This window comes from Eubalaena glacialis, chromosome 17 (assembly GCF_028564815.1).
Source record: "Eubalaena glacialis isolate mEubGla1 chromosome 17, mEubGla1.1.hap2.+ XY, whole genome shotgun sequence".
NCBI classification, from domain to species: domain Eukaryota; kingdom Metazoa; phylum Chordata; class Mammalia; order Artiodactyla; family Balaenidae; genus Eubalaena; species Eubalaena glacialis.
Window position 1 is genome coordinate 23,678,520 of NC_083732.1, and position 72,089 is coordinate 23,750,608.

The 72,089-nt window shown below is 36.9% G+C and overlaps 1 pseudogene; it reads right to left on the minus strand.

Moving 5' to 3' along the window:
- Positions 1–6,538: 6,538 nt before the first annotated feature.
- Positions 6,539–24,829, minus strand: LOC133077014 (CDK5 and ABL1 enzyme substrate 2-like; annotated as a pseudogene).
- Between the last annotated feature and the right edge of the window lie 47,260 nt (positions 24,830–72,089).

The following is a 72,089-nucleotide window of genomic DNA, read 5'->3' on the forward strand; positions in this document are numbered from 1 at the left end:
GTCATTAAATATTCATTTTGATTGACCAGCTCAGTCACTCCACTACAAAGCCCTGACTTGCCCATGGCGTTATTTCTTTGGTCCGTGACCTCATCAGATAGTGCAGGCCAAATAACCTCCAGGTGTGACCATCTTTGTTTGGATGGAGCGTTTTCTACCTGTGGTAAATAATGGCATAGGAATTTGATACTACAGTAGGTGTGAGACAAACAGATGTGGTTTTCATGCTTTATCATTCCCCACTACAGCTTCCAATCTCAGGGGTCATTTTCTTTTCAAAACATCAGACAGCCTATGTTGTCATTAAAATCACCAAGAAGCCCTCTTAGGCATGCCTGGTACTGACTCTGCTGAGACAAGCCCAGTCTTGTGAGGCATGTGAAATTCAGAGTTCTAACCACTAGTGCCCATTAAGGAGCCTCCAGCAATTTTCATATGATTAGAAACAGCCAAAGTGTAATGGGGAAAATACATTCCTACGGCCTCCACACCCCCTGCAGTTTTAAATGCATTCGATCTCTCCTGCTTTTCCTGCTTTAAAAAGGTAAATTAAGTAGTGCAGTTGGGCACTACTAACCAGCTACTGTGTTCCTTCCCAGGAGGGCAGACTTGAGGGGGAAGAGTCTCATTAATTCAGCACAATCTTTAGACATGAATTGTCCCTAAACTAACCCAACAAACCAAGGAACAATGTTTACCTCCTTAGGAATATTTAACCCACTCTCCAGAAATTTTGAATACATAGATGAGGTCAGGGACAAATCAATTTTTCTCTAAAGTGTCTTATAATGCCCCTCACAGTCTTGCTACTTAGTATATTTTTAAAGAGAAGAAAAGGTGAGAAATAGATACTGTGGGATGGAAAGTACTCAAGTATAATAAAATTTCAACATTGAGCCTAGTTTTAAAATGCCAACCCGGCCAGATGAGGAAGAGAAAATAGAATTGGGAGGAAGAATGAAATACTTTATTCTAGAAATAAATATAGATGTGCCTATCAGACACCTTTATCTCTACTGGTTTCTGAATAATCCCTAAAATTTTCCACAAAACTGCTCCCATTTTTCTACTTTGGAAAAAAAAAGACTTAAAATTTGTACTTACTTCATGGTTACAAATGATATCTCATTTGTGGTATCAAACAACATTAAATTGCTTGCAACTAAGGTAGTTTCAAAAAAGCCAAACCTCAGGGTATAAAATTGAGAAACTCTCAGATCTCATACATTTTTAGTTCTTATGCTACCTGCAATGTCATTGACCACCAATTCTTTGCCCTAAGTTCTCGATTAGAAATGTCCCAAATTGCATCATCATACATTTTTCTCTATTTTAAGTGTCAATTCTAACATTTCCTGACTTAGCTATATATATTTATAACTATGTCCTTAGACACGTAAAGTTTTTTTAAATATTATGTTTATGCCATCCTTTGTATAAACCAAGCCATAGCACAATACAGACTTATGTTTAATTGTTTAAAATCTAAATGTACATTTATTAAAGGTTCCACTTCTCCTTAGGATGTAGAAAGCCACAAGACAGCATCACTCCTGACCTAAAACATAAAAAAGCTGAATAATCTACAAGATTATAACTTTTCCTAAACCCATTAGGTAGTTGAGGTTGAAAGGCAAATATAGTAAATCTATTCAATGGACTACATTAATAATTACAAAGAGGGGAAAAACTGATATACATAACATGGAAAAATCTGAAAATCATTATGCTGAGTGAAAAAAGTCAGACATAGAAGAATACATGCAGTATTTTTTTTTTTACATTTACATAACCTTTTAGAAAGTTGTGAACTAACCTAGAGAGACAAAAATAGATCAGTGTTTGCCTGGGGTCTGTGTGAAGGGAAAGACGGACTGCAAAGGGGTACAGAAATCTAGAGTGATGGAAATGTTCTGTGTCGTAATTGCAACAATTACCTCACGTGTATATACATCTGTAAAAGCTCATCAAATTGTAAATTTGAAATGGATTTATTTTACATAAATTGTACCTCAATAAAAATGACTTTTATGAAACCTAATTTTCATGGGAGGCTTAAGTCAATGCAATTAACCCAAAGTCTCCCAAGAAGTTTCTGAGCTTTCATTCTAATCAGATTTATCTTTCCTCAGTAGGGAAGACATCACAGGATCAACACCCCAAAAGCTAATAATCCAACTGCTATTTACATAAAGGATTCACTAACAAAGAGCAATAGCTCTTAATGAAAACAATAGTCACCTCTGCTGGAGGAGCAGAACAAAAGCAGCAGGAAAGTCTAGTAGCATATCTTCTGACGGTCCTGGCAGGGCAGTAACCCTCAAGAACTCCCAGGAGCACCTGAAATTGTCCCTGAGTCCCTCAGCATCACTACTATATATATATATATATACATATATATATATATATATATATATATATATATATATAGTAGTATACATATATATACACACATATATATATTCTTCTTCAGATTCTCTTCCCTTGTAAGGTTATTACAAAATATTGAGTATAGTTCCCTACTGTGCTATACAATAGGTCCTTATTGGTTATCTGTTTTATATATAGTAGTGTGTATATGTTAATCCCAAGCTCCTAATTTATCCCTCCCCTCACTCTTTTTTGATACAGGACCATCTCTCAAACATACAAACAGGCCAGCCTAGAATTGCAGTATACTGCCATCATTTCACTTTGGAATGGTTTAAATAGAAGAACAGGAAAAAGTCCAAAATTTGTCTTCTAAAATACCCACCAATTCAAGTCAATTCCTAGATATTTTCTTGGGCCTCACAGATTCACCATACTTATAGTCAAATTAACTAATCTCTTTTTAGATGAAAAACCACAAAAGAAAATTTAGTGCAGAGGTATCCTCAAAGTTTTCTCTTTCACTGTAATTAGGATGACATTTTTTTTTAAATTGCTTTTATTTATTTATTTATTTTTTAATCATTTCATGTTTTATTTTTTTAATGAAACTGTTGGATTATATTGAAGTCTGTGTGTGTGTTGGGGGGTGTGGATGTATGTGGAGAGGGTGGTGTTTAAGTACACTGTTGTTTTATGGCTACCCATTTGTGATATAGTTTGCTGATAGACTATAAAAAAGACCAAAAGAAATTCAACCTCACCTTGAAAAAAGTGCATGCTTCTTTTTTTCTAGAGAGTTTATGTTAGTATTATTTTGCTGTATCTGTTTATCATTTAAAACATGATATTCATGTAAAGTTTTATTGCTAGTGGCCTACTGTCAGCTATCACAAAACTGGATGTATTGTGCTATTGCAAGCTTTGTATAGGTGAGAACTTTACAAAAGTAATTAACAAAGCACATTGAGTATAATAATCAATGCTAACAACAGTCATGTAGATAAAATTATTTGCATAAACAAAATATCCTAATTAGCATGAATTCTTTCTTGATGAAGCATGAGAATTATAGATGATAACCTTTTCAATATCTTTAATTCTCTGAAGCACTTCTAGTTCTGGTAATAGTTTCAGAAATGTCATAGCAACTACTTTGGGAGATTAACATCTCTAATGCCTTCTTTGTACTGGTAATATTAAGCTTTCAATAACCATCTTTTGGGTGGTTGCCACTTAACTCTATACTGCATGTAAATTTTAGTCAATGTCTTTTAGATAGCTAATTCATTCAAAAAATATGAATGCATACTATATGTATCTACACATCAAAGATATAGCAGTTTTTTTTTCTTACTGTGCATAGTTTATTTTTACATATGCATTAGCAATATTTTAAAAACTGCTTTTAAAAGTGAACTGCCTACCTTTGGAGAAGAAACTATGAAATTTAGCTTTTTCATCTTCACGGTCTTTACAAAACCAAAACACCCTGATAGGGAATGAAGGAATTTGTTATTCAACTACTGACACAAAACTTCTAGATTTTTTTCCAAATAGACCAAATTCTGTTATCCTAAAAGAGGAAAAGTCTTTTAAATGATTTATTTTCACTTTAAGAAAAAAGTGGTTTATTTTCCCTTTAAAAGCAGCTTTAGGATATTGTGGATATCATCATGTAGCAGGTTATTGCCTTAGTGAAATGCTCCATGTTTTAGAGCTTCTTCCTGCAGGATGTAACCTACAGTGTGGTTGGTTTTTCTAATTGCTCTGTCTGTCATAGTGATAACTCTCTCCTTCACTGCTTCCAAATGTGGTCACCAGCGTGGCTGAAATAACAATGTGTTTGAAACAGTCTATTGGATGCAGGAGCCCATTTTGAAAATTTCATAATTCGTCTAAATTTTAGGTGAAATAAAAATGATTTAAGGGCTTCCCTGGTGGCGCAGTGGTTGAGAATCCACCTGCCAATGCAGGGAACACGGGTTCAAGCCCTGGTCTGGGAAGATCCCACATGCTACAGAGCAACTAAGCCCGTGCGCCACAACTACTGAGCCTGCGCTCTAGAGCCCGCGAGCCACAACTACTGAAGCCCGCGCGCCTAGAGCCCGTGCTCCGCAACAAGAGAAGCCACCACAATGAGAAGCCCGCACACCGCAACAAAGAGTAGCCCGTGCTCACCACAACTAGGGAAAGCCCGCGCGCAGCAACAATGACCCGACGCAGCCAAAAATAAATAAAATTGATTCTTAAAAAAAAAAAAAACGATTTAAACATTGAAATGGTTTTCTTCTTAACTGTTTGAGGCTCAAACTCTAATAGATCATAAAATAATTAAGGGAAAAAATGCTAAAGGAAGCACACATTTTCTAAGAGGGAGAAAGGTGGAGAGATTGGATTGTACACACCAACAGGATCAAGGAAGGATGATAAGTGATAGTGATGAATCTGCGTGCCTTATTCCTGCTTCCAAAGAAATTAAGTGTAAAAGGAAAGGGTTTCAATTAGAAATTCAAGTGATATCACCTAAGGAGACTTAAGACAAGGTATCCTTATCATACCAAAAAAATGGAAAAAAGAATATAAAAGGCTATTAAATGAAAATGATTTGACAGTCAGAGAGCAAGAAATGGTGCTTTTGCAATTCCAGAATGTTTGAATTATTCATCTTCTCCTTGAAAATGTGTCAATTGTAATAAAGTTTGCCAGAGCTTTCCACACTAAAATAATTTATGGGGCATTACACTGAGAACAAAAAGCAAAATAATATCCTTTATACAAAAGTATTTTTCCTTTAAATTGCTTTAAAAAACCAAAAATTATGCTTTTTAAATTAATAATTCTGACTTCTTTAACAACTTAGGCACCAATATAACTAAGAATTATCACTCTATCAGCAGTTTTTTAATAAAACATGGAAGTGAACATGCTGTCTAATAACAAACTGATAGGAATCTAAGTGGAAAAGCATCAACTAGACTGCAAACGAATAGCATAAATCTAAACATGTCCCCCTGAAAAATTCGGAAACTGGCAAAACATCTGTTTGGCTGGCTGGCAGTCATCCTAAGTGATGATGCATGCCTTTTACTTTCTGGAGAAATAATTAAGCAGTAAGTTTAACAGTTTCCTCCAGCTCCTTCAAGAATTGGAAGTGCCAAGGACTCAGAAGTTTATTATCAAAAAAATGTTAACCTGGGACTTTGGGTATCCAGGCTGCTCAGGACCAAAGCAAGGCAGAGATGTGGGTGTGGTATAGAGTCCTGCTCAGTGAGTTAGGGCTCCCGTTTTGGTGTTTTGGTTGTCACAAAGCCACCCTGAGTCCTACAAAGATGACCCAGCATGCCAGGCTTCTCTCCAGCCTCTCAACTTCTCTCCTCCAAAGGGACCCGGATGAAGCAGAGACCTGGATGGACCAGTTCTGACTCTGTGAGGTCCAGTTTCCTCTATGAATACATGTATTCCTCTATGAATTCAAAACATGTTTTCAAACTACATGAGCTGAAGAAGTAAGAAGAGAACATTTGTCTCTTTTGTTTAGATTGCCCTAACTGACAAGACAAAACACACCTAAATAGCTCTAGTTCATGAGGAAGGCAAAGGAAAGGAATGGCACTTTTCTATGGTATCAAATCAAGTTTTTAGTGGATAAAGAGATAGAGTATCCTATTTCTGCTAGGCACTAATATATTGGGCAAGGGGACACTCCATTAATGCACAATGTAAAAACAGAATTAAACCTATTAAGTGAAGGATTTATTCTACATTATCATTTAATTACCAATATGTCTCTATATTCAATTATAGTACTACGGTTTTATCAGGCACTTTCACTGAGATTTTCTAATTAAAACCCTCCCAGGTAACTGATGCTCAGTAGATTTGATTAGCATTTTTATCTTTCTTTTTCTCATTGAAAGTAAAATAACCTATCTTTGCACTTAGGTCAAAAATAGCAGCCTCCTGCCTAGGTCTCCTTTGCACAGACACTAGTCACAATTTCCTGCCAGATGCCTCAGGGGAGAATTTCACCTTGCACAATTCTACTGGAAGATGCTATGGCTTCCTATTGAACAGAATATTGAGTCTCCCTGCACTGATACAGTTTAGGAATTAAAAGGCTTTGGAGTCAGATTAACCTGGTTTCAAACTTCGGCTCCTCTACTAGCTAGTTGCGCCTCTGGCCAATTACTTGACTTCTGTGACTATTTCGCATTCGCAAAACGGGGACTGTTATGAGGCATAAATGGCAAAATGAGTGAAGTGTTTAGCACAGCATCTGGCACGTAGTAAGTGGTAATTGTTATGGTCACTATTGTCATTTTTGCTGTTGCTGTTACAGGGTGTGGATAAGGAAAATATTCAGAGATTTTAATTAAGGTATGTGTTCCCAGGCAACTTAGTTACTGGAGGCTGTATCATAAGCATCTTGCTCCAGAGACCGGTTGGCATGCATCACTTAATATTAAGGTTTGAGCACATTTCTTATTCTGTTTATTCTCTGATTGTACTGCCCATTCTGTTCTCTGCCCTTCCAAGTTCAGTTTTGTGTCATGACGGACTGTCCCACACAGACTATCATCTGTGCTCTCCTGTTCTCTGGTTTCTGGTTGGACTTAGCCAATGGGAGGCACCACCAGGAAATCTGAGTGTGAGAAAAGACAGGTCAGGAATGTCTCCCTCACTACCACCTGCTTTGGGGCCATAATTCTGGCAGTGGTCTCAGATGTCTCTGCAGCTACCCTGGAAGTCCCTTCACACCCCCAGCTTTCACTGGACTCTGTTAACAAGTCTATTTTCTCCCCTCATCCCTTCAGGCCTAGGAGTGGCATTAGCTTCTTTTGCTGGTAGCTAGAGCCTGAACATCCTTCATTGGTGTGCTTATCCATACTTTGTAAATAGTCCCTTCTCTAACTACTCATCAGAATTTCATCTAAGTGCATCTCTGTTTCCCATTGGGACCATGAGTAATGTACCCCTTCAGATCAATATGTTTCCCTGTAGCCAACTGTGTTAATGTTCATTTTACAATTTTTATTGAGTCCTTACTATGCACTAAACACTGGGCTAAGTGCAAAGTGCAAGGGAAAAAATTATATATATATATATATATATATTTAAATACATATATGTGCCCTTCTCTTCAAAGACGTCAGTCTTCCCAAGGAGTTACATCTATAAAACATAAATCATAATCCAGTGTAATAAATGTGCTATGGGTATGTGCAAAGTACACAAAGATTTATAGTCTAACTTATTTGTGGGGATGGAAGGCAGGACGGAAGGGAGGTCAGGAATAATCAGGAACATCTTTTAGTGTGACCTCAAATAAGAGGAGAAATTTAAGAGGCAGAATTATAAGGAAGTGGCATTTCAAGCATAGAAGAGAATGTTTAAAAGTCATCATAACCTGAAGATACACAGTATATTTAGTGAACAGCAAAGTCATTCGAGGTAAGGAGAACATAGCGCTAAGATTAGAATGGTGATGAGATGGGAGGACGCCATCATGAGGTATCTTTAAGTGGCTGGAGATTGGCCAGGTTTGGAAGGACATTACTGGAACTTGTGTAAAAGGGTTCATGCTGTGGAATGATTTTACACTAACTCAATTTTGACGGGTATTTCTGGCAGCAACAATATTAGGGTGACCAGTTCAATGGATTGCAAGAATACAGAAGAAATACAAGAGTCTAAACCAGAGCAGTGTTATTGGAGTTGAAAGCAGGGGACATACTCAACAAATATTTCACAGAGAATTATCAAGACTTCAAGACTTTTGAATATAGGAGTTGGAGGAGTATTAGCTATGGGTTCAATTTGAGGTGTCTGTTTAGACTACATCATAAATGGTGACTCTATTAACTGAAACAGGAAATAGAAGGAAGAGAGCAGATCAGGTAGGGATAGATGAATTCCTTTTTGAAAAAAAAATCTGACCTGTTGGTGTTACAATAACTGGCTTTAAAAAGAGACCTGATCATCATTTTGAGAAAAGAGGAAATAATCTCACAATTTAAAAAAATAAAAGTCATGCTAGAACAGCGCCAGATGATTAAAGTTAGTGAGACCCCTTAAATGTAAGAAATTTCAAAAGTAAATGCTTCCGAAGTTTCAAGTTGGACATTCGTATCTACTTTGGTGTCCTCCCTATATCACCAAGCACAGTTAGTGTCTGCCTATACTGCATTTCCACAGCATCACCTCGTTATAGTCTTGTTCAATACCTGTCTCTGTCTCCCTAACTTACTTTGACATATATCCATAATGACCTATGCAGTGCTTGGCATGTGATAAGTGTACCTAATAATCAGTTTTTAGTATCATAAAAGTTTGGTGAAATGCCAAAATTATGAGACCACGTCTGTGCTTCAACATTTGATTCCAGAATAATAGGAGATGTGTTACTTTTTTTCTCATCAAGCGTTTTACTCATTGTTTTTTTTAACCTGCAAGGATGCTTCCTCCCACTCATCACAAAAATAATTATATCTGACAGATACTGTACTCAAGTACAATCAAGCTTTTTTTTTTTTAACAGCTTTATTGGAGTATAATTGCTTTACAGTGGTGTGTTAGTTTCTGCTTTACAACAAATTGAATCAGCTATACATATACATATATCCCCATATCTCCTCCCTCTTGCATCTCCCTCCCACCCTCCCTATCCCACCCCTCTAGGTGGTCACAAAGGACCGAGCTGATCTCCCTGTGCTATGTGGCTGATTCTCACTAGCAATCTATTTTACATTTGGTAGTGTATATATGTTCATGTCACTCTCTCACTTCGTCCCAGCTTACCCTTCCCCCTCCTCGTGTCCTCAAGCCCATTCATTCTCTACATCTGCGTCTTTATTCCTGTCCTGCCCCTAGGTCCTTCAGAACCTTTTTTTTTTTTTTTTTAGATTCCATATATATGTGTTAGCACGTGGTATTTGTGTTTCTCTTTCTGACTTACTTCACTCTGTATGACAGTCTCTAGGTCCAGCCACATCACTACAAATAATGCAATTTCATTTCTTTTTATGGCTGAGTAATATTCCATTGTATATATGTGTCACATCTTCTTTATCCATTCATCTGTCAATGGACACTTAGGTTGCTTCCATGCCCTGGTTATTGTAAATAGTGCTGCAATGAACATTGTGCTACATGACTCTTTTTAAATTATGGTTTTCTCAGGGTATATGCCCAGTAGTGGAATTGCTGGGTCGGATGGTAGTTCTATTTTTAGTTTTTTTAGGTACTTTCATACTGTTCTCCATAGTGGCTGTGTCAATTTACATTCCCACTAACAGTGCAAGAGTGTTCCCTTTTCTCTTCACCCTCTCCAGCATTTATTGTTTGTAGATTTTTTGATGATGCCCCTTCTGACTGGTGTGAGGTGATACCTCATTGTAGTTTTGATCTGCATTTCTCTAATGATTAGTGATGTTGAGCATCCTTTTATGTGTTTGTTGGCAATCTGTATATCTTCCTTGGAGAAATGTCTATTTAGGTCTTCTGCCCATTTTTGGATTGGGTTGTTTTTTTGATATTGAGCTGCATGAGCTGCTTGTATATTTTGGAGATTAATCCTTTGTCAGTTGCTTCGTTTGCAAATATATTCTCCCATTCTGAAGGGTGTATTTTCGTCTTGTTTTTGGTTTCCTTTGCTGTGCAAAAGCATTTAAGTTTCATTAGGTCCCATTTGTTTATTTTTGTTTTTATTTCCATTTCTCTAGGAGGTGGGTCAAAAAGGATCTTGCTGTGATTTATGTCACAGAATGTTCTGCCTATGTTTTCCTCTAAGAGTTTTATAGTGTCTGGCCTTACTTTTAGGTCTTTAATCCATTTTGAGTTTATTTTTGTGTATGGTTTTAGGGAGTGTTCTAATTTCACTCTTTTACATGTAGGTGTCCAGTTTTCCCAACACCACTTATCGAAGAGGTTGTCTTTTCTTGATTGTATATTCTTGCCTCCTTTATCAAAGATAAGGTGACCATATGTGCATGGGTTTATCTCTGGGCTTTCTATCCTGTTCCATTGATCTATATTTCTGTTTTTTGGGCCAGTACCATACTGCCTTGATTACTGTGGCGTTGTACTATAGTCTGAGGTCTGGGAGCCTGATTCCTCCAGCTCCGTTTTTTTTTCTCAAGATTGCTTTGGCTATTCAGGGTCTTTTGTGTTTCCATACAAATTGTGAAATTTTTGTTCTAGTTCTGTGAAAAATGCCAGTGGTAGTTTGATAGGGACTGCATTGAATCTGTAGATTGCATTGGGTAGTATAGTAATTTTCACAATGTTGATTCTTCCAAACCAAGAACATGGTATATCTCTCCAACTTTTTGTATCATCTTTAATTACTTTCATCAGTGTCTTGTAGTTTTCTTCATACACGTCTTTTGTCTCCTTAGGTAGGTTTATTCCTAGGTATTTTATTCTTTTTCTTGCAGTGGTAAATGGGAGTGGTTTCTTAATTTCTCTTCCAGATTTCTTATCATTAGTGTATAGGAATGCAAGAGATTTCTGTGCATTAATTTTGTATCCTGCTACTTTACCAAATTCATTGATTAGCTCTAGTAGTTTTCTGGTAGTATCTTTAGGATTCTCTATGTACAGGATCATGTCATCTGCAAACAGTGACAGCTTTACTTCTTCTTTTCCAATCTGGATTCCTTTTATTTCTTTTTCTTCTCTGATTGCTGTGCTAAAACTTCCAAAACTATGTTGAATAACAATGGTGAGAGTGGACAACCTTGTCTTGTACCTGATCTTAGTGGAAATGGTTTCAGTCTTTCACCGTTGAGAACAATGTTGGCTGTGAGTTTGTCATATATGGCCTTTATTATGTTGAGGTAATTTCCCTCTATGCCTACTTTCTGGAGAGTTTTTATCATAAATAGGTGTTGAATTTTGTCAAAAGCTTTTTCTGCATCTATTGAGATGATCATATGGTTTTTATCCTTCAGTTTGTTAATATGGTGTATCACATTGATTGATTTGTGTATATTGAAGAATCCTTGCATTCCTGGGATAAACTCCACTGATCATGGTGTATGATCCTTTTAATATGCTGTTGGATTCTGTTTGCTAGTATCTTGTTGAGGATTTTTGCATCTATGTTCATCAGTGATATTGGCCTATAGTCTTCTTTTTTTGTGACATCTTTGTCTGGTTTTGGTATCAAGGTGATGGTGGCCTCATAGAATGAGTTTTGGAGTGTTCCTCCCTGTGCTATATTTTGGAAGAGTTTGAGAAGGATAGGTGTTAGTTCTTCTCTAAATATTTGATAGCATTCGCTTGTGACCCTTCTGGTCCTAGGCTTTTGTTTGTTGGAAGATTTTTAATCACAGTTTCAATTTCAGTGCTTGTGATTGGTCTGTTTATATTTTATTTATTCCTTGTTCAGTCTTGAAAGGTTGTGCTTTTCTAAGAATTTGTCCATTTCTTCCAGGTTGTCCATTTTATTGGCATATACTTGCTTGTAGTAATCTCTCATGATCCTTTGTACTTCTGCAGTGTCAGTTGTTACTTCTCCTTTTTCATTTCTAATTCTCTTGATTTGAGTCTTCTCCCTTTTTTTCTTAATGAGTCTGGCTAGTGGTTTATCAATTTTATTTATCTTCTCAAAGAACCAGCTTTTAGTTTTATTGATCTTTGCTTTTGTTTCCTTCATTTCTTTTTCATTTATTTCTGATCTGATCTTTATGATTTCTTTCCTTCTGCTAACTTTGGGGTTTTTTTGTTCTTCTTTCTCTAATTGTTTTAGATGTAAGGTTAGGTTGTTTATTTGAGATGTTTCTTGTTTCTTGTGATAGGATTGTATTGCTATAACCTTCCCTCTTAGAACTGCTTTTGCTGCATCCCATAGGTTTTGCGTCATCGTGTTTTCATTGTCATTTGTTTCTAGGTATTTTTTTATTTCCCCTTTGAGTTCTTCAGTGATCTCTTGGTTATTAAGTAGTGTATTGTTTCGCCTCCATGTGTTTGTATTTTTTACTGATTTTTTCCTCCAATTGATATCTAGTCTCATAGCAATGTAGTCGGAAAAGATACTTGATACGATTTCAATTTTCTTAAATTTACCAAGGCTTGATTTGTGACCCAAGATATGATCTAACCTGGAGAATGTTCCATGAGCACTTGAGGGGAAAGTTTAGTCTGTTGTTTTTGGATGGAATGTTCTATAAATAACAATTAAGTCCATCTTATTTAATGTAGCATTTAAGGCTTGTGTTTCCGTATTTGTTTTCATTTTGGATGATCTATCCATTGGTGAAAGTGGGGTGTTAAAGTCCTCTACTATGATTGTGTCACTGTCAATTTCCCCTTTTATGGCTGTTAGCATTTGCGTTATGAATTGAGGTGCTCCTATGTGGGGTGCATAAATATTTACAATTGTTATAACTTCTTCTTGGATTGATCCTTTGATCATTATGTAGTGTCCTTCTCTGTCTCTTGTAATAGTCTATTTTAAAGTCTATTTTGTCTGATATGAGAATTGCTACTCCAGCTTTCTTTTCATTTCCATTTGCATGGAATATCTTTTCCTATCCCATCACTTTCAGTCTGTATGTGTCCCTAGGTCTGAAGTGGGTCTCTTGTAGACAGCATATATACAGGTCTTGTTTTTGTATCCATTCAGCCAGTCTGTGTCTTTTGGTTGGAGCATTTGATCCATTTACATTTAAGGTAGTTATTGATATGTATGTTCCTATTACCATTTTCTTAATTGTTTTGGGTTTGTTATTGTAGGTGTTTTCCTTCTCTTGTGTTTCCTACTTAGAGAAGTTCCTTTAGCATTTGTTGTAAAGCTGGTTTGGTGGTGCTGAATTCTCTTAGCTTTTGCTTGTCTGTAAAGGTTTCAATTTCTCCATCGAATAATCTGAATGAGGTCCTTGCTGGGTAGAGTAATCTTGGTTGTAGGTTTTTCCCTTTCATCACTTTAAATATGTCCTGCCACTCCTTTCTGGCTTGCAGAGTTTCTGCTGAAAGGTCAGCTGTTAACCTTATGGGGATTCCCTTGCATGTCATTTGTTGTTTTTCCCTTGTGGCTTTTAATATTTTCTCTTTGCATTTAATTTTTGATAGTTTGATTAATATGTGTCTTGGCGTGTTTCTCCTTGGATTTATCCTGTATGGGATTCTCTGTGCTTCTTGGACTTAACTAACTATTTCCTTTCCCATATTAGGGAAGTTTTCAACTATAATCTCTTCAAATATTTTCTCCGTCTTTTTCTTTTTCTCTTCGTCTTCTGGGACCACTATAATTCGAATGTTGGTGCGTTTAATGTTGTCCCAGAGGTCTCTAAGACTGCCCTCAATTCTTTTCATTCTTTTTTCTTTATTGTGCTCTGAGGTAGTTGTTTCCACTATTTATCTTCCAGGTCACTTATCCATTCTTCTGCCTCAGTTATTCTGCTATTGATTCCTTCTAGAGAATTTTTAATTTCATTTATTGTGTTGTTCATCATTGTTTGCTTGCTCTTTAGTTCTTCTAGGTCCTTTTTAAACGTTTCTTGTATTTTCTCCATTCTATTTCCAAGATTATTTTGGATCATCTTTTCTATCATTCTTTTTTTTTTTTTTAAAACATCTTTATTGAAGTATAATTGCTTTACAATGGTGTGTTAGTTTCTGCTTTATAACAAAGTGAATCAGCTATACATATACATATGTTCCCATATCTCTTCCCTCTTGCATCTCCCTCCCTCCCACCCTCCCTATCCCACCCCTCTAGGTGGTCACAAAGCACCGAGCTGATCTCCCTGTGCTATGCAGCTGCTTCCCACTAGCTATCTATTTTACATTTGGTGGTGTATATATGTCCATGACACTCTCTCACCCTGTCACATCTCACCCCTCCCCCTCCCCATATCCTCAAGTCCATTCTCTAGTAGGTCTGTGTCTTTATTCCCGTCTTGCCACTAGGTTCTTCATGACCTTTTTTTTTTTTTTTCCTTAGATTCCATATATATGTGTTAGCATACTGTATTTCTTTTTCTCTTTCTGACTTACTTCACTCTGTATGACAGACTCTAACTCCATCCACCTCATTACAAATACCTCCATTTCATTTCTTTTTATGGCTAATATTCCATTGTATATATGTGCCACATCTTCTTTATCCATTCATCTGATGATGGACACTTAGGTTGCTTCCATGTCCTCGCTATTGTAAACAGAGCTGCAATGAATATTTTGGTACATGACTCTTTCTGAATTATGGTTTTCTCAGGGTATATGCCCAGTAGTGGGATTGCTGGGTCGTATGGTAGTTGTATTTTTAGTTTTTTAAGGAACCTCCATACTGTTCTCCATAGTGGCTGTATCAATTTACATTCCCACCAACAGTGCAAGAGTGTTCCCTTTTCTCCACACCCTCTCCAGCATTTATTGTTTCTAGATTTTTTGATGATGGCCATTCTGACCAGTGTGAGATGATACCTCATTGTAGTTTTGATTTGCATTTCTCTAATGATTAATGATGTTGAGCATTCTTTCATGTGTCTGTTGGCAATCTGTGTATCTTCTTTGGAGAAATGTCTATTTAGGTCTTCTGCCCATTTTTGGATTAGGTTGTTTGTTTTTTTGTTATTGAGCTGCATGAGCTGCTTGTAAATCTTGGAGATTAATCCTTTTTCAATTGCTTCATTTGCAAATATTTTCTTCCATTCTGAGGGTTGTCTTTTGGTCTTGTTTATGGTTTCCTTTGCTGTGCAAAAGCTTTTAAGTTTCATTAGGTCCCATTTGTATATTTTTGTTTTTATTCTCATTACTGTAGGAGGTGGGTTAAAAAAGACTTTGCTCTTGTTTATGTCATAGAGTGTTCTGCCTATGTTTTCCTCTAAGAGTTTGATAGTGTCTGGCCTTACACTTAGGTCTTTAATCCATTTCGAGTTTATTTTTGTGTATGGTGTTAGGAAGTGTTCTAATTTCATACTTTTACATGTACCTGTCCAATTTTCCCAGCACCACTTATTGAAGAGGCTGTCTTTTCTCCACTGTATATGCTTGCCTCCTTTATCAAAGATAAGGTGACCATATGTGCGTGGGCTTATCTCTGGGCTTTCTATCCTGTTCCATTGATCTATATTTCTGTTTTTGTGCCAGTACCAAACTGTCTTGATTACTGTAGCTTTGTAATATAGTCTGAAGTCAGGGAGCCTGATTCCTCCAGCTCCATTTTTCGTTCTCAAGATTGCTTTGGCTATTCGGGGTCTTTTGTGTTTCCATACAAATTGTGAAATTTTTTGTTCTAGTTCTGTGAAAAATGCCAGTGGTAGTTTGTTCTATCATTCTTTTTCAGGTAGACTGCTTATTTCCTCTTCATTTGTTTGGTCTGGTGGGCTTCTACCTCGCTCCTTCACCTGCTGTTTCTTCAGCAGCTTGCAGTTCTGCTTGTTGTGTTTGTCCTGCAGGACCAGCTTCTCAAAGTACACGTAGGCCATGGACACTGTCACAGGCTCCAAAACACACTCTGGGACAAGTTCCACATCTCTCATTATAAACTCCTAATCTTGCTCAGCATCAGCTTGATGTGCGGGAACTTCTCCCAGAAGGTCTCCTTCATGGCCTTCTTGAGGTGGGAGGGCTTCACATACTCTATCACTGTGGTCATGTAGGATGCGAAGATGAGGACATGCTTGTGCTTGCCGCAGGGTCACTGAAGGTCAGCCAGGAGGTTGGGATTGTACTCCAGGGCATCCCCTGCATTGGTCCCTAGTTCCGAGCCAGCTGGCACCGCCCTGTGCAGGACAGGTTTGCATCTGGACCCCAGCAGAGCACGGGGGACTCTGGGCCGGGGCTGAGGCAGTGGGCTGGCTTGAGCATGACCAGGGTGTTGGTGGGGTACAGGATCTTGGTAAGACACAACCTTTCCATCCGCCCCCAGCTCAATGCCTTCCAACTGGAAGACCATCTCAGAAGACATGGAAACGTCGCCGGATGGATGCCTCTGCTTCTGGCTGTCCACCCTCAGGTCACTGACGTGCAGGCCTTCTCCATAGAGCAAGACAGAGAAGGCCGCATACAGGGACCGCTTGGCGCAGATGAGCACGATCCTGCTGTTCCTGGTGTCGTACTGCCTCATATTATTTATGAAGTGAGTCTTCTTCGGGCCTTTGTGTCTTGGGGATCCAGATGTATGTTTGGTTCTTTGAAGGGAGGCACATCCCACCATGTCTTCCAGAAACTCGAGGGCCGCCCGTCCAGGGAGATGTTGTTGAGGAAGAAGAGCATGGCCTGGCGGCGCCGCAAGTCCCCTCACATCTGCAGCGCCTGCAGCGCAGCCCAGACAGCGGGGCCAGGCGACTGGCCTGGGGATCCACCCGCCACAGCCGCGGCCATCCTCTGACTGAGCCCGACGGCCACCCGCTGCCCACAATCAAGCTTTTAAAAACAGCATCACTTATGACAATAATGCTCTACCTGAAAACCCAACATTTTGCTCAAATAGTTCCTTAGTAAAATTCTTTGCAGCTACAACTGTCAGACTTTAGGATCTCCACACATTATAATTATTGTTTTCTGCCCTCAGATTACCATGTTAAGAAATATCTTTGAATTTTTGAGACTGACAACATGAACGTTAAACCTCACTGTATTCTAGTGAATAGTGGTGAAAAATGTGTACACACACACACACACACATATACACACTCGCCAATATATTCCAACATAGCAATCACGTCACCATGCTTTGGATCTTACACAGATATCCAGGGCTTTACTGCCAGGTGTTAGAAGGGTGTTATCACTAATAAATCTTAATTCTTCTAGTGTTTTCAAATACAATCAGATCTAATCAAGGAATCCACACGATGGAAATTTTGATTGCTAAATCAGGATAATACATCACTTCTCTAAGGGGATCTATAGAAGACAAAAAAAGCTAAGTGGACTCAGTAGGCTTGGTTCTTCTTAGTCTTTTAATTAAAACAAATACCAAAAACAAAATTATTCTTGACCCATTTTTGCCATCAAATTCTTTCACAGGTTTACTTTCCTATTTTCCTATTTAAAAGAGTCTAAACATTCTGTTTTTGTGACATCTTACTGAAGGAAGTAGAATCTAGTGAAAAGACATTGAATTGAATTTGGTGTTCAAAGACCTACATTCACTTGAAAAAGAAGAGCAACAGTGAGGCAAGGGGATTGCTGGCCCAATTAGATATATAAGCATATCCTAAGGCCTCTATAATCAACACAGTGTGGTGTTGGCATATGAGTAGCCAGGCAGGTCAATAAGAAAGAATAGAGAATCCAGAAATATATGCAATTGCTGGTAGTAGTCAACAAAGGTGAAGTCACAAATCAAGTGGGAAATATGGGCACTTTAATAAATGGTGCTGGGATAACTGGATAAGTACATGAAAACAATAGAAATTGAATTCATTTCTGACACCAGAAATCGTGAAAATTCTAAAGGAATTAGAAATTAAAATATAAAAAATGAAATTACACAAATACAAACATTTCTGAATTTCTTTATAACCGAGAGGCAAGGAAAATTCTCTTCCCGCTCAAAATATTGAAGCAGTGGAAAATCATTAATCAATTTGACTACATAAAGATTAAACGTGCATGGCAGGGACTTCCCTGGTGGTCCAGTGGTTAGGGCCCCGCACTTCCACTGCGGGGGGCATGGGTTCGACCCCTGGCAGAGGAACTAGGATCCCACATGCTGCATGGTGGCACAGCCAAAAAAAAAAAAAAATGCATGGCAAATACAACTTCATAAGCAAAATTAAAATAACAACAATGCTATTTGAAAAACAGGCTAGACAGGACATGGAAGCAACCTAAGTGTCCATCAACAGATGAATGGATAAAGAAGATGTGGCACATATATACAATGGGATATTACTCAGCCATAAAAAAAAAATGAAATTGAGTTATTTGTAGTGAGGTGGTTGGACCTAGAGTCTGTCATACAGAGTGAAGTAAGTCAGAAAGAGAAAAACAAATACCGTACTCTAACACGTATATATGGAATCAAAAAAAAAAAAAAGTTTCTGAAGAACGTAGGGGAAGGACAGGAATAAAGACGCAGATGTAGAGAATGGACTTGATGACACGGAGAGGGGGAAGGGTAAGCTGGGACGAAGTGAGAGAGTGGCATGGACATATATACACTACCAAATATAAAATAGACAGCTAGTGGGAAGCAGCCGCATAGCACAGGGAGATCAGCTCAGTGCTTTGTGACCACCTAGAGGGGTGGGATAGGGAGGATGGGAGGGAGATGCAAGAGGGAGGAGATATGGGGATATATGTATATGTATAGCTGATTCACTTTGTTATAAAGCAGAAACTAACACACCACTGTAAAGCAATTATACTCCAATAAAGATGTTTAAAATAAAAAAAGAAAGAAAAACAGGCTAGAGACGTGAGTAGAAAAGGCAATACAGTCAATGCAGTTTCTCATACGTTTAGGACTCTATATGTCTCATAATTAAAAGAATAGCTCATAATAAGAGAAATACAAATTAATATTACACAGATATATCTTATTTATCACACTGACAAAATATCAAGAGTGTGATCACATATTTAGTTGGTAAGACTAAGAGGAAACAGACACATATGTGTTTCTAAAAAGAATGCAAAATGTTACGAACCCAGTGGAGGGCAATTTGGCATTATTTAATGATTTTACATATGTTTTTATGTTTTCCCCTTCTCTAGGAATCTATCTAAAAGATAAACATGAAAATATGTATACACATGGATATTTACTGCACGATTTAAAAAGGTAAAAACCAGAAACAACCTAAATGTCCATTAGTACAGGATGAATTGAATTAACTTTGAGATACTTACTATGGAGCACCATACAGCTGGTTTAAAAAAAAAAAAAAGAGTGCTTTCTAATATGTGATCTCTAGGATATATTGTTAAATGAAAACAGCAAGTAGTATAAGCAATATGTATACTATATATTGTATTACCATTTATCTGAAAAAGGGAGTCTGTGCGTGTATATGTGTGTGTGTATACATGCACATACAATGGGAGATTAAGCTATATTTAAATGAAATTATTACTTATATGTGAGGAGAGGTAACATGTAAAGGAGACAGATATAAAAGTCAGGGGCAGGAAATTTACAAGATGAATCTTAGTATTTTGTCATTCCAGAAAGCAAGGAAGTTGTCAAAAATTATTGGAATAGTGTCAAAAGGACTCATGAAATGTCTTGAAGTGGCTCCCACTGCACAAAGATGAGTCATCCTCAGCACCAATAAGAGTAAAAACATCAGTGGGTTGAAATCAATAAAATATGTTAAAAATCCAGGAATTCCAATGATCATGTTTTAAAAAAAGATCACCTTTGGAGGATGCTAGGAAACCAACTCCTAGTTCTAAAAACTGATAAATAAAGGGAAAGACTCATACAGATTACTTGTTTTTATAGTAAAAACTGTACCTCAGGGTATTCAAAAGTTGATGAGAAAAAATTCTGTCTATGGAAGTATTCCAACTAACATATAAAGATGTAATTACATAATTGGAATATTACCATTTTGCAAACCCCAAAGTAAACTCTGGATCTGGGAAATGATCCTCAGTGACACCTAACGCCACAGTAGTAGACAACTGGACATTATGCCTCTCTTGATGGAACTTTAGAACACCATTTATGAAGTAGTCTTGCCAAAAATGTAACCTAAATATGGATCCAGCCTCTTGATCGAACCACCAGTATAGGAAATACACGGGGAATAGAGGAACAGGTTTTCTTTAAAAAATGAGAATACAATCAGTGATATCCAGAAAGCAGGAAAGTTCACAAGACAAATTACTCAATTTTTTCAACAGATCAATTTCAAAAATTTTTAAATATAAGTTAAGGTAACCTATGAAATAAAAAAATCCATGAGACATACCAACAGAATGCAGTGGTGCACACTGTTGGAATCCCAATTCGAACAAACCAGCAACATAATATCTATAAACAAACAAAAATAAAATAAAACATGTATGAGAAAATACTGACTAGATATTTGATGATGTGAGACATGACTAGGTTTTCTTATGTATGAAAACGTCACCATGACTGGGTTCATTAACAAGAGTTTTTTCTTTCAGAGACGCATACTCAAATATTTATGCGTGAAATATTATGTATGGGATTTGCTTCAAAACAATTCGGTAGGCAGAGACGTAAAGGACGTTTGATTAAATGCAAGTGTGGCTGTGAGCTAACGAGTGTTGGGGCTGAATAATGGGTACATGCAGATGCACTGTACTTTTCTCTCTACAATGAGTGCTTAAAATTACCCACAATACACTACTGGTGGAAATGTAAAATGATGCAGATGCTATGGAAAACAGTATGAAGTTTCCTCAAAAAAATTTAAAAATAGAACTATCATATGATCCAGCAATCCCATTTCTGGGATTTAACCAAAATAATTGAAATCAAGATCTCAAAGATATATATGCGCTCCCATGTTCATTGCAGCATTATTCATAATAGCCAAAATGTGGAAATAGCCTAAAGGTCTATCTATGGATAAATGGATAAAGAAGATGTGGCACATACATACAATGGAATATTATTCAACCTTAAAGGAGAAGGAAATCCTGCTATATGCAACAATATGGATGAAACTGGAGGACATCGTGCTAATTGAAACAAGCTAGTCACAGAAGGACATGCATGACCCCCCTCATATGAGGTCTCTAAAATTGTCAAATTCCTGGAATCAAAGTGGAATGGTGCTGACCAGGGACTGCAGAGAGGGGGCAGTGTGGAATTGATCATCAACAGGCATAAAATTTCAGTTACGCAAGATACAAAAGTTCTAGAGACCTGCTGTACAACACTGTGCCCATAGTTAACAATACTGTATTACGCACTTAAAAATTTGTCAAGAGGGTAGATCTCATGTTAAGTGTTTATAACACAACCTTTTAAAAAAGAAAAGCAAAAAATATATATATCCATAATAAAAAGGTTAAAAAAGACCCACATACAAATTCTGGATCCACCATTTGTTTGCTTAATACCAAGCAAGTCACTTAACACATTTCAAGCCCCCATTTTCTCATATGTAAAAGGGATATAATAATAACAATTTTATAGGTTGGTTTGCCATCTCTATTTTTGGACCCTGATAATGGTTAGTTGAAAAGGGAAAGAGGTTTTGGAATTATTCTTACCAACAGTGTATATGTATAATTATGTATAATTTTAAACACACATGGCAGAGAGAAAAGTACAATGCACCTGTTTGTACTCGTTATTTAGCCTCAACTCCCTTTTAAATATCTGTCATAATTTTATGATACTAGGCAAGTACTTAACTTTTCTAGGTTCATTTTCTTTCATGTAAAATGGGGATCATACCAGCATCATACCATTGTTATGTGGACTCTGTAAAGTTGGAACTTTATAAATAACACTTTCTCTCCTCCGTGAAGCCATTTTGATTCCTAGTTGGAAATAGTCACTCTTCTGATAGATTTACTTTGATTACTATTATACTAATAATCTCCCTTGAATTATTATTTAAATATTTTTTTATGAAAAGACTCTGGGTCCTTTGAAAACAGATTATTCATATCCTCTACCTCATGGAAGGCGTATGGCACATAGTTGGAGATCAATAAATTTTGATGAATTAAATCCCTTGACTAGATTAGATGCTACCTCCAAAACTGATTAATCTTCTGCAACTACTGACACTGAATGCTCTGGCCATATATTACTTAAGTCTTTTAAAATGCACGTAAGATCCCTGGGAAAATGTCAGATTGTTTCCTGGACAAACAGTAAATGAGTTTGTCATATGTCAAGAAATCACCCAGTTCATTGTGTTGATAAACCTGGCCTGCAAATCCGACTCTGCTTTTTACCTATCACATTTATGGTTTGTCCAGGTTTGTTCCTACAAACATGTCACAGATTCTTCAGTAGAAAATTGTTTCTAGCATAACGTTTCAGCTTTATTCCAAAAAGTGTGTCGCTATGAAGAACCACCTAGCACATATCCATGATGCTCCAAAGATAAGGGTAGATTTCCATATATTGCCATTCCCCTTAAATCAGGTCAAAAACTAGCAGGAAAAATGAATGGAGTCTCCAAAAGATAGTGGTTCCGGAAGACTATCTGAAGTGACAAACAAACCAACCTTAAATGTAGTTCAAAATATTTCCACTTGAGATAAAACTCAGTTTCAGCATTCTGAACGTGGTGACAGCACAGTTTTTACTTCTGAGTATTGTAAGGCCCTTTTCTCATAAAACCTGGAAAAACCCAAAAGCAGTTCAATTAAAGTGTCTAAATGTGGTCATCTTTTATCTATAGCTCAGTGGGACAGCTCACCTAGAGCCTATAGAGTTCAGCTATGCACTCTTCCCAGAATATTCCCTAACGCTTCTCTGAAGCTATTCATTGTACAGGTCGCTGTAGTAAAACTCACACCTCAGCACTCTCCCTGGACGCCAACAAGCAAACACTAGAGTGCAGTGCAGAGTAAAGAAAGGGTTTGCCTCTGAGTAAAAAGAAGATCATGATCTGTAATTTCAAAGTCCATCAAACAGAGTCCTATAAGAAAACATATGAGCTATGCATGAAGTTATAGGATCTATATCCAAAAAACAAAAAAGAGACGAAAAATTAAGTCAAGCTCCTTCCAAAGTAAGACATTTGAAAGGAGATCATTGCAACATCATAAGTTCACCATAAAGTGATGCATTCATATTTTACAAGACAAGAACTGTACTAAAATCTTTAAAGTCTCTACACAATTGTGTTTGTCAAAACATATTTGGTGCCATAGCTCAAAAGTTTATTGACATTCTTAGTTTACATCAAATATTTTACTTATTGTGATACTGAAATTTTATTTCACTTCTTAGAAAATTTTATGCTTAAAAGGGGAGCAATCATAATATATTCCATAGAGTTTTCTCCAATTTACATCATCATATTCTGAAGTAAACTGAAATAAGCCAAGGCTTTATGTAACTAAATCTTTCTATTATTTTCACGGCTCGGAATGAGAAGGGGAATGAAGAATAAATCTGTAAGAGAACAAAACGTAAATTCATTGTGCTCACAATGTTGCATTAATCAGGAGAACTCTCTGTAAAATTGATTAAGAGGGAATTTGAACAAATGGCTGCATGCATTCAGAAGAGGCTGCACTCACTAAAATAAACTAGAGTTTCATTTCTCCTTTAAAAAAATCTATTAGAAGTCTAGATCAGATTCTTCATCTGTGAAATGGATATCATAATTAATTCCTACCATATCTATCATAGAAAAATAGTGTGAGGTTAAAAAATGAGCTAATGTATGGTGGGGGGGAGCTTTGTAAAAAGCAAAGGAGCTTAAAAATGTGAGTGATAATCAAGATGATCATTACCTGCTTATAGATAAAAATAGATAACATTACACCCAGCATGCAACAAAGCACTTAGCACATACTAAGTGTTTACTATATGTTTTAACTAAAATATTAATAGGTATTAGGCAGTCACATTGTCAAAAGTACTGATTTAAGCAAAATGAAACACAAAATAAGCCTGGAGCATCTTGTAATGCCAGAATGTAAGGAAATACTGTACTCAAACAAACAAACAAAGCACAATGATGAGGGAATGTCAAAGGAACAAAGGACCCAAATGAAAGAACTCCCAGGGGCCAAAAATGGAAAAATCTAAGCATTAAGATCAATGAAATAGAATTGGCTTACAACCCACAGTACAGAATAAATAGCTATAAGTCCACAGTGAAATTATTTAATTAATCAATTTAAGAATCAGTGGGGGAGGGACTTCCCTGGTGGCGCAGTGGTTAAGAATCTACCTGCCAATGCAAGGGACACAGGTTCGAGCCCCGGTCCGGAAAGATCCCACATGCTGCAGAACAACTAAACCCGTGTGCCACAACTACTGAGCCTGTGCTCTAGAGCCCACGAGCCCACATGCCACAACTACTGAAGCCCTTGCACCTCGAGCCTGTGCTCCACAACAAGAGAAGCCACCGCAATGGAGAGTAGCCCCCGCTCACCGCAACTAGAGAAAGCCTGCGCACAGCAACGAAGGCCCAACGCAGCCAAAAAAAAAAAAAAAAAGAATCAGTAGGGGAGAATAAACAAATTTCCTCTGTAGAAGGATTCCAAATAATTTATGTAGATTTAAATAATTTATGTAAATAATTTATGTAGATTCCAAATAATTTATGTAGATTTATGTATTCCAATAATTTATTTATTATTTATTTCATCCTCAAGGAGGATACTGTGCACGGCAACTTCATTTCGAGGAGTACAAGCAGGAAAGCAATAGGAGGAACAAGGAGGAACTTTACAGTGGAGAAATCTGACAACAATAACTCAGCCAGGTGATCAAGGTCAACAGCAACAGCAATAAGTCATGTTGATAGTGTAGATCCTTGATATGCTGTGATGTGAATGGCATTTTACCTCTGCGGTTTTCCTCTCCAAAATCCATAACCCCAGTCTAATTATGAGAAAATTATCAGACAAATCCCAATTAAGGGGTATAATGCAAAATATCTAAACAGTACTCGACAAAATTGTCAAAGTCATTGGAAACAAAGAAAATATGAGAAACTATCAAAATCAAGAGAAGCTTAAGGAGATATAACAATGAAATGTAATGTGTTATACTGATCCTGAAACAGAAAAAGGACATTAGGTTAATACTAAGGAAATTTGAATAAATGATGGATGTTAGTTAATAATAATGTATCGAGATTGGTTCATTAACTGTAGCAACTGTACCACACTAATGCAAGTCATTAATAACAAGGAGAACAAGATGTGGGGATGGAGGGGCAGGGAGTATTGGGGAATTCTCTGTTCTATCTGCTCATGTTTTCTGTAAATCTAAAACTTAAACTGAAAAAGAAAGAGGCTTACCAAATATGCCTTTTCTTTTTTCTTTATAGGTAGTGCAAGGTACAGCAACTTGTCCTCCACCTTAGAGGAGATGTCTCAACACACTCCTGCCCATTGGGTTTCTAAAAACTTCACTAAGAGGGCAGTCTTCTGAAATTTTGTGGGGCTTATCTCCCACCCTCTGGTTCACATAGGTCTTACTCAGGCATGAAAAATACCCACTACTCTGTGCATATTATATTCAGTCAGCATAATGTCCTCAATGTAGTGGATCATTATAACATTTTGTCAAATATCAATGCAATCATGGCCTCTGGAGACCCTACTGTGGCAGAGAGAGCAGGAGGGCTGACACAGGCAGGCAACTTGGTAATGGTATATTGTTGTCTCTGCCAGGTAAAAGCAAACAGCTTCTGGTGGTCCTTATGATACAGAGAAAAAAGTCTTGACCAGCTCATAACTGCATATCAAGTGCCAGGAGATATGCTAATTTTCTTCAGTAAAAATATACATACTGCAGATCTCCACCTGATAAAGTTTACAAGGATCCACAGCCATTCTCCAAAATCCATTCAACCTCTGCATAGGCCAAGCAAGTTAAGGAATGATATGATATGACACATATCACCACCTCTCATTTTTTAAGTCTTTGATAGTGTCACTAATATCTGAAAATCCCCCTAGAGATGTGGCATTGCTACTGGTTTACTATCTTGATAAGGAGCAGAAAACTTCAGAAGTTTCCATTTGCCCCTCCCACCATAATGGCTCTTACCCCATGGCCCCAAGGCAAGTGTGGGGATTCTTCCTGGTGCCAAGTATTTCTAATCCAATTATACATTGAGAAACTAGTGAAACAACACAGTGTGCCTATGAACTAACTGGGTACTCTGTGAGTCACATCTGGGTTGTGAGGCACATCCATGTATATCACCTGACCACAGCCACCATGGTATTTTGGGTCATCGGAAGTAGCAACAATCCAGAAGCAGTATTTAATAATTCCCAAAGGTCTGGGTATTTTTCCCTAGTGCACTTTCACTCTGCTAAGTTTATGCGGGCTTGAAGAGAGATTCACAGTATATACTTATGGCAATACTGCAGGGTTCTTCCTCAGGTGAACTTGACCTTCCCTTCAAGGATACCTGACTCCCTTTTCCTTCAATAAACCCAAGATACTCTGGGACTATGAACCTGCTTAGGTCTGGAAACCTAGTGAAAGCCCACGACTCTCCTCAAACATTTAATCACCAATCCCAGAGGATTTTCTGTTATAATTCATGCAGTGTTCTTGCAGACTTCCCATCTATTTTATTCCTAGGGACACTGTGATCAATTAGTTACAGTCAGTGGTCCCTATGGACCAAAGTGTTCTGATTACTTTTATGTCCCTACTGGCCTTTCTAGTAAATGTGCCTACTTTGTCCCTGTCAGTTGGCCACTTGGCCTCTGATACTCTGGCACCCCATTATCTCTGTTAAAATCAGGGAACTCATATAAAGAGTGGGGTTAGCCACAGTCATACCTGGCTACAAAGGAGAGCAACCCCAGACCTTTTCAAGGATGCAGGTGGTCCCCTCAATATATGCATCAATATCTTCCCCAGTGAAGGGATTGAATTCTGGGCCTTTTAATTCCTTCTTCCACATCATGCCACACAAGCACTGGATCTCAGCCTCATTAAAATAGGTCACTATTGACTTCAAGGTTCGGTTAACCAACCAAACAACTTGTTAGAGTCACCACCAACTCCATGAGCTAGCACATTAAATCCAGAATGTTCAGTAACTGCAACCATATCAATGCATTTGGCCCAGCTTTTCTAGTGTTATTTCTATGCTCCTTGGTCTAACTCCCTTAGAATCCACTTCCACGTACATTCTCCAGGTTATGGATAATATATATCTGCAAATTTTGCAATTCTATTTCCTCTTGAGTCATTCTCCATACCTGATTCCTGAAGCATACTGAGATTTGGCCCTAAGAAGATCGACCGAACTTCAGAGGTATGTGTGTTCATTTCAAAAGGTATGAAACCCAGACCTATGGATTTTCTGGATTCTGTTACTTTTCTCAGAAAAAAATAGAATAAAATAAAATAAAAATAATAATAATGATTTGTTGGTTGGTTTATCTGTTTTAGCAGATAGCTTAATTGGACTAAAACACCCAAATTTGTCTTTCCTTTAAAGGGTGGAAGCTGAAATCTTTGTTTAAGTTTTTAGCCTTAGCTGGGTTGCTTGGCAGCCACATGCATAGTTCAGAGGTGAGCCAGAGATCAGAAAAGGGTTCATGTGCAGAATGTAGGTCTTTAGCTCTCCAGCTCTCCTCCTTTTGGGGTTGAAATCCCCACTCTATCTGCTGTGGTCAATACAAATCCTACCCTCTGGTTTTTCAAGCCAGTAAGACCACATATTTCTATCAGAGTGTCAGTCATCCTGCATTGTGATAACAGGAGTCTGCGCTCAGGCAAAGGGCCAACCAGTGTCATTCCCTTCTTGAAATGGTTGGTTTTTTTACTTTTAACTATTTAACTTTTATAACTGTTATCTGTAGGAAGGTTGGGGCAATAGGAATTGCTTTGCCATTCCTGGATATAAAACCTTTTCCAAACTGAGATTTTAAAAGGCTCAGCAAAAAATAGTATATGTCAAATCTATTTTCCATATCACTTATGTGGCAGATTGTGTTTTCCTAAGTGACCACAACAACATCTCCCCCATCCCTTTTGGTTTTTTGCAAAGTGACTTTAGCACTTCTCCACCAAGAGTTGTCATTTATGTTTCTTATCTTCTTGAGTCTAGGTGAGGCTTGTGCCCGCTCTGAACAATAAAGTACAGTGAGTGTGATGTCATATGACTTCAAGGCTAGGTCAACAAGAGGATATGCATCCACAAGGCTTCTCTTCTTGGATGATAGCTCTTGGGGACTGAGCCAGCCAAAAACCAGCACCTACCACCAAACAAGTGGGTGAAAGAGCATTTGGATGATACCAGATTCCAGCCTTCAAGTCTGCCAGCTGAGACTTCATACATCATGCAGCAAAGAGAAGCTGGTCTCATTGTGCCTTCTCCACATTACTGACACATAGAATTTATGGTTGGCGTTTGCCTACTGAGTTTTGGGGTAATTTGTTAAACAACAATAAATGGCCACAACAAGTTAGATGTTAGGATTATCCAGCTATGACATCTGTAACAATAACGGTTTCCAGTTTAATTGGGTTGATATGGATGCTTAAAGAGATGCTCCCTTTCTCTCTCACAATTCCCTCCTAAAGTGACAAGTTAAAAAAGGAATTCAAATTTCCCATATAGAAGAGGACAGTTAAATGTATTCCCTCATTAGGACCTCATGTCCCTTGGAAATTTGAAAAGACTAGACAGTTATTTAAACCTGAATTCTTTGTCTTCAAGAATCAATAATTTAATTTTTATTTGGAGTATTTATGAGTTAATTATTTTGCTTCCTGGAATCACATATATGCGAGGTCAACTCTTCACCATACAAGCCAGCATTTCTTGAATTTTAAACAGGAGACTAATGCTCTTAGTACAAATTCAATAAAGGGAGAGTTAAGCAAATTCTGTCCACCTTTTTCAAATAATAAATAAAGCATGTATTAGGTAAATAGTTGCAAATAATAATAAAGGATAAGTGCACAGCTCCATACCCAGAGGTGGGAGTGGGAGGGGGAGGGGGAAGATAAGTTATAGCTATAAAATTCCTTCTGAAGAAGACAATTTGAGAAGGGATTCAACATCAAGGGGAATTACATAGGACATGTTATATAAAGGTAGACTTACGTATTTAAAGATAAAACTTCCATGCTATATTTCTTTTGAGTTGTTTGTATTTTCTTTAAAAGTCATTGATACACATGAGCTTTCCAAAGACAAATATGGTCTAGAATCTATCACATATGATTACAGAAGAAAACAAGAGAGGTAGATAAAGATAATGGCAAATTAATGCTGGTGTAGTTAAGGTCAAACTCATTCATCACTAACGGCAATATAAATTGGTACAACACTTTTGGAGAGCTACTTGGCAATGCCTATCAAGAGAAATAAAAATGTTCATATCCTATCACTCAGTGATCCCACTGTTGGGAATTTTTCCTAAGAATTACATTAAAAGCATAAAAGAGCTATAAGTATGAAGGTTTTTATTTCATAAATTTTTTAGACTCACTAAAAAACTGGAAACAATCTAAATGATGAACAATTAGAGAATGGTTTTGAAAAGCCAGTGAACTCTTATGTAGTTATTAAAAATAATAATTTTAAAGGCTATGTAACACCATGGAAAATATGCTAGTTTTGTGAAATAACATTAAATGATAATAGAACAATACAAATAGAAAATGCTACTATACTAAGTAAAAAAATAAATATAAAATGTGGGCAAGTACTGGATGTGAACACAAAAAAATGTGTTGTTTTTAGGAGTTGTGAGCATCTTCAATTAATTTTATCTTTTTAACTGTTGATATCCTTTAATTTGTAAACAATGCTGATTGTACAATAAATGATAATAGACCCATAATCCTTAAAACATTGTTGTTATTTATTTAGATGTCTGTCATCTCTTAGAGCATTAGTAAAAAATTATGCTAGCCATTCTAACAAGTGTGAGGTGATATCTCATTATGGTTTTAATTTCCATTTCCCTGATGATTAGTGATATTGAGCATATTTTCATGTACCTGCTGGCCATTTGTATGTCTTCTTTGGAAAAACATCTATTCAGTTCCTTTGCCCCATTTTTAACTGGATTGTTTGGGGGCAGGACAGGGGTTGTCAATGAGTTGTATGAGTTCTTTATATATTTTGGATATTAACCCATTATCAGATATGATTTGCAAACATTTTCTCCTGTTCTGTAACTTAACTTCTCATTTTGTTTACTGTTTCCTTTGCTGTGCAGAGGCTTTTTAGTTCCATGTAGTCCCTGTTAGAATAGCTATCATCAAAAAGATAAAGGATAACAAGTGTTGGTGAAGATGTGGAAAATAGGGAACCTTGTGTGCCATCGGTGGGAATGTAAATTAGTAAAGCCACTATGGAAAACAGTATGAAGCTTCCTCAAAAAATTAAAAGTACAACTGCCATATTATCCAGCAATCCCACCTCGGGGTATATATCCAAAGAATATCGAAAAGATATTTGCATTCCCATGTTTTTTGCAACAATATTCACAATAACTGAGATATGGAAACAAACTAAGCATCTGTCAATGGATAAATGGACAAAGAAGATGTGGTATATATACACAGTGGAATATTATTCAGCCGTGAGAAAGAAGGAAATCTTGCCATTTGCAACAATGTGGATAGACCTTGAGAGAATTATGCTAAGAATTATGCTGTCTGAAATAAGTCAGACAGAGAAAGACAAATACTGTATGACATCACCTACATGTGGAATCTGAAAAAGCAGAAGTCATAAAAATAGAGATGATGGTTACCAGGGGCTGGGGCTGGAGTAGCTGGGGAGATGTTGGTCAAAGGGACAAACTTCCAATTAGAAAATGAATATGTTTTGGGAAACTTGGATATAAAATTTAAATAGATAGGTCTGGCTCTTCTTCCCAAATAGTCCTCATCTGGTCAAAAAAAGGAAAAAAATATATACATAGGGACTCCATAATATTCCTTTTTGTTTAATTTCATTCCTTCATCCCAAATGCAGACACACACATACACATACACAGAAACATTTTAAGAGAGAAAGATATCCAATTGGCTGTTACATTTGCAAATGTCCCCTTAGGCCAGGGACTAGCTCTTGGCAAGCTCTCAATAAATATTAGATACTAATTTCAACACTTTAACTAGATCAACCTAGATTGCAAGTATTTAGGTCCCATGGGACTACTCTGATTTGACTAAACATTAACCATTAGAAAGAACTTCAACCTACAATAAAATATTAGCCAAATATTAAAAATTCTTTAACAGGACTATAAAATAAGTAGGGGAAATAATGTGAATAAATGTATGAGTCCATGGATGGACGGTGTGGAGGGGAAAAATGTTTCAAATTAATATAGTTTCCAGATTAGAATTCTGGGTTAGACAATTAGGATCTCTATCTGCATGGGGGTTTTGTTTGCTTGTTTTAATCTCCAAAAGCTTTCTGAACCAAAAAGTTTGTAAAGGCATATGTATATTAATTATTTTTAATTCTCCAAACAATTGTCTGATGCTTTGAGTGATTATATAAATTCGACCTTATATAAATCCTTTCCTTACACTTTTCCAGCATCTCAAGATATTAAAATAAAAATTAGAAAGCAATTTAAGAACATAAAACATCCCACTTGCAAAGATTCAGATGCTACCTTTAGCAGTAAGTACTAGTAGAGTAATTTATAAATCTGCTTTCTCAACGTACTAGTATCATTCTGAGTGCTGCTTGTATAACTATATCTTTTTGAGCCCCAGGGTTCCTTGGGGATAACTCAAGGGCAACATCAGGGGTGGGGAGAGTGGGCAGGTTTCTGGGTCTCCCATAATGCCTCCCTTTCCCACTCCCATTCAACCACAGTTCCAGTTTTATCGATTTTATGTGTGGTGATAATTTTCCTTTAGAGAAAAAATGGTTTTACTCCTATTAAATATTTGAAAGTTCTAAATATTACCATGAAATTCATCTGCAACAGCTAGAATTCAAAAGATGTCATTAAAGCCCTCAACTAAAAGAGCAAAAGCATAAATATTTATCATTGTACAGAAGAGTACTAAGAATGAAAAATTAGCTAAAATAAGGTGGTGGAGGAAAGGATAAAAGAAAAGAAATACACTAGTTTTATGATTGTTTATAGCAAGAAAGTAAAAGATAATGTCTAATGTATTAAATAATTAAGAAAATTATATAACCTAATAGTTCTAAAATAGCCACTAGAACACAAAGGCAAACCTTCTTAAATACCACATTATTTAGGAATTATACAGTAGAAGTAAAGTTAAAAATATGAACTAAATGTGATTTTTGAAAACAGCAAAAACATAAAGTATAATTAATTTCAAAGAACAAGATTCAAATATACCTGTCAGAAAAATATAAATGGGTTAAACTTATATCTTTAAGAAAGGAAAGAAAGTAAAAGCATGAACAAAGGTATACAAGGCAAATACAGAAAGAGAAGGAAGTCAGGGGAAAGGGGAGGGAGAAAGGAGGAAGGTAAAGAGAGGGGAGAAGAAGGAGAATGAAGGAAGGGAGGGGAAAAGGGAGAAAAGAAGGAGGAAAGAAGAAAGAAGGAAGGAAAAGAACAGGTTGTAATCTGAATATCAGGCCATGTTGAATTCATGTTATAAAACATTAAATGAGACAAAAGGTCACTATATAAAGTTAAAAGTAGATATTCACAGTGAAGATTTTTTTAAAAAGTCAGGATTGGCAATGCACCAAAAGATATAGCATCAATATTCACAAAGCAAAAACTATAGGAATTATAAAGAAAAACACAAAGTAGTAGAATTTTACTCACCTCTCTTAGTCTTTGACAGACCAAGAAGGAAAAAAGTAAGAAATAATAAAGAAGACTTAAATGACATAATATAGTACTAATTAATATAGATCAAATTCTGTTCCCTGAAATAAAAACTACAACTTATTTTTACATAGAACCATCATAAAAAATGGCCATTATAGTAGGCTATAATGAAAATCATAACTATTTCAAAAATATTAAAGGAATACAGGCAACATTATCTGATCACAATGCAATATAACTAGAAATTAATAATAAAACTGAAAATAAAAATACATTTATTGATTGGGTGACTTTGTACAAGTTGTCTATCTTTTTTATTGCATCAACTGCAAAATTAAAATAATACTTAAATCACAAGGTCATTGTGAAAATTTTATGAACTTTAAAACATTACACAAGTGTAAAATACTATCCAAAAAGAATTATCTTCCTCCTCACAAATGAGAAGTGATTTAATTTGGCAGCTCCAAAGATTTGAACTTGGTCTATACTGTTTACATGTGGCTATTTAAATTAACTAAATTAAATTAAATTAAATTAAAAATTTAGTTCTTCAACACTAGCCTTATTTAAAGTACCCACTAGTTATATGTGGCTAGTGGCTACCATCTTGGACATCAGAATATTTCCATCGTTACAAACAGTTCTATTGGATAGTCCTAGCTCTTGTTGGGGAAATCAATCAAATATCTAGATGTTCATGAGAATTATTTAAGTTTTACTTCAGCAAATTAACGGGTCCTTCTAGTGAGAGTCTCAGATGATTTTTTTTCCCACTTCACTTCCTAATTATACTAAAAGATCATCCTCTCACTTAATATAATCCAAATACATTAAGGTGCTAATTGAATATGATGAGTAAGCTGTGCATACTAATTGTCACTAATAAGTTTAATGCTGATTGCTTAAGCCTGTAATAGTTACTCACCTACAGAGTGGTTCAAGTCAACTTGATATCCCTCATTCTTCATTAGGAAAACGTGTTTATTAAGTTGACATCATTATATGTGAGCCCAGAGGATTTTCACCGTGGGTAGTCATTTTAATGTTGAAAAGTATACCATATGTGAACCCTGAACAAATTGCTCGTGCAGCTGAAGGTGACTCTGACAGCCACCCATTTTTCAGTGATGCTTAGAGCATTCCATTTTGGTAAGCCTGAATCAATAATAAGTACCTCTATGTCTACTACATTTCTTCATTCATTTAGTATATTTTTAAATTCCTAGTCCCACTTACTAGTCTTGCGGTCCTGGGCAGTTCACTTATCTTCTCTGGGCTTCAGAATCTCCTTCCTTAAGTTGGGGAGTGGGAGGGGATGAGAAATGGCAGCCTAATCACAAGTTTATTTCCCCTTTTCCCTCCCAGTTGAGGAAACTCTACTTAAAAAATACTAGAGACTAGATCTAAATTGTCCTCACCACAAAAAGATATAATAATTATATGACATGACAGAAGTGTAAGCTAACACAACAGCAGTAATCATATTGCAATAAATAAATGTATCAAATTAATAGGTACACCTTCAACTTATACAATGTTATATGTCAATTACATCTCAATTAAAAAAAATTAGGGCTTACTTGGGGAACTTGGAGAGGTCACAGATATACCTAAGACTTGATTTTTTAAAATATCAAACCAATTAGCACTGACCAAGACATTTAGTATAAAAATAAAGGGGTAAAACTTTAATTCATGGCTCAAAAATTATAACCAAGGGTAAACAAAGTCAAAATAACCTATTTTTAAAACTCATAATATTTTATCAAAGGATAGAGTGTAAAACATGAGTAAATAAGGCAAAATAAAAACAATAATTCTTCCCAAAATAACATATAAATTTAATGCAGTTATAAGCAAAATCCCATTAGTTTTTTTTAACTAGATGAAATATATCTAATATTTGTATGGAAAAATAAAGGTATGAAGTCTGTCAAGAAATTATCAGTAATGAAGATAGTGACTGGGTGTATACATTATTATCAAAACTTACTACGAAGCTATAGTGTGATAAAAGCACAGGAATAGACAAATACATCAGTAGAACAAATTCAAAAGCCAAGAAACAAATACAAGTGTATGAAAAAACCTCATTTATGATAAAGGTAGCAAGTCAATTCATTGGGAGAAAAATAAATTATTCAACAAACAGTGCTGGAAAAATTGGCTCTCCGACTATTTGCAATAGCCAGGACATGGAAGCAACCTAAATGTCCATCAACAGAGGAATGGATAAAGATGTGGTACATATATGCAATGGAATATTACTCAGTCATAAAAAAGAACAAAATAATGCCATTTGCAGCAACATGGCTGGACCTAGAGATTGTCATGCTGAGTGAAGTAAGTCAGACACAGAAAGACAAATATCGTATGATATCGCTTATATGTGTAATCTAAAAAAAGGGTACAAATAAACTTATTTAAAAAACAGAAGTTGAGTCACAGATGTAGAAAACAAACATAGTTACCAGGGGATGGGGTGGGGGATGGATAAATTGGGAGATTGGGATTGACATATACACACTACTACATATAAAATAGATAACTAATAAGAACCTGGTGTATAGCACAGCAATACTCTGTAATGACCTACATGGGAAATGAATCTTAAAAAAAAAGAGTCGATATATGTATATGTATAACTGATTCACTTTGCTGTTCACCTGAAACTAACACAACATTGTAAATCAACTATACTCCAATGAAATTTTTTTAAAAATTAGTTATCCGTATGGAAGAAAATAATCATATATAACAGCATAAATAATCCTCAACCTCTGTTCAAATATATAAATGTAAAAGTAAAATAAAATATTAGAAGAAAATATTGGAGAATAATTTTATAATATTATGACAAAGATGACCATCCAAAACAACATATGAAATGCATAGGTATAAAGAAAAACTTGACAGATTTGATTATGTAAATATTTTTAAAACTTCAGTCTTGAAGGGAAAAAACCTGAACAAATCCAAAAGATAACAATTTTAGTTATGATGGGGTAAGATCCTCTATGTTGTTAAGAAAAAAACAATCAACCTAATTTTTAAAAGGATAAATTATATAAATAAGCAATTCACCAAAGAGAAAATATGAAAAACTATACATTAAAAAAGATGTTCAATGTCACTAAAAATCAGTGAATAGTAGTATAACATTTTCAGCCATCATTTGGCAAAATTTAAAATAACTGATAACATCCAGAATATTAAGAACATAATTTAAAGAATATTTGCTTACATTGTTGATAAAAGTAATCTGGTTAAAGAAATCAATACTTTAATGTATATACCATTTGACCCAACAATCCTACATTTATGAATGTATACTACAGAAATAAAAACATTAATACATAATGCAACATTGATTTGTGACATCAACAACTTAAATGTTAGTCATCCAGGTGATGCATTTTATATTATATAATATGTTATATTTTATAAATGTTTATATATGTTTGTATTCAAATACATATAAGATGACATTCTGTATGGCTCCTGCATCAATTCCTTTCCCAAGCAGCTCTCGTCTACTTACACCTGTCGCCATCTCCAAAGAAGGGAGAATCAGGAGTAGATCCACCTTTCCACATTTAGAGCTTATATAATTTGGGAGGCTCCAGTTACGGAAAAAAACAAAACAAAAAACAAAAATTCCAAATACAAATTTAGATATTGATATTACTTTGTCGACAAATATACATAGGAGTTTTGTCCCTGGAACGCTTGTTTCTTTAGACCATTTTGCTGAGTGTGGTTTCATCTAGAACTACCAGACTTCATCTGGAAAAGATACATGAATACACTTAAGACTCAGTCCAATGCATCAGGATGCATGAGACATGCAACTTTATACACTGTGGTCATACAAGTTTGTGCCTTAGAAACAAGAATTCTGGTAAATTCTACTTCACATGATTCCTGTCAAAGAAAGGAGAGAAATAAAAGATACTTTATACAGACGAAATTGCTGACGAGTGGGTTTCCATTTTTCCTAGGCATATCTGAGCACTAACTCCTCCACCTCTAATTGTATACATCTGATGATCAGAAGACTTTTTTCTAGACTAACTTCTAGCCCCATATATTTCAAACCTTATTTCTCCCCTAAACATCCCATTCCCAGACACAGTAAGGAATGCATCACATATGACAGATCGCGATGCAACTTCCGGTCCCCCAATTTCTGATGATCCAGGTGAATTGGCCCAAAAGGTCCTGGGAGTACTCCTGGAAGTCGCTCCAAACCAGAACACTTACTGATAACTGTTACCCGTGGAGAAGAATGAAAACCACCAAAATAATCTCGCTAAACTCAAATCTATGCCCCACTAAATTTCTCAATAGATCCCCAAAATGCTTTGGCCATTCTACTTCCACCCATCATAAGGGGAGGTAGGCCTGAAGGGAAGTTTAGTGGAACTGGAGAGCAGCTCTGCTTGTGATTAAAATAGGATGCTTTTGCAAATGAAGAAAGAACATACAATTACATACCACATTGCTAGGGCTCCTCCCAGGATCTCGGAAACAAGTGAGGGTCTTAGAGACTGAGCTTAGTAAGCTTCACAGTGAATCCAACCCTGGGGAGAAGATAATATATTTTCACATTATCAAATTTGCCCATTCATAAAATCTGCTTATTATCCACTCTTTATCCTTAGATTCATGTCCCATTATTAACAGCTCAAATACCCAATTACCAACTAGCAGTTGGTTGATATACCAACTAAGAGTTTCATGCTCTCTGAAAGGAAGCCAAAGTCTTTAGAGTTTGATTTCGTTTTTATTCCACACAGTAATTCTAAGAGGCAAGAGATCATTCAAAAAAAAACAAGGATCCAGACCTACACTGAGCTAAGGGCAGGGTCTCCCGGTTTGAGGCTTGTTGGAAGGAGGGAGGACAGTGTCCCCAAGGGGGTCAGCTGAGTGGGGACAAGGACAAAGGGATGGGTGATGGCAACAGGTCACAGTGGGCAGGAAAGGATAAAAGTGGCCACATAAGGTGGTTTAGGCAGAGTTGGAGGTTCCAGAGGGAGATAAGCAGTTTCAGGTTTGCAGTTGGCTGCTTGCCCTGTGAGATCAAAATGCAGAAACAGCAGTGAGCAGGTGAGTGCATCCCCCAGGGGAGGGCAGTCCCCAGCCCACCCCGTCTCACACCCTGGGCACACCACTTCTGCGCCCAGGCAACCAGAGTGTCCCTGGCACAAAAAGCTGTGGTTTGTAATTGGGGTCCCCTAACCTGTCTTTAGTCGCTCTGGGTGGTCCCTCCCTCCTGGGGGCTCCTGAGGCAGAAAGAGAACCTGCGGAAAGACCACATTCCACACCTGCGGGCCCAGAGCAATGGAAACGAAATTGAGTTATTTGTAGTGAGGTGGATGGAGTTAGAGTCTGTCATACAGAGTGAAGTAAGTCAGAAAGAGAAAAACAAATACAGTATACTAACACATATATATGGAATCTAAGAGGAAAAAAAAAAAAAAAGGTCATGAAGAATCTAGTGGCAAGACGGGAATAAAGACACAGACCTACTAGAGAATGGACTTGAGGATACGGGGAGGGGGAGGGGTAAGCTGTGACAAAGTGAGAGAGTGGCATGGACATATATGCACTACCAAACGTAAAATAGATAGCTAGTTGGAAGCAACCACATAGCACAGGGAGATCAGCTCGGTGCTTTGTGACCACCTAGAGGGGTGGGATAGGGAGGGTGGGAGGGAGGGAGATGCAAGAGGGAAGAGATATGGGAACATATGTATATGTACAACTGATTCACTTTGTTATAAAGCAGAAACTAACACACCATTGTAAAGCAATTATACTCCAATAAAGACGTTAAGAAAAAAAAAAAAAAAAGGTGTGGAGGAGCCTCAGGGGTTGTCTTGATAAGAGCCATGAAGAGCACGGGGCATGATTATCTCCATGGGGAAACCGTGACCACCCTACAAGGGAGAGTATGCTATATTCAAGTAGCACCAAGGTTTGAGAGCAACTTTATCCAGATCAGCGAAAGACAAGCGAGCAATGTGCACCACCAAGTGTGAATGGTGACTGTGGGTATCACATGCACCTGCCCTGCCTCCCATTCCCAGAAGTCATGCTACTGGTCCACCAGCTGCGAGCTGGGAAAGAGCACCCAGGGAAAGCCTGCAAGCCTGAGAAGACCCTAGGAAGGCCCAGGCTGCTTCTCTGGAAGTCTGTAAAGACAGCCGTACGCGACCGTGAAAAGCAGCTCCGCCTCAAGCTTGTCACTGGCTGCTCTTTTACCTTTGGCTGTTCATCCCTTTAGAGGCAAGAGATCTTTTCATTTATTGAAAACAAAACTTGTTTACCTCCTGAGCCCAGCAATGGCGGTACACCAGTACCCAGGCCATCCCATCTGGGGACATAGTGGACATACTTGTGTTTGAGGCAGAGGCACCTAGCAGTTATCTCAAAAATTGGGGAGGAGATCATCTAAGACTGGTTCAGGGTCTTCCAAGAGCCCCAGAAGACCCTCAAAGCCCATTTAACCACATTATCCCCGGGTTCTGAAAATAGGAAACTCAGGGGATTGGCTTTTTATTAGAGAACATCAGAGCTGCCATGCTGTATATGAGTCAGAGGTGGACATCACGTCTAAGACCGTGGAAGCAGCATAGAGGTCACATGCAGCCAACAGAGCATGACAAGGGACAGAGATGGCTGGGACCATATAACTGAGACCAAGAAGACAGTAAACTTTGAGGCCCATCAAGAGGAGCCAGAGCATGGGGACCAAGCTATTTCCAGCTCAGCTTTTTTAGTTTGAAATAAATCAAGCCATACAGACTCAGAATGAAATGCTCCCTTTTTAAATTTACATATTCCATAGCACAGTGGTAACCTCACAGAGGGTTCTGTGATATCACCTGTGTTGCAACCTGACACTCTGCTCCAGGAAAGCGGAGACCCACCTCACACCCATGTTCCACAGAGCTGCCTCAACCACTGTTGGCCCTTGTTTCCCCTAGGCCGTGACTGAAAGTCATCTTGTGGGCTAGGAAGCATCACCACTTCCCTCTTCAATTCCTCTTCTTCGCTCTGAATGTGCCTGAACATAAAATTAAATCCAGTCCACCAATTAAGCAAAAATAGGATCCATGTCCCCTCTGGATATTCAGGGATGGGAGGAGGGGGCATGGCAGCATTTGTTGACAATCAGAATAGGAAAGGCTACCGTCTAGACGTAGCAACTTCACTTTTAGGTATATACCCTGGAGGATAAAGTATAGTTTTAGGAATATATAATACTAACTCTCACACATGTTCTTTAGGAGACAACTATAAGAATGTTTGTAGCCAAATAACTTATAAGAGCAAAACACTGGAAATAGCATCAATTGTCCATCAACTGTAAAATTGATAAATTATAGCATACAGTGGGGTACCATACAATAACGGCAGCTACACTGGTATGGATGAATCTCACTGTTGAGTATTAAAAGCAAGTCACATAAGAACACGTGTTATAGTTCCTTTTATAGAATAGTTCAAAAGCAAGACCAAATTATTTACAGTATATACTTGGCAAAATTAAAGGAACACAATTATCTCTAGAAAGGAGGGAGGTGTCCTCAGAGTTGTATACACAAGTGTTTTAATAGTGTTGGGAATTGTTCTCCCTCATAGACAAAGTGGCAGGTATTCAAATATTTTTAAGTATTGTCACATTTTGACATTTCTGAAATCAGGGGGATCTTAAGAGATGTAGTTGTCATTTCATAGAAATCTGAACCAGTTTCTTCTAGCAATACCTTACTTTTTCTGTATTTAAAGTATATCAAAATTAGAAGTCTGAGAAAAATTTGTAATAAATACAAAATAAAAATTCAGAAGGACAAGAAAAGATGTGTCCATAGGTCATGGTGTTAGATTTTCATTTCAGTGGAAACATCTGCATTTATTCCACTGAACATGACACATCTCACATCAAAGGGGGGTCACCAAAAGTGTTTCCCTAGTTGTTTATAGCCTTGGATAGAGGCTTAGGGGTAATCTTCAAAGACGTTTTTGAGTATTCTTTTGGCATAAGTAGATAAATAAGTAGTTGAAGTATTGCTCTTTGTTCTGTCAGACTTCCTAAAAGTCTAAGCTTAATAAAAGAATTCTGAACATAGTGATCAAGTATTCACTAGAAAAATGCAAACCTGGTGACATCCAGCTGAAGATCAGTTTTTTCAGAGCTTCACACACTGCCTATGCGGTATGAGTGAATTTCTGTGTTCCTAAGAACCTTCATTCCCCTGGCCACTATCCTCTATTACAATAAAGTTCTCCTATAAAATGTGAATAAAACTATTTCATCCAAGGATTCTTCTGCACACCAGGGTTAAAGAAAAAGAAAAAATAGAGGGATTTGTTTTCTTTAGCTCCAATGTGTTACTTAATGTCAACAAGATAAGCTAAAATCCCATTCCATTTAATACCAATTCAAGTATAAAGACTCACTTCCTGCTATATTTAGGTCTGGTTTTATGGGAAAGATCCCTGGAGGAGTGGAAAGTAATTCTTTATACATTATAGTAAAAAAAAAAAAAAAAAAGATAAAGAGAGGTATAGAATTGGTGAAGAGGGATACAACTGGGAAAGTACAAGTGGGAGAATTAGCTTTGTTTTTTATAAAAGAATTGTTGATTTTCATTCAGAAATAATCTGGACATATATCTGATACTTTCATTCACATGACCCACATCCCTGCACTCCCTAAATACAGTTATAGCAAGTAAGTATAAAGGTGAGCTGCCAAATTTCAAAACTAACCTGTTTTCAAAGTCATAGGGGGGATAATTGTGGAAAAAAGTGTTAGGCTCTGTTTATAAGAAGTAGAGTGCTTACCTGCAGCAAGCAGTAACATCACATGGAAATAAGACAGGAATGCCAGTCACATAGCCAGCCTTATGTTAGCATTGAAAAGTCTGACCACCAGATCTTTTTTTTTTTTTTTTTTTATTGAAGTAAAGTTAATTTACAATGTTGTGTTAGTTTCTGGTGTAGAGCAAAGTGATTCAGTTATATGTGTGTATGTCTATATTGTTTTTCAGATTCTTTTCCATTATAGTTTATTATAAGATACTGAATATAGTTCCCTGTGCTATTCAGTAAATCCTTGTTGCTTATCTATTTTACATATGGTAATTTGTATCTGCTAATCCTAAACTCCCAATTTATCCCTCCCCCTCCTTTCTCCTTTGGTAACCATAAGTTTGTTTTCTATGTCTGTGAATCTGTTTCTGTTCTGTAAATAAGTTCATTTGTGTCATATTTTAGATTCCACGTATAAGTGATATTGTATGATATTTGTCTTTCTCAGTCTGACTTACTTCCCTTAGTATGAAAATCTCTAGGTCCATCTATGTTGCTGCAGATCTGACCACCAGATTTTATACAAAGAACCAGACCCCACTGTAGGAAGTGAACAGTTACTCAGAATCCAACACAGCTTCAGCAAAAGGGTTGTCCTACCTACCATGCCTAAGCAGAAAGTATTTATTGATCTTTTCTACCATAGATCATAGCAGGGAATAAGACTCAACTGCTCTCTCCGTCTCTGTTCTTCCCGCTCCTGCAACTATGCACTTCCTTCCTCTCTCTCTTAGCTGGCTTGCCCTCCTTCACAGTTTCTACTAGGACCTCTCATCTGATTTTGTGCTGTCTCCTTTTCAGACATCAAGCCCAGACACTTGCAAGCAGTGGTGGAGGGAGCTGGGAATATAAGTGGATTCCAGGACTCTCCTTGAGTTGAGGAGTCAGAGCTGGGAACCCAGGAGACCAAACCAGCTAGAGTTCACAGAGCAGAGCACCACAGAGAAGAGACTTGCACACAGAGAGAGCACTAGAGATCTGTTAATCATCCTCTTTGGGTCTTCAGGTAGTACTAATCAGTACATCTGTATAAGGTCTGTGGAAGGAAGAACCCCTGTGACTCACCCAAGGCTGGGAATGCTATATGCTCTCACCACCTAGGGTAGAAAACTTCATAGTACATGATGCAGCAGGTAGAATAGTCAGAGGCAATTGTCCCAATACTTAAAAAAAAAAAAAAAAGGAGAAAACATAAAATAAAAGCTGCATGGCTTCATCTGAAAAAAAATGTAAACGCAAGGCTTAAAAGGATCAAACTGTTTCCAAGGAACTTCATTTTGTCCCAGAAAGCTCAAAGGTATTCATGGACTACAAAAATATGCAGCATCTAACAAAGTAAAATTTACATTCAATGAAAGGCACATTCTGACATTTAATATAAAAATTACAAGGCATGCAAAGAAGCCACACAATATGATTCTTCAATTGCAATAGACCTAGAAATAAAACAGATGATAAAATTAACAGGAAAGGACCTTAAAACAATTATAACTGTATTCCATGCATTCAAAAAACCAGAGGAATGATTGATCATGTTAAATAGGGAAATAGATGGTCTAATAATGACCCATATCAAACTTGTGAAGATGAAAAATATGCCTGAGATAAAAATTACAGTGGATGGGTTAACAGCATATTAAGAAAAGATCAGTGAACCTGAAAACACAGCAATAAAAACAATTCAAAATAAAACAAAGAGAGAAAAAAAAAAATAAAGCTCCATAGATGTGGACCACTTCAAATTAAGGGAAACAAATGATGTGAGCCCTATGATTACCTCAGCTGACTGAGGTATTTGAAGAAGTAATGACTGATGATTATTTTTTGTAATTTGATGAAAAGTATAAACTCACATATCCAAGAATCTAAAGCATGAATAAAACTACAAGGGACATCAAAATCAAAACACTTAAAATTATGACAAAGAGAAACATCTTAAAAGCAGCCAGAGGAAAGAAAGACACCATTACCTACAATGAACAAAGGATAATCACAGACTTTTCAGAAACTATGCAAGCCAGCAGATGTGGAGAAAGATTTTTAAAGTACTGAATTCTGAAAATAACATTAAAAGAAAGCAACACTTTTAGAGATGGAGAAAAGATTAATGGTTCACAGGGGCTAAGGGCAGGATGGATCAGAGGCATGTGTGTAGATATAAAGGGATAACATGAGGGGTACTGTGGTTACATGGGATACACATGTGATAAAACTGCATTGAATAATACATTCACACAGATGCATGCAAAACTAGTGAAAATATTAATAAGGTATATGGATTGTATCAATGCCAAGTTCCTGATTTTAATATTGTACTACAGTTATGCACAATGTTACCTTTAATTGAACCTGGGTGAAGGGTATAAGGAACCTCTCTTTGTACTATTCTTTGCAACTTTCTGCAGTTTATAGTTACTTCAAAATAAAAATGTTTAAAAAAATAAGAGAACATACAAAAACTAAAAGAATTCAAAATCAACAGAAATGCACTATCAAGCAAAGAAAATCATTTAACAGAAAGAAAACCATGCTAGATGGAAATCTAGGTCTACACAAAGGAATGACGAGCCCCAGAAACAGAATATGTGTGTCAATTTTAGATGTATTTCTTATATTTGCACATCTTTAAATAACTGACTGCCTAAAGGAAAAATAATAACAATCTATTGTGAGATATGTGACGTGAGTTGCATATCAAATGTACATTTAAAAACCCCAAAGACTAGAAGGGAGGAAATGGGAATGTATTGTTTTAAGCTCTATACCACACATGACATAATATAATATTACTTAAAGACAGCTTGTGTTAAATTAAAGAAGTATACTGTAAAATATAAAATATCAATTTTTTAAAAAAGAAAGGTTATTAAAAACATGGCAAAAAGGAAAATAAAAAATGCTTAGCTCAAAATAAGGCAAAAGTAAAGGAAATAGGGGAAAAAGAACAGATGGGAGAAATAGAAGAATGTTAGATTTTAAACCCCAAAATAGTAACATTAATATTAAATATACATGGGCAAAAACGTCTACAGCTATATTGAAGTTCTAACCCCCAGCAGCGCAGAAGGTGAACTTATCTGGAAGTATGATCACTGCCAATGTAATTAGTAGTCAAGATGAGGTCATACTGAAGTAGATTGAGCCCTTAATCCAACATGACTAATATCCTTATAAGAAGGAGGAAGATGAAGTGAAGATGCAGATACACAAGTAGAAAGTCATGCAAAGACAGTGGCAGACTGGAGTTATGCAGGCACAAGCTAAGGAATACCTGGGATTACTGGAAGCTGGAGGAGGCAAAGAAGGATGCTCCCGCAGAGACAGCAGATGGATCACGGCCCTGATAATATCTTGATTTTGGACTTCTACTCTCCAGACTGTGAGAGAATAAATTTCTGTGGTTTTAAGCCACCAAGATTGTGCCACATTGTTATGGCATCCCTAGAAAACTAATACAGCCTCTCAATTATAAAACAGAGAACACTAAATTGATAAAAAAGCAAGTTCCAACTACATGTTGCCTACAAGAGACCCACTTTAAATATAAAAATGCAAAAAGTTAAACATAGAATTAACATTATGACCCAGCAATTCCATTTCTAGCTATATACCCGGAAGTATTCAAAGCAGGGACTCAAATAGATACTTGTACACCAGTGTTCATAGCAGCATTATTCACAACAGCAAAAAGGTGGAAACAACCCAAGTGTCTGTTAACAGATAAATGGACACAAAAAAATTATGCCAATAAAAGGTTCGAATGGACACTGCACCAAAGAAAATACAAGATGACAAATAAGCATGTGAAAGTATGCTCAACCTTATTTGTCATTAGGAAAATGTAGATTTAACCATGGTGAGGTACCACTACAAAGCTATTAAAATGGCTAAAATAAATTTTTAAATGACAATATCAAGCGCTGGTGGAAATGCAGAGCATCTGGAACTCTCGTGTAGTGCTGATGGGAATGTAAAATGGCACTGTTGCTTTAGAAAACACTTGGCATTTCTTAAAAAATTAAACATACACACCAAGGAAGGCTCTCTTCCAGGTCTCTCTCCTAGTTTATGCTGGTCCCTTGGCTTGTGGCAGCATAACTTAAATCCTCACATTTTGTTCTCTCTTTGTGTGAACCTCTATGCCAAAATTTCCCCTATTTATAAGGATATAAGTCATACTAGATTAGGAGCCCATCCTACTTCAATATGACCTCATCTTAATAATTACATCTATAACAACCTTATTTCCAAATAAGGTCACATTCTGAGGTACTTAGGACTTTGGTAGGGAGAAACAATTCAATCCATAACAGCACCTATTAGAATAGCCAAAATCCTCTGTTCTCCTAGACATCTTGTTTTTTTAAATTAATAAAGAATAAAAGGAATTTTCTGACATTTTTGCTTAGAGGACTGGATTAAGAAGTATGCCATTTACATTTGGTACATTTAATTAAATGTTTGGCATGAGTTTATAAGGAACTTTTATTTATTTTAGTCACTCCAGATTGCAATAGATGATTAAAAATTCCATTAGCGTTAACTGTTGACATGATGATTTTAAAAAATATATCTAATAGTATAAAGCCTCTCTGTTACCAAATTTTCAACTCTTCTTTGATATATCTTTTTAGTTGGTGAATGTTTAAATCTCATCATCTCTTAGTAGCTTCCCGATTTTGTAGTTTATGACTCAGATAATTCTATTTAATCAGTGGGTGAGACTAATAAACGCAAGCTCATTCTCACTAAAAAATAAAGGCCAAAATTAAAAACAACTGACTATGCCAAGTGCTGGAGAGTGTAGGGAATGATTGGAACTCTCATACACTCTTGCTGGGAATGTAAATTGTACAGCCACTTGGGAAAACAGTTTGGAAGTTTCTTAAAAAGTTACACATGTTTCTACCATATGACCTAGCTATTCCTTCACTAGGTATTTACTCAAAACAAATGACAACATGTGCCCATGCAAAGATGTACAAAAAATATTCATTATAGCTTTAGTCATACTAGTAAAACTAGAAACAATTCATGTCCATCAACGGATAAATGGATAAAACACTGTGGTATATCCATACAATGGAATACTACTCAGCTATAGAAGGAAATTACTACTGATACATGACAACTTGAACAGATATCAAAATAGTCATGCTGAGTAAAAGAAGCGATACAAAAAGTAGTGCAGACTATGTTATCCCATTTGTGTACAATTCTAAAAAATGCCAACTGGTCTATAGGGGGGACAACCCAAATCAGTGGCTGACTGACGACAGGAGGAAGAGGGATGGAAGAAGGATTACAAAAGGGGACAAGGAAACTTTTGAAGGTGATGGACATTGTTCATTATCTGGATTGTGGTGATAATTTTGCAGGTATACATCTATATAAAAATTTATCAAAATGAACACTTTAAAGAAGTTCAGTCTATTTCATGTCACCTATACCTCAATAAAGCTATAAAAGAAAATCCTCTGACTCACTTGAAACGACATTATATTTTTCATATATCTACAAAGTACCTAGCACAAAGCCAGATACACAGAAAGTACTCACTGTAAACTTGATGACTGAAAAGAATCCTAATTAAATACTATGAGGAAATATTTTCACTACCCTCAAATATCATGCATTTATCAAACATTTACTAGTCTGTATAGATACATAGTATAAAGGGAAGTATAAGACAATATACCTTCAGTTTCTAAAAACACCACTTACACAAAAATTACCTGTTAAATATAATTGATTTGTATCTGTTTATTAAAATAGTTTCTCTAAAGAGTCCTACTAGGTGACATTGCTAATATAATTTGATTTATTTAACACAAAAAATACATCTCTATAATCCATAACCCGCATTATATGCTTAGTTGCTTTATTGTTATTATCACTGTTATTACTATTCTTTTAAACTAGATGTTCTTTTTCCCTGAGGAAATCAAAATTTATATAGTTCCTTTTCTGTCAAATGAACACTTAACAGGTCAGTTTCTAAAAATTTTACTTCTTACAGTTTAGCCTTATTCCGCTAACCCAAAATGAGTACTTTCCTCTCTTCCCTCCACCTATACCCAGCCCCCATTCCAGTATTTCTTTAGCATATACATTAGCAACACAGCATCAATTTTGATTGGTCATCTTAAAATCCTTCTAAAGGTGCAGTGAAACCCCATCCTTTATTTTATTTGAATAGCCTATCATTTTTTAAAAATTAAAGCTACACTTCCTTCCCTGAGCATCTATTAATAAGCCAAAGATTTTATAAATCAGCTAGTGTCCATATACTAGCTGTCATCTTATTACAGTTATACTTATTCAAGCCTAGTTTCTTTATTAAAAAATAATTTTAGTAAGTTGTGTCTTGGGTCATCCCATTTGATTTATATGGTAGATTTTACGATAGCAATCTTACCAAATCTCAATTTACAAAATCTCTGGAATGTGATGTAGTATAATAAAACTTTGACTTGAGATATTAACTAGTTGATAAATGTGCTACATAAGATTCATTTGTAATGTGTAAACTGCTAGTTCTAACTTAATGCCCTGTAATTAGAGGGAAGTATAATACTCATGCTTATGCCTTGAAGAAAAGAAAAAGGCAAAAGAACCAAGAAATTTGCCTTATTATTCCAGCAGCCTGAGTAGGATGACCTAAGATGATAATCTTCTAAGTAGAAATCAACACCAAACTGTCACTCCTGCTGGGGAATAGGAAGAGCCCCTATTCCTCTGTCAGGACCCACAATCCTGGGAAAATATAAAAGATCCCAACAACTCTTACATCAGATAGGGATCTGACACAAAATACCTATAAATTTTCCATCTGTAACTGCCCCTTTCCTTGCCAGCTCTTGCCCAGTACCCCTTTGCTGTCACTTTTTAAAGGATGTTTGTTTATTGTGACACTGACCTAAGCTCTTCTCTTAAATACTGGCGGCAGCAGCAGCTTTCTTTAAAAGAGAAACGCCAAAGAGAATGTTACTTTCTTAAAGAAAAGTGAAAGGATGCAAATTTTGTATGCAATCCTTCCATTTTTTTCCTACAATGGAGAAGCTGTCTTGGGGAGGATATTTACATCGTCAAACCTTTGATGACCCACTCACCAGGAAAAATTTACACCCCACTGAAAAGTCCGTACTCTCTTTCCTTAAGCAAACTTGTAAGTTGAATTACAGTCTTCCCTTTATTTTACTAGCCTGGAAAATCTCCCTTTCCTATTCCTTCAGTTTCTGCGCCATGCTGTGAACATGAGTAATACTCAAAAATAAGAACTAGACTCCAAGTTATATTTTTCCATGTATGGATTATCTTGAAATGAGTCATTCACCAATGTAATACAGAGTATTTGATAACTTGGTATAATTGAAAAATATCAAGATGCTCTCTAGACAACTGGATGGAATCTGTCATTTATTGCTTGCTAAAGCCAGTGAATACAGTTCACTCAACTAAGTTCTAATGGTGAGAGTTTCAGCAAAAGCAGTCCACACAAAGGAGAAACTATACTTCTAAAGAGCTGGGGCTCTGTGCTTTTATTTCACTATTTATAAATGGACACTAGAACCCCCCAGACTGTTTTCCATAGGTACCGGAAAGAATGACTGGTTATAAATTAGGGAGTTGGGGAGATAAGCAGCTGGAAACACTAATATGCATTCAAGAACCAAATTCTCTAAGAGCTCTTCCCTAAGGGTCAGTCCATTTCAAAATGGAACTAGGACTTTTCCACTGGCTTATTGAATTGAATGTCCTACACATTTTAAAGGAGAGGAAGCATTCAAAAAATCATCTTAAAACAGAGTTGAAAGACAGACCAATGAAAAGCAAATTCACAATATATGTGATTGATAAAGGCTAAATATCCATAATACATGAAGAGTACAGACACATTAAGCAAAAGATAAACACTCCCATATTAAAATAGGTGATGTATATGGACAATCAACCTCAAAAGAAAAAACAAAGATACTAAAAAGAAATTTAATCACAATAATAAAGAATTAAAATTGAAATGATAATAATAATATACTTTTCTCACTTATCAAAGTGGAAAATATTTTCCAATGATATTAATAATACCCAATTTTGCAAAGGTTTAGGAAGCAAAGCATTCTCATATGTTGCTGGTCACAATTAAATTGCTCTTCTTAGAAGACAATGTATATTTATATGACATATATATCAGTTTATATATATATGTAAAGATATATATTTTTAAAGGCATATGTGTTATATACATGTTTAAAGACATGCATATATTTATAGCATGCAGATAAATGTATGTTATATATTATTTATTATTTACATATGCATTTTAAAGAATAAACATTAAAAGCATATTTATTTATTGTGTATACATAATATTTTTATTATATATATGAGTTTGCATATTACATGGTTATTTTTAAAGGCATATTTCTATTCTGCTACTATTTCCTAACAAACTAATTGAAGATATGTTAATTCGAGATTCTGGCTCTTCTAAAGTGGAGGACTTTCATGGCACGTAGACTTCTTTGGGATTCTTCTCAGAATATCTGATGCCATGTATGCTAATGGAGAATGACTAATGGAGCATGAAGAGTGGACATCATTCTTCAACAAATCAATAAAACCAGACGCATTGTCAAACATTACAAACACTCCCTCTATAGGCAGAGTAGATGACATTCTCTTCCAATTGAATTTTTTTCTTAGCAAAGTAATTTTAACCATTTTAAAGTCAACTTTCCAATTTCCAAAAAAACCCCACAAAATGATATCAGCACATGCATATGTGAAAATCCAAAAATGAGGTCACTAAGACATCTGTAGTTTCACCCAACTGCGTGTTGAAAGAAAATGTCATCACCTTCATTAACCATTTCAGATTATTAGAAAAATGTCAGCAATTCTGAAGTATATGACATCGTTTAAAGAGACTAATTCTGTTCTCATTCTGCTCTAAATTACAAATAAACTCCACCATTTCCAAGACAATGGATTCACCAAAGTCATCCACTATGTAAGGCTTCTTTTACTTGTCATTATAAAAAGCAACTTTGTAGGATGGGTCAAGAAGACTGTGGATTGGAGAAAACTTTAGTCTTGGTAAAATTCCAGACTTTAAATTGAGGCCTCTTCAAAACACATTTTGTATCTGTGTTTTCGACTGACCAGTATAAAGGCCTCATTGGTTCCAAAGGCTTTATGTTTCCCTTACTTTAGCTTTTGTGTCTCATCATAGGCAGTGATAAAAGTAAAACCAATGAATTCATCAGCTAAATTATACATTCTTTGCTTTGACATTTTCAACATCACCTTAAGCCCCATTCAAATACAGATATGTCTCTATAATGTAATCTCCAAATTACAAATTATGCTTTTTAGAATAGTATCAATGAGAAACAAACATAGACACCATAACTTAGCAAACTTGATGATTAATGGTTCTTGATCATGTACTACAGAATTCAAAAACATATTTGTTTAGAGTTAAATTATAACTTAAGTAAGATAATATATCATTAAAAACAATTTAACAAAGAAAATATTATTCCAGAAGAGCATTAAAAAAATTTTTACCTAGCTTATTGCGTGAACTTATCCTGGGACCCAGTAGGAGTCAATAAAGCCTGTAGACTGAGGTCTAAACTCCTCATCATTTTACAACGACCCAAATTATCAAACATTTATTGAACACCTACTATGTACCTGTGGTTACAAAATTGAATGAGATACACCCTTTACCCTTGAAACCTTTATAGCCCAGTAGGAGATATAAGCATCTAAAGAGATAATTTTAATATAATATTGTAACCACTAGGATAAAAGTAAATAAAAATAACATAGAAGACTTAGAAGAGAAATATTTATCCCTCAAGGACAATATCCTTGAGGAGATGATGCCTCACCTAAGTCTAAACAATAAAAAACTTATCCAGGAGGAAAAACATGTGAGGAAGGCATTCCAGCTAGAGCAAACATCAAGAGCATAAGCATAGAGGTAAGAAATAGCAGAGAATATTCAAGAAATAATTAGGACCTCAAAGAAAAGTAGGGAGAATGTTACAGATGCGAAGTATTTGAAATCTAAAATCTGTAGAACTTGAAAATTGATTGGATACAGGCATGAAGAGAGAGGAAAGAGTCTAAAAGTCTAAGACAGGATTCTGTCTTAACTAAGCCTAATGCCATTAAGTGAGATTAGAATCAACCACACTTGCTTTATCTCCCATTGACAACCCCCCAATGCATCTGTGCATGCACACACACACACACACACACACACACACACACACAGAAAGAGAAAATCTAATCTATAGTGAAATGTAGGTTTGTAGACAGAGTATGCTCACCTTGGCGTACCAGAACTACTACTTTCCATCTATCTAAATGGTACCCATTTTTCAGGGCCCAGCTTATGTCCTGACTCTTTCGTTGAAGGCTTTCCTGACCATCACCAGTTCTAAGACTTCTTTGATCTCTCCTTACCCTGACCAAACCAATTACCTGATGGCTAAATCCACACATTTCAGAGGTTAGTCACAGATTATTCTTTCATAATCTTATGTCAATATTTCGTTTTTTAGAATAAAAATAGCTTTATTATTGTGTTTAATTTGGTTTTTTAAATAGTTACTTTTTATGAATTAAATTCTTCAAATATGAAGCATATAAAGAAAAAACGAAAAATTACCCCAAATGTGATCACCATACGCAATCATTATTTTAGAGTTTGCTATGTGTATTTTTATACATATTGCAATGCATATATAATGTTACATAAACAGGATAAAACTCTAAAACCCCTACAAACTGTTTCCTTCCACAACATAGCATATCAGGTATATACAATTTTACAATGCACCATAATTTATGCATTTATATTGCTGTTTTTCTGTAGTGTCTCAGGTTATGGTAACTGACATTTAATAGTTTTTATTCTCTAATATATGCAGTTAAGGCCACACATTTTCCTTTAAGTATCACTTTAGCAGCATCACAAATTTTGGTATGTTGTGTTTTCTTTTATTCAGTCCAAAATATTTTACAAAATCCATTGTGATTTCTTCTTTGACCTATCATTTATTTAGAAGTGTATTGATTAAATTCCAAATACAAGGAGATTTTCTAAATTATCTTTTGTTATGTATTTCTAGTTAATTCCACTGAGGTCCAAGAACATGTTCTGTATAAGTAAAAATTTTTGAAATTTGTTATAACTTGCTTTGTGGACAGCACACAAATTTTGGTTAATTGTTTCATATGTGCTTGAAGAGAATATGTATATGTCAGTTGGTGAATGCAATGTTTGATAAATGTGAACTAGGTCAAGTGTGTAACTCATGTTGTAAACTATTTTATACCCTTACTGATGTTTATCTGCCTGTTTTATCAGTTATCAAGACAATTGTTTAAAATCTCCTACTATGATTGTGAATCAGTCTATTTTTCTTTTAAATTTGGTCAATTTTTGTTTTCTATATTTTGAAACTATTTTTAGACACATACAAGTTTAGAATAGGTATACTTTTCCGGCAAATTGAAATTTTATTATTAATATGGAACATCTCTTCACGTTCTTAGTAACGTTTTTTTGCATTACTTTCTAATTTGCCTGATAATAATATAGGCAGAGCATTTTTCTTTTAGTTAGTGTTTGCATAGTATACATTTTTTCATTCTTTTACTTTTAATAATTTCTGAATCCTTATATTTTAGAAGTGTTTCTTTGAAGCAGCATACAATTGGGTTTGAGTTTTTATCTAATTTGTTAACCTTTGTCTTTATTTCTCTACAACTATGTTTTCCCACTCTGTGTCTTTCTGTACTTCATTGTGGATATTTTTCCCAACTATTTAACTGATTCTCTCTTCAGTTGTGACTAATCTGTTGTTCAGCACATCCACTGACTTCTGAATAAATTTTTGTCATATTTTTCAATTATAGAATCTTGATTTGGTTCCTTTTTGCAGGTTTTTTCATTTCCCTGCCTAATTTCCCAATTCAGCTTTTATTTTCTTGAATATTTTAAACAGAGTTGTTTTAAAGTCCATGTCTAATGAATGAATTATCTGGATTTTTACCTATTTCTCTTGGCATTTGTTCATATTGCCTTGTCACCTAGTATACCTGGGCTTGTTTTATTATTTTTATGTGAGGCACTAAATTCTAAAGATTTTGAGAGACCATTTGAGGCTAAAATGTTGTTATCTTCCCTGAAAGAGGGTTTAACTTTCCTTCTGGGCATTCAGAAACAGTAGAGATATGAGCAATCCAAAATTATTTTAGTCCAATTAGCATTTAAGTTTATTAAACCCGAGCTTTAGTCACCCTGGGAGCTCTTCTATCAAGGTTCTCACTTATTTCTAGGGAAGACTCCTTCTGAGTCTCAACCCAAAACCTGGTGTGTTCACCAAATCTTCCTTCACAGGCCCTGAGCTCCAATTTTTGCCCCTCACTGAAGGGGAGAATGGCCCAAATACATACCCACTATTCTAGGTTTCTTTCTTCTCCTAGTTTTTGGCCCTATAATTTTTCATTACCTTCGTAGGTCTTCCATGACTTCAAATATATGGGATTTGTATATTTTTGTCCAACTTTTCTAGCTGTTCTCAGGGGAAATGTTGGTGAAAATTACCCAGTCTATCATTACAGTAAATTGAAACAATAATTTTTAGCCAATCTCTTAATAATAATAGCCTACATTTTTGAGTGCTTACGAAGTCCCAGACTCTGTTTTAAGAACCTTAATTGTATTATACTATTTACAACTCTCGCAAATATACAAGGCAGGCACTTTTGATATCTCCATTTTGTAAATGGTAAAACTGATACCAAGAGAGCTTAAATAATTTGTCTAATGTCACTCAGAAGTCATGGAGCCAGAATTCAAATTCGTGCAATTTGACTAAAATGTTGACAATTTTAGCAACTCTTCACTACCTCTCGTTGTTTTCAAGTTTTTTTTTCCCAATTGTAAATAATACTGTCACAAGCCTTTTTTGTATATATATTATATATACAATTATATGTATATTATATATAAAAAATATAATTATTCATTTTTAAGAACTTATTAAGAAAATATTCCCACAAGCGAACTCACTGGGTCAGAAGCATACATATTTGAAATATTGATACATATTAACATATTAACATACTGCCTTTCATTAGTTTAAATGAATTTGTCACACTCTAAATATCCATTAATATCTTAAATATTTGTTCAGAGTTTCCAATCTAAGAAGTTAAAAATAACATTCTACTGTTTTTATTTGCTTCTCTGCTTACTTGTTAGGTTGAACATCTTTATATATACTTAAATGCCATTTATATTTTTTTCTTTTCTGCCTTACCTAATCATATGATTTTATTTCTAAAAGTATACTCATCTTTTTTTTTTATTTATGAACTTTGCTATTTGTTAAAAATATTAAATTTTTGTCATAGATGATACAAATATTTTCTATCTTGTCTTTAGTTTCAGTGGGTTTTTGCTCTGTGTGTGTGTGTGTGTGTCTGTGTGTGTGTGTGTGTACATGCGCGTACACAGGTGCAGAGCTCTATTCAGGCTGTCCTAACATACTTTATTATTTTTTTCTAATTCTTCCATATTTTCTTTTAATATTTTTATCATTTCACTATTTTAATTTTATGTCTTAGTTCACCTGTAATTTATTGTGCATAGTTAACAGGAGAACAAATTTGTCCTTCCTTTTCCAAATAATTAATTATTACCCCAACATAAGTTAATAGCAAAAGCCCATTTTTTCTTAGGGATTGAAACTTCAACTTATTCTATACTAAATTCTCTGACATATTTTGTTCTACTTCTGTAGCCTATTTAGCTCTATTGGTCTATCTCCTCCTGTGTCATCACCACACTATTTTAATTAATAGAATCTGGCATGATTGCTTTCTAATTGTTTCAGTCGTATATACCCTTTATGCCCAACCAGATTCTCACCTCCTTGAAATCAGAGACTAGAACTTATATTTGTTCCTGTTTGTGTGTGTATCCTCAAAACACTCAAAACAATCTTACACATTAATGGAACTAAATTGCATTTGTCTGAACTTGGTCTCAGAATTTCATAAGAATCTATGTTTATGAAGAAGCTTTCAGATGTTTGCTACATGTTGAACCCTGAAAATATCTCTGGAACCACCTCAGCTAATCATAGAGTTAGACGATCTATCGTCCTTTGTTCTGTTCTCATAATTGCCCAAGAATCAGAAGTATTAGTTGTTCTGTTGAAGTATGTGGACTTTATGAATCTGACTGCTTTCATTTAAAGTTACAATTACTAGGGATTAGGACTAATTCTAATACTGTACAATTGAAACAAGCGAAATATTTTTACTTTGGGGCATGTGCTTAGGGTTTTGGAAAAACTGTCATTTTGTGGTATAGCAAACATGGGCTTTGGTGTATGAGATTTACTACAAATTTTGATTTTGTCACCTACTGGCTCTGTGCTTGATATGTAATAGACATGCATTAAGTACTTTGATTAATAAAGAATTAGTGAAGAAAGAAATATTTAAGTTTTTCTAATCATAATATGTGTTACTAATGGCAACAACATCTCAGGATGTGGGCCATTTTCAGTGCCAATATATTCAATATTTCTTGATATCAGACTCATTAAAAGCAACTGTTTCATGGAGAACTCTCAGATGATGAAAGCAAAAGACTCCTTTAAACCATCTTAAAATCAAGTATCAGAACTTGAAAAGTGAATTTTGTATCCAAATACCTCCTTCCTTCACTCATCCCATGATTTCCATATCCAACATATAAATTTGGAAACTAACTATTCCATGTTTCTCATTCCTAGGAAGCATGTCTTCCCTCCTTTAATCAAAGCAAGTTGTTTTCTCGGGAAGATTTACACAATAGGTCTAATGTTTTGTAAAAACATTGGTGATTTTTCCATACTTCCATGCAATAATGGAGGCCGAGCAGTGCATTTAATATTTGGGCCCAGGGACTTCCCTGGAGGCTCAGTGGTTAAGAATCTGCCTACCAATGCAGGGGACATGGGTTTGAGCCCTGGTCCGGGAAGATCCCACATGCCGCGGAGCAACTAAGCCCGTGTGCCACAACTACTGAGCCTGAGCTCTAGAGCCCGTGAGCCACAACCACTGAGCCCACGTGCCACAACTACTGAAACCCGCACACCTAGAGCCCGTGCTCCACAACAAGAGGAGCCACCGCAATGAGAAGCCCACGCACGGCAACTAGACAAAGCCCGCGCGCAGCAATGAAGACCCAATGCAGCCAAAAATAAATAAATAAATAAATTTATTTAAAAAAATGTTACTGGCCTGCCAAAAAAGAAAAGAAAAATTTGGGCCCAGGGTAGGGTGTGTTGCCCAGCGGCCTGGCTCTGGTGGAAAGTCCAGGTTGAGAGAAATGTGCAGGACAAACTGGATAAAAAATAGCTAGAACTCTCTGAGGACACTCAGATTGAGGTTACGAGAACCTGACCCAGGGCAATTGCACATCACAAATTCTAATGAGGAGAAAAATATGAGATAAAATAGGATTTGGTAAGTAATTGAATGTACAAATAATTAAAAGGCAAAGGACTCAAATTTGCCTCTATGATTCACCTTGGAAGGAATACTAATGATACTCCATTAATTAAAAATAGAGGCCTCATAGATACTAAGTCCAGTTAAAAGACATAAGTCTAATTCATGAGATGAGTTGGCCTGAATGAAGAGGGAGGGTGACACTGGGAGGCTGGAGAAAGAAAGATGACAGCTCAGGGAGAGTGATCTATGAAACAAACAAGAGAAGAAAGGAGTACTGGTAAAAGTCCAATTTAAATTAAATACCATGAATCTTCAGTGTAATAAATCATTTCACTTTAAATGACTTTTTCAGCAACATTCTGTGATCCAGATGCAAAAGCAAGTAAAACAGAAGGTGTACTACTGAGAAATGGTACCACAGAAATGGCAAAGAGGTAAATAAATCCCTGTGCCCAAACGTTTTACGAATAGTACCTCAATTAATACTTGCTAAAGACTGTATAGTAGACCCTGGTCAGACCTACATTAGTCAGACCTCTTAAAACTTTCCATACACAATTTGTTTGCAACCTCCTTGGGAGTTTTCAGGTCATCATCTGAAGTCTGCCCCTGTACGTGGAGAGCAGGGAGAAACCAAAGAGAGAGGCAGGTACCTCCATATTGGTAGGTGGCAGGTTTTATAAGCAAGGGAACTTAGTTGTGCAGTTTGCCTTGGGCAGCCTCAAGACAAGATTTCCACACTCCCCACCAAATCTTTTAAGTTTATATAGAGGCTTTAAGGGTTTAGTCATATACACCGTCCAGATGTTTACAATACCACATTACTATCTCAAAACTGTATCCTTGGGTAGCTTCTAGGGAGGGGAAAGTAAGTGGAGTACACATTCCAAGGTCAGGGGAGGGGGTGAGCAGCCTTCCAGCTTACAGGTCAAACCAGCGGTCACGTCTTCTTGATGACCTTTCCAAACACATGCTTACAAACATGTCATCATTTTTTAGTTACAATATGACTGGGCATGCTTGATGACTACTCATTATGGTATTTTGTTAAAAATGTTTCTTTTGTTCTTATAACAGCAAACAATAGCTTCAAGAAGATTTATATGTTCAATAATCTTCAACTCAGTCCTTCAAGAATTCACTTCATCTTGTGAAATAGGTTTTTATTTTATTTCCATTGTACAAAAAAGAAGCTCCACCATACAAAAAAAAGAAGCTGAAATCCAAAGTTAGCTAAGGTCATTCAGGTATCACATGGTGGAAGAAGATTGAGACTCAGACCTTCTGCCTCTTACTCTTTCTACTGCACCAACTAATGCAAAGTGGGCAAAGAAGGAGAGAGAAATGCTTATTCATAAAAAAAGGTAAGGGTAAGATTTAGTGAATGTTAAGAAATGTTAGCTAAGTGTCAGATAAAAACAAGTCAGCAATCTGTGAGATGGAGCTGGGTTGGTAATGGCAAAATCCAGGATATGAGAGCAATAATAGTAGTGTTAGGAAGTGGAAGCTAAGGTCACTGGTAGTACGAGTAAGGAACTTTGATTCAGCATCTTATAGTCAATGTGGATATTAAAGTCACTAATTATTTAGTGGGAGATAAGAAATATGAAGAGAGTAATGTGAGCTGTAGCACAGACACAATGTCCAAGTGAAGCAATGGCCGGAAAGAGTTGAAATGCAAAAGTTGCTGAAATGCAGAGAACGGGTTGAACCTTTCTGAGTTCACAAGAATCACAAAAGAAGGCAACAGTCTATCTATCATCTATATACATATCTATATCTATTTCTATTTCTATATCTATAGTGTTATTTGAGGAAACCGCATTTCCACTGAAGGAATAAAGAATGAAGATGAAGGAAAGTTTCTAGCAACGAACTAAAGCTCACATACAAAAGCATGGGAGATGATAGTTAAGGGACAGGCATGGATGGCCCATGAGTGGAATTAAAGGATAAGCTGAACTGAAATGAGTTTTGAGGTGTGAAAGCAAGAAAAAGGAAGATAAACTAGAGGGATAGAAATGGGTGATGTCAGAGCCTGGGAACTGTAGAGATAAAAAAAGGAGTATTTTTGCAGTATTTTAATTCCAAAATAAGTAGACTATCACAAGAGTAGAGTTAGGCAGAGACTCCCGTAAAATTTCACATAAGGTGTTTTTTTGACTTTAATGAGTTCTCTTTGGTCATGTACTTTGTACTTTATAGCAAGATCAAGCATTTTCCCCTGCCTGTCTTGTTCTTAAATACATCTCAAATTAGAAGCAAGGTGTGTGTGCTTACCAGAAACATGGGATACATCAAACCCAGTCCATGAATTTTATATAGGCAGAGAAGAATGAAAAGATCATTAAATTCAGAGCGATAACTGAAATCCTGCTCAGAATTAATGTGCCTCATTACTTGAGTGAAGTTTTCAAGAGTAAATACTGCTCATTTCATAGAGCACTGAACTAATGACATATTTCTAGTTTACTCAGACAATGTACTCACACTTTAATATGATATTTCATAATTATGGTAAAATATTCTAGGATGGAAATTATGTTTGGCCATTTATGCAAACTTTCATTTTGTGCAAATTAACACAATTCATGACCTGGAATGCCTCAGGGCTTAAATATTTAAATGATGTTTAATATAATCTTTCCCAATAGATAAAACCATTTTGGAAAAAAAAAAAAAAAGCAAGATTTGAATGATATTAAGAAAATGTTTACTTAAATCTGTATTTGCTTAATGCTTAGAATAAATGCTTCAATTTATTTTATAGCCTTCTACTCTGTTCCTCTGTGTTATTTTTTTTTTATTCTGGGTTATTTGTCATTTGGATTTCTCTGTGTTTTAAATAATCATATACCAGTTTTTTCTATCTGTGGTGGGTCATTTGTAAAGATGACCATGAACTATCAAGAGGTAAAGATTTTTTCTCCACACTTTGAATCTAAGCTTGGCCATTTGACTTGCTTTGGCCAATGAGATACTAGCAAGCATGAGATGAACAAAGACTTAAAAAGTACTTGCACATCAGGGCTTGCTCTCTTTCAACTCCAATTTGGACCTTAAGACCACAATGTGAATGATCCTGAACTGGCCTACTGAATAGACCATTTGGAGTAGAGCAGAGCACCCCAGCTGGACAGTCTACTAAACACTTCACTTGTGAGTGAGGCCACCTTAGACAATCCAGTCCCAGTTAAGCCACTAGAAGTCCACGGCCAAGTGAATGGCCCAGGAAAGACAATGAGAACAACCCAGCCGAGCTCAAGAACTGCCCAAATTGATAACTCGTGGAATCAACAGCAAATAAAATTGTTGTTGTTGTTGTTGTTGTTGTTGTTGTTTTATAAATTTTATTTATTTATTTATCCGTTTTTGGGTGTGTTGGGTCTTCGTTTCTGTGCGAGGGCTTCCTCCAGCTGCGGCGAGCGGGGGCCACTCTTCATCGCGGTGCGCGGGCCTCTCACCGTCACGGTCTCTCTTGTTGCGGAGCACAGGCTCCAGACGCACAGGCTCAGTAGTTGTGGCTCACGGGCCCAGTTGCTCCGCGGCATGTGGGATCCTCCCAGACCAGGGCTCGAACCCGTGTCCCCTGCATCGGCAGGCAGACTCTCAACCACTGCGCCACCAGGGAAGCCCCTGTTGTTGTTTTAAGCTAATAAATTTTTTAGAATTTGTTACACAGCAATAGATAACTGACATGCTAATACCTATTATCCTCTGAAATAGGCAGCATCCATTTAAAGAGATTGGTAAAGAAGAGTGCTGGTAAACAAAGCAATGCTTTAATTGGAAGAAAATGAGGAAATTAAAGTATGAGAGTTATGTTAATTCTCAGTCTCCTCCAATTGCAATTTATATCACCACTAACCCTGTCTAAAAAAATTCTAGGGGGGGAGGGGCAAGATGGCGGAAGAGTAAGACGCGGAGATCACCTTCCTCCCCACAGATACATGAGAAATACATCTACACGTGGAACTGCTCCTACAGAACACCCACTGAACGCTGGCAGAAGACGTCAGACCTCCCAAAAGGCAAGAAAATCCCCACGTACTTGGGTAGGGCAAAAGAAAAAAGAAATAACAGAGACAAAAGAATAGGGACGGGACCTGCACCAGTGGGAGGGAGCTGTGAAGGAGGAAAGGTTTCCACACACTAGGAAGCCCCTTCGTGGGCAGAGACTGCGGGTAGCAGAGGGGGGAAGCTTAGGAGCCACGGAGGAGAGCACAGCCACATTGGTGCGGAGGGCAAAGCGGAGATTCCCGCACAGAGGAGCAGTGCCGACCAGCACTCACCAGCCCGAGAGGCTTGTCTGCTCAGCCGCCGGGGCGGGCGGGGCCTGGGAGCTGGGGCTCGGGCTTCGGTGCTAGCCGGGAGGGAGTCCGGGAAAAAGACTGCAGCTGCCAAAGAGGCAAGAGAATTTTTCTTGCCTCTTTGTTTCGCGGCGCGCAAGGAGAGGGGATTCAGAGCGCCGCCTAAACAAGCTCCAGAGACGGGCGCGAGCCGCGGCTATCAGCGCGGATCCCACAGCAACAGGGACGCAGAGGGAAAAACGGAGAGATTCCCGCACAGAGGCTCGGCGCCGAGCAGCACTCACCAGCCCGAGAGGCTTGTCTGCTCACCCGCCGGGGCGGGCGGGGGCTGGGAGCTGAGGCGCGGGCTTCGGTCGGATCCCAGGGAGAGGACTGGGGTTGGCTGCGTGAACACAGCCTGAAGGGTCTAGCGCACCACAACTAGCCGGGAGGGTGCACGAGAAAAAGTCTGCAGCTGCCGAAGAGGCAGGAGACTTTTTCTTGCCTCTTTGTTTCGCGGCGTGCAAGGAAAGGGGATTCAGAGCGCCACTTAAACGAACTCCAGAGACGGGCGCGAGCCGCGGCTATCAGCGCGGACCCCAGAGACGGGCATGAGACGCTAAGGCTGCTGCTGCCGCCACCAAACAGCCTGTGGGTGAGCACAGGTCATTCTCCACACCGCCCCTCCCGGGAGCCGGTGCAGCCCGCCACGGCCAGGCTCCCGTAATCCGGGGACAACTTCCCCGGGAGAGCGCACGGCGCGCCTCAGGCTGCTGCAACGTCACGACGGCTTCTGCCGCCGCAGGCTCGCCCCGCCTCCTCCGTACCGCTCCCTCCCCCCGGCCTGACTGAGCCAGAGCCCCCGAATCAGCTGCTCCTTTAACTCCGTTCTGTCTGGGCGGGGAACAGACGCCCTCAGGGGACCTACATGCAGAGGCGGGTCCAAATCCAAAGCTGAACCCCGGGAGCTGTACGAACAAAGAAGAGAAAGGGAAATCTCTCCCAGCAGCCTCAGAAGCAGCGGATTAAAGCTCCACAAACAACTTGATGTGCCTGCATCTGTTGAATACCTGAATAGACAACGAATCATCCCAAATTTAGGAGATGGACTTTGGGAGCAGGATATATTAACTTTTCCCCTTTTCCTTTTTTTTGTGAGTGTAGATGTGTATGCTTCTGGGTGAGATTTTGTCTGTATAGCTTTGCTCTCACCGTTAGTCCTAGGGTTAGGTCCGTCCGTTTTTTTTTTTTTTTTTTTTGGCTTAAAAATTTTTTTTTTTTCCCTAATAAATGTTTTCTTAATAATTTTTTCCTTATTTCTATTTTTAAAAAAAAATTTTAATAAGTTTTTTCATATTTTTTATTTTAAAAAATTAAAAAATTTTTTTTTCTTAATAAATTTTTTCTAAATAATTTTTTTCTTATTTTTAGTATAAAAAATTAATAAATCTATTTTTAAAAATTAAAAAAAAATTTTTTTCTTAATAAATTTACTCTTAATAATTTTTTTTTCTTATTTTTTATTATAATTGCTTTATTTTATTTTATTTTATCCTCTTTTTTTCTTTCTTTCCATTTTTTCTCCCTTTTATTCTGAGCCGTGTGGATGAAAGGCTCTTGGTGCTCCAGCCAGGCATCAGGGCTGTGCCTCTGAGGTGGGAGAGCCAACTTCAGGACACTGGTCCACAAGAGACCTCCCAGCTCCACGTAATACCAAACGGCGAAAATCTGTCACAGATCTCCATCTCAACATCAAGACCCAGCTTCACTCAACGACCAGCAAGCTACAGTGCTGGACACCCTATGCCAAACAACTAGCAAGAGAGGAACACAGCCCCATCCATTAACAGAGAGGCTGCCTAAAATCATAATAAGGCCACAGACACCCCAAAACACACCACCAGACGTGGACGAACCCACCAGAAAGACAACATCCAGCCTCATCCACCAGAACACAGGCACTAGTTCCCTCCACCAGGAAACCTACACAACCCACTGAACCAACCTTAACCACTGGGGACAGATACCAAAAACAACGGGAACTACGAACCTGCAGCCTGTGAAAAGGAGACCCCAAACACAGTAAGATAAGCAAAATGAGAAGACAGAAAAACACACAGCAGATGAAGGAGCAGGGTCAAAACACACCAGACCTAACAAATGAAGAGGAAATAGGTAGTCTACCTGAAAAAGAATTCAGAATAATGATAGTAAGGATGATCCAAAGTCTTGGAAATAGAATAGACAAAATGCAAGAAACATTTAACAAGGACGTAGAAGAACTAAAGAGGAACCAAGAAACGATGACAAGCACAATAAATGAAATTAAAAATACTCTAGATGGGATCAATAGCAGAATAACTGAGGCAGAAGAACGGATAAGTGACCTGGAAGATAAAATGGTGGAAATAACTACTGCAGACCAGAATAAAGAAAAAAGAATGAAAAGAACTGAGGACAGTCTCAGAGACCTCTGGGACAACATTAAACGCACCAACATTCGAATTATAGGGGTCCCAGAAGAAGAAGAGAAAAAGAAAGGGACTGAGAAAATATTTGAAGAGATTATAGTTGAAAACTTCCCTAATATGGGAAAGGAAATAGTTAATCAAGTCCTGGAAGCACAGAGAGTCCCATACAGGATAAATCCAAGGAGAAACACACCAAGACACATATTAATCAAACTATCAAAAATTAAATATAAAGAAAACATATTAAAAGCAGCAAGGGAAAAACAACAGATAACACACAAGGGCATCCCCATAAGGTTAACAGCTGATCTTTCAGCAGAAACGCTGCAAGCCAGAAGGGAGTGGCAGGATATACTTAAAGTGATGAAGGAGAAAAACCTACAACCAAGATTACTCTACCCAGCAAGGATCTCATTCAGATTTGATGGAGAAATTAAAACCTTTACAGACAAGCAAAAGCTGAGAGAGTTCAGCACCACCAAACCAGCTTTACAACAAATGCTAAAGGAACTTCTCTAGGCAAGAAACACAAGAGAAGGAAAACACCGACAATAACAAACCCAAAACATTTAAGAAAATGGGAATAGGAACATACATATCGATAATTACCTTAAATGTAAATGGATTAAATGCTCCCACCAAAAGACACAGACTGGCTGAATGGATACAAAAACAAGACCCATATATATGCTGTCTACAAGAGACCCACTTCAGACCTAGAGACACATACAGACTGAAAGTGAGGGGATGGAAAAAGATATTCCATGCAAATGGAAATCAAAAGAAAGCTGGAGTAGCAATTCTCATATCAGACAAAATAGACTTTAAAATAAAGACAATTACAAGAGACAAAGACGGACACTATATAATGATCAAGGGATCGATCCAAGAGGAAGGTATAACAATTGTAAATATTTATGCACCCAACATAGGAGCACCTCAATACATAAGGCAAATACTAACAGCCATAAAAGGGGAAATCGACAGTAACACAATCATAGTAGGGGACTTTAACACCCCACTTTCACCAATGGACAGATCATCCAAAATGAAAATAAATAAGGAAACACAAGTTTTAAATGATACATTAAACAAGATGGACTTAATTGATATTTATAGGACATTCCACCCAAAAACAACAGAATACACATTTTTCTCAAGTGCTCATGGAACATTCTCCAGGATAGATCATATCTTGGGTCACAAATCAAGCCTTGGTAAATTTAAAAAAATTGAAATCGTATCAAGTATCTTTTCCGACCACAACGCTATGAGACTAGATATCAATTACAGGAAAAGATCTGTAAAAAATACAAACACATGGAGGCTACACAATACACTACTTAATAACGAAGTGATCACTGAAGAAATCAAAGGGGAAATCAAAAACTACCTAGAAACAAATGACAATGGAGACACGACGATCCAAAACCTATGGGATGCAGCAAAAGCAGTTCTAAGAGGGAAGTTTATAGCAATACAAGCCTACATCAAGAAACAGGAAACATCTCGAATAAACAACCTAACCTTGCACCTAAAGCAATTAGAGAAAGAAGAACAAAAAAACCCCAAAGCTAGCAGAAGGAAAGAAATCATAAAGATCAGATCAGAAATAAATGAAAAAGAAATGAAGGAAACAATAGCAAAAATCAATGAAACTAAAAGCTGGTTCTTTGAGAAGATAAACAAAATTGATAAACCATTAGCCAGACTCATCAAGAGAAAAAAGGAGAAGACTCAAATTAATAGAATTAGAAATGAAAAAGGAGAAGTAACCACTGACACTGCAGAAATACAAACGATCATAAGAGATTACTACAAGCAACTCTATGCTAATAAAATGGACAACCTGGAAGAAATGGACAGATTCTTAGAAATGCACAACCTGCCGAGACTGAACCAGGAAGAAATAGAAAATATGAACAGACCAATCACAAGCACTGAAATTGAAACTGTGATTAAAAATCTTCCAACACACAAAAGCCCAGGACCAGATGGCTTCACAGGCGAATTCTATCAAACATTTAGAGAAGAGCTAACACCTATCCTTCTCAAACTCTTCCAAAATATTGCAGAGGGAGGAACACTCCCCAACTCATTCTACGAGGCCACCATCACCCTGATACCAAAACCAGACAAAGATGTCACAAAGAAAGAAAACTACAGGCCAATATCACTGATGAACATAGATGCAAAAATCCTCAACAAAATACTAGCAAACAGAATCCAACAGCACATTAAAAGGATCATACACCATGATCAAGTGGGGTTTATTCCAGGAATGCAAGGATTCTTCAATATACGCAAATCAATCAACGTGATACATCATATTAACAAATTGAAGGAGAAAAACCATATGATCATCTCAATAGATGCAGAGAAAGCTTTCGACAAAATTCAACACCCATTTATGATAAAAGTCCTGCAGAAAGTAGGCATAGAGGGAACTTTCCTCAACATAATAAAGGCCATATATGACAAACCCACAGCCAACATTGTCCTCAATGGTGAAAAACTGAAACCATTTCCACTAAGATCAGGAACAAGACAAGGTTGCCCACTCTCACCACTATTATTCAACATAGTTTTGGAAGTGTTAGCCACAGCAATCAGAGACGAAAAAGAAATAAAAGGAATCCAAATCGGAAAAGAAGAAGTAAAGCTGTCACTGTTTGCAGATGACATGATACTATACATAGAGAATCCGAAAGATGCTACCAGAAAACTACTAGAGCTAATCAATGAATTTGGTAAAGTAGCAGGATACAAAATTAATGCACAGAAATCTCTTGCATTCCTGTATACTAATGATGAAAAATCTGAAAGTGAAATTAAGAAAACACTCCCGTTTACCATTGCAACAAAAAGAATAAAATACCTAGGAATAAACCTACCTAAGGAGACAAAAGACCTGTATGCAGAAAATTCGAGGACACTGATGAAAGAAATTAAAGATGATACAAATAGATGGAGAGATATACCATGTTCTTGGATTGGAAGAATCAACATTGTGAAAATGACTCTGCTACCCAAAGCAATCTACAGATTCAATGCAATCCCTATCAAACTACCACTGGCATTTTTCACAGAACTAGAACAAAAAATTTCACAATTTGTATGGAAACACAAAAGACCCCGAATAGCCAAAGCAATCTTGAGAACGAAAAATGGAGCTGGAGGAATCAGGCTCCCTGACTTCAGACTATATTACAAAGCTACAGTAATCAAGACAGTTTGGTACTGGCACAAAAACAGAAATATAGATCAATGGAACAGGATAGAAAGCCCAGAGATAAGCCCACGCACATATGGTCACCTTATCTTTGATAAAGGAGGCAAGCATATACAGTGGAGAAAAGACAGCCTCTTCAATAAGTGGTGCTGGGAAAATTGGACAGGTACATGTAAAAGTATGAAATTAGAACACTCCCTAACAGCATACACAAAAATAAACTCAAAATGGATTAAAGACCTAAGTGTAAGGCCAGACACTATCAAACTCTTAGAGGAAAACATAGGCAGAACACTGTATGACATAAGTCACAGCAAGATCCTTTTTGACCCAGGTCCTAGAGAAATGGAAATAAAAACACAAATAAACAAATGGGACCTAATGAAACTTAAAAGCTTTTGCACAGCAAAGGAAACCATAAACAAGACCAAAAGACAACCCTCAGAATGGGAGAAAATATTTGCAAATGAAGCAACGGACAAAGGATTAATCTCCAAGATTTACAAGCAGCTCATGCAGCTCAATAACAAAAAAACAAACAACCCAATCCAAAAATGGGCAGAAGACCTAAATAGACATTTCTCCAAAGAAGAGATACAGATTGCCAACAGACACATGAAAGAATGCTCAACATCATTAATCATTAGAGAAATGCAAATCAAAACTACAATGAGGTATCATCTCACACCGGTCAGAATGGCCATCATCAAAAAATCTAGAAACAATAAATGCTGGAGAGGGTGTGGAGAAAAGGGAACACTCTTGCACTGTTGGTGGGAATGTAAATTGATACAGCCACTATGGAGAACAGTATGGAGGTTCCTTAAAAAACTAAAAATAGAACTACCATATGACCCAGCAATCCCACTACTGGGCATATACCCTGAGAAAACCATAATTCAGAAAGAGTCATGTACCAAAATATTCATTGCAGCTCTGTTTACAATAGCCAGGACATGGAAGCAACCTAGGTGTCCATCATCGGATGAATGGATAAAGAAGATGTGGCACATATATACAATGGAATATTACTCAGCCATAAAAAGAAATGAAATGGAGGTGTTTGTAATGAGGTGGATGGAGTTAGAGTCTGTCATACAGAGTGAAGTAAGTCAGAAAGAGAAAAACAAATACAGTATGCTAACACATATATATGGAATCTAAGGGAAAAAAAAAAAAAAAAAAAAGAGGTCATGAAGAACCTAGTGGCAAGATGGGAATAAAGACACAGACCTACTAGAGAATGGACTTGAGGATATGGGGAGGGGGAGGGGTGAGATGTGACAGGGTGAGAGAGTGTCATGGACATATATACACTACCAAATGTAAAATAGATAACTAGTGGGAAGCAGCCGCATAGCACAGGGAGATCAGCTCGGTGCTTTGTGACCACCTAGAGGGGTGGGATAGGGAGGGTGGGAGGGAGGGAGATGCAAGAGGGAAGAGATATGGCAACATATGTATATGTGTAACTGATTCACTTTGTTGTAAAGCAGAAGCTAGCACACCATTGTAAAGCAATTATACTTCAATAAAGATGTTTAAAAAAAAAAAAAAATTCTAGTCTTCTAAATTGGCTTACAGTGTTCTAAAATTATAGAAATATGTAACTTCCAAATGGTTTCAATTCAAGCTATTCTACTATCCAAGTAATCCATATAGTAAACCCCATTTCCTAACTTGTTAATAGCGGATGCTGGGAAGCAGTCTCAGTATTAGATTAGTTCATGACTGCATGCCTAGATTGATCACAAGATACCTGCCCCACTATCGTTCACTTTATATCACAGATAGGAAAGGTTGCCAGGAAACGGTTCCATCATGAGTTAGACTGATGTTGGGCCAAGATTGCCACTAAGACCAGAGATATAAGACGAGGCAAAAATTAATTACTGGTCAGGATCTGGGCTAATGGTTTTTAACCATTAGGCATAGGTTAAAATAGGCATAATAGGCATAATAATCACCAGTGGACTTTTTAAACTACAATTTATCCCCCATTTACTGGAAATTTAATATATTCAGTCTGAGATGGAGTGCCAACATCTGCTTTGTTTTAACATCACAAGAAATTGCCTGCACACTGCTAAATAAGAATAACCAGTAAAAGCAAAGGAGGACATTAACAGTGTGATATGATTTGAGGGGTAACAAGATAATTTTTTTAATAATACAACCCCCCACTGGTCTAATATAGTGCCTGAAGTTACACTGTCTCTTCTTTGGCTGAAAATATATTATCCATGGTCAGGGAAGAATGAAGTAAGTCAGAAAGAGAAAAACAAATATAGTATATTAACGCATGTATGTGGAACCTAGAAAAATGGTACGGATGAACCGGTTTGCAGGGCAGAAATTGAGACACAGATGTAGAGGACAAACGTATGGACACCAAGGGGGGAAAACCGCGGTGGGGTGGGGATGGTGGTGTGATGAATTGGGAGATTGGGATTGACATGTATACACTGATGTGTATAAAATTGATGACTAATAAGAACCTGCAGTAGGGCTTCCCTGGTGGCGCAGTGGTTGAGAATCTGCCTGCCAATGCAGGGGACATGGGTTCGAGCACTGGTCTGGGAAGATCCCACATGTCGCGGAGCAACTAGGCCCGTGAGCCACAATTACTGAGCCTGTGCGTCTGGAGCCTGTGCTCCGCAACAAGAGAGGCCGCAATAATGAGAGGCCCGCGCACCGCAATGAAGAGTGGTCCCCACTTGCCGCAACTAGAGAAAGCCCTCGCACAGAAACGAAGACCCAACACAGCCATAAGTAAGTAAGTAAATAAATAAATAAATAAAAATTTTTAAAAAAAAGAGCCTGCAGTATAAAAAAACAAACAAAAAAAAACAACTAATACTAAACTTTCTTTGGGTTATTTGTATGGAAATATGTTAATATAAATGTTCCAGACATTACATGAAATTTCTAAAAATCTTATATGTTCTGGTATAATGTTATAAGTCATAATTCTAGTTATTACTTTAAAATGTATAACTCAGAAATAACTAAAAAAAATTAAAAATAAAATAAATAAACAGTAGAAGGAAAAGGCCTAGAATCAAGAAACCTAGGTTCTCTCCTAATTACTCACCTAACTTTGAGGAAGTCATTTAACGTCTCAGCTTCTTCCTCTGCAAAACAGGGAAAGAAATCTATGCTTCCTAGGTTTCTGTGAATGTCAAATTAGATGCATGGGAACGTATTTGGCAAACTTTAAAATGTCATCTAAAATAAAGAATTACTACCCTTCTGTAGGAAAAAGCCATTAACTTCGCTGAACAAACTTACTTGAATTGCTAGCCTATTACCTAATAAAACGATGAGGAAAAGAGACTAGGCACAAGTAACTTTGGATTGGGAGGGAGGAAACTCTGATGTGAGATAGTTCTGGGAAGGGAGAACCAACTGTTTCACCTCAATGGGGGACCCTCCCCAAGTGGCTTGAGGACAATACAGATGAATGGGACAGAGTAAGGTGGCTCAAAAAGAACGCTAAGTACAAGCATTTCCTACTTCCTAATTTAGCCTGAAATCAGCTCAACAAATGGCCCTAAATCAAGATAGTTCAATGGGCTCATTTTATTCTTAAATAATGGGACCGGTTAGAGAGAGAAAGAATAAAATAAGATATACCTCGGAATAAAGCGCTTGGTTGGATGTTTGATTTTCATAGGCTTCTCTTTATCGTTTTCCATTTGAAAACCAAGTTATTGCCATTTCTCATATTTGAAAGCATACACCTCTAATAACAGAGGCAGAGGAGGAATTTTGCAGATACAATAAAAAAATAAAAGTGAATTGCTCTTCTAATTGCCTTGCAGACTTAGCTTATATGAAAAATTATTCATAATCTTTTTTGATTCTGTAGTGTAATAAGAGGTTTTTTTCTTTTGATGGCAATAAAATAGGTTCATTTATTGAGGCTATAATGATCAAAATGAAAACTTGAAAAATGATGGGCTCATGCACTAGAAGTAAAAAGAGTTTGAATATGTAAAATACTGAACCACAAAAGCAAAGTTTTTCTCACTTCAAGCTTTTGAAAATGTTATATGAAGGTGAATCCTGTGCACTTGGATTGCTTTTTTAATTCTGACAATATATTTTATTTAACCCAATACATTCAAAATATTATCATTTCAATGTGCAGTCAATAGAAAAATTATTGAGATATTTTACATTCTTTTTTCATACTTAGCCTTTGAAATTCAGTATGTATACACTTGCCTCGTATCTGAAATTGGCTGAGCCACATTTCAAGCGCTCAAAAGCTACACAGCTACGTATAAGTGATATCATACAGTATTTGTCTTTCTCTGTATGACATTTCACTGAGCATAATGTCCTCCAAGTCCATCCATGTTTCTGCAAATGGCAAAATTTCATCCTTTTTAATGTCTGAGTAATATTCCATTGCGTGTGTGTGTGTGTGTGTGTGTGTGTGTGTGTGTGTGTGTGTATACCCCACATCTTCTCTACCCATTCATCTGTTGATGGACACTTAGGTTGCTTCCATGTCTTGGCAGTTATAAATATTTTTAAATATTTAAGTTTGCATGAACTTTATTCTTTGTCAGGAACACTGCTCTATATCTGAGCCGCAGGGGTGAAGGCTTTAAAAAATTAACAAATATTTTAAAGGAGGAGGGGTTTTAGTCAAAGGGCTGTGGGTGGGAAGATAAAATCCCTAATTCAGCCCTCTTTTCATTTCCATAGAGCATAGCAGTGAACACTTCCTGCTGCCTTCTCCACGATCACCCACTCCCCTCCATCCAGTGGGTGGGGATCTGACACCCAATGGGTCTCTCGCTTTTGGTGGAAGGGTCAGATGTTAAAAGCCACTGGCCCAAGCTTTCTTTCCTCTGAGCTGTCAGCCGCAGCACAGACTCTCTCTTTGTGCTCACCAGACCCTTGCACACCCTAGCCCACCTG